Here is a 61829-nt window from a genome sequence, read left to right as displayed (position 1 = left end):
GAATATGCTACAACTCTGAAGATTAAAAAATATGTTTAAAAGACAAATACTAAATATCACCTCATTTGTTTTAGAGCTTGTCACAACTTAAGTGATTACTGCCTTCAGTGTTTTTGGCAATTTCCTGCAAGAAATGGGGAAACAATAGGTTTCCAGCATTTCTGTAGTTTACCTTGAGTGAATGTCTTTAACCAGATATGAGAGAAGCAATATTATGTTTAAAAGCACTGAGCATAGTGCAAAAAAAATATTGCTTTCTAATTAGATAAAGTTGAAATAGGTATACCTGTGTTTAATTCAGTTTTGACCACTGCTTCTCAAGACAGTGGAATGAAGATAAAAAAGACAAAGAGCATTATGGAAGTCAGAAAAAAATGTTGAGGCATGAGGCTAAATTGACAGGTATAAGTTTCTGTTCTTGCACAAAATGAAAAATTAAAGAGCCTTTGTGATTTATTCTTTTTGGACTGCTAAAAAATCAAGAATGAGATATTTATTATAATTAAAAGATGATGCTATTCTACCATAAAGTGATATGAAATTGCTAGCATGTATAATTTATAGACATTTGTGGTAATTGAGGGAGAGAGTGGTTTTATGCAAAGATTTAGTATTGAATAAATTGCTGGAATAATAGGTGTAATATTATCAAGCAAAATGATAATTACAGTTATGTGTATGTCAAATTATCACCTGTGCACTACTTCTGAACTTGTTGACAGTGGAGTCCACCATTACAAATTTATAATTCACATAGAGAATTATGATGGTGACAGAGCCTTCATTCTATCACCTTTCTTTACTCAAAATGCTGCCCAATAGAGTGCTCTGCTAAATTCTTTCCTTTAATTCCACTAGTGTGGTTACAGTACTGATGCATTAGGGGATGTGTGCTTAAGAGATCTGCAAGATATTTAGATGCCTACCTAACTGTCATTGACCCAGAGTTGCTTGCCTAAATACCTTTGGGAACTCGTGAAACTATTTCTTTGAGATAATGAAAAAAGAAGGGGAAAAAAAATACCCAGAGTGCTTTCATACTGCTTATCAGAGTTGTACATGCCTTTTTTAACACAAGCAATTTTTATCAGGCTGTTCAATAATGTTAAGTCTCTGGGATCTAGATATTGCCTACATCACATTAGTTTATATAGTAAAAAGGCAGATTAGAATTATTAAGTGAGATCTTTATAGACAAACACAATGTAAAGATGTAAAAATACATAGTGGTTTATATTGTTCCTTTTAAACAGATGATCTCAAAGCTTTTCTATGTATTACATACAGAAGTAACTGCAGCTGGTTTAGAGCTGTAAGGGTGCATTCCTGAATTACTCCATAAAAGGCTTGAGGGAAATGTTCATTCAAAATGTAAATGTATAAAGGAGGCTGCCTGCAGACAACCTGCAAATGTTAGCTTATGAAATAATTATACATTACATTTTTCCATTCTTCAGCATGAAGATATGTTATCTTCTAAGATACATTACAGCTCCCAAACCACATAAACTCTTCTTTGCCTTTATATTACCAGAATACAAATGGTCCAGAGCATTATTACAATTATATACAGTGACACATTTCTTTAGATGGGTAGCTGAATGAAATGCATGTCACCTCTTGGTCTGTAGGCTGTAGCACATCTGCTAACTGTGAGAAGTCACTGCCTATGGGTTGATTCACAGTGAGGTTCTCACTTTGCTGAGAATATGCCATGTGTGAATAACACTGCATTCTCTTGCCATGTTGCATCTAAACTGTTGTAATTCCACTACGTCTTCTCCCACAAAATACTATGAAACAGTTAATGAAATGGAGAATGGTGATTGTTCCAGAAGGTTACATTATGTATTAGGATGAATCCAATTTTTTCAGTGCTCTCTTTTTACCAAATGCACTAGATTTCCCTCATGGATTTGTATTGGGGGTTTTCTTGTTGGTTGGTTGGTTGGTTGGTTGGTTGGTGGGTTTTGGGATTTTTTGTGACTCTGGATGCATGTGTATGCACAATTTGTGTAGAAACTCAAATTTGGATGCACCTACTGTTAGGCTTTGCATCTTCAGAAATACAGAAATAGCTTTTTCCTTGTGAGTATATTAAGAGAGTCATGAGCTGTTTTCATGATTGTTATACTGCCTGACACACTGTTCCTACTATTAATATTGATGATTTCTAACTTACACTCAGAACACAGCCCTCACTCTTCCTACAACAGAATAATAATTTATTGATTTGATTTTGCTTGAAATATCATCCTGTTTCAAAGCAATTTTCCCCTGAGAGCTCCTGCACTGAAGGTGGCAATGGTGTGCAGATAAGGGGACACAAGCAAATCCCAGTGTTAACCTTCCGAACAATGGCTAAACTAGTGATTGCAAAAGTTCTACATCTGGCTGAGAAAATGCATGTCCAGGACTACAAGGTTGAGGAAAAACATGGGACAGTGTTGGAGTGAAATTCAGTAGAAAGTCTCATCTCATTCCTTATTCCACAGCTCCAATCTCAATTCCATTGCTTTCACTTTTTGGGAACTGCTTCTTACTACTCAAGCCATGTGAGAAATATGTTACTGAATTTAGAAAGTAGTAAAGCTCTTCTGAGTACTGTAAAAGTGATGATGATTAATGCAAGAGTTGTAGTCAGCCCTTCAAATGCTCAGTATAGCTTCTTTCTGTTCAGAGTAGAAAAGAAATAGGCACAACGGAAAGCTAGAGGAGAACTGGTCACAGTGAATGGTGTTTGTGCAGACTGTTCCTCACTACTTCAACTGTTCTATAGCTGCATTAATCCCCACATTTAATAGGCTGCTGATATGATATGTTGCATTGCAAAACACTGAAAGGAACAGCTGCTGTTAGTGGAATACTTGATTCTAAGAAATGTGGAAGTTTTCAGTCAAAATGGGTGGTAAGACATTTCTTCTGAGATCAGCATTAATGTCTTTGGTGTGGATGGCCCCTGATCCTGCCCCACTGGCTGATGAGGCCACTGTCAGGCCTGTGGGAGGTAAGGTCGGAGTGCAGGGTAATCATTCTTCCATGTAACTGCATTCGTTCTGCTGGTCCTGCTGAGTAACAAGCAAATATGCAGGCTAGGCAGCAACACAGAAAACAATCTGAATTCTTACCCAAGATCTCTGTGTCTTCTCAGTGCAAAGCTTTGTGGGTTTATTTCTTATATCTGAAAGCTTTAAACAAAGGGACATTAGTGCAACAAGCATATACATAAAACTGAGAAGTTTGGCTCTATTTTCCTTTCCTTTCTACTCAAGCAGTGCAATTTTGCACCTTGCATGTGAAGGTGTGGTTTAATATATTTCTACCACTCATTTATCCCTCGTTCTGTATTCAAGCTAGCGAGTCTCTCCCACCTATTTATTGTTACCCTTCTCATGTCAAAGCCATCTATTCTTTGATCTTTCATTTGTATTTCAGGTGTTGGGGTTTTCCTGTTTCTTTCTGACCTCCCCACTAACACGGTCGCCTATGCTCCTGATGTTGATCATCTTTCAACTGCTGCCTCTCGTTTTCCCTTTCTGGATGTTTTGTGTGCTACTCTTCCTCCATGCCTGCTGCTGCGTTCCTTCCCAAGGTGACAGTGCCGCTGCCCTGCCGCTGCATTGCCTTGGCGGGCGGGACTGTCACGGGGCGCGGGCGCTCATGTCCCGTTCCTTCCCAAGGTGACAGTGCCGCTGCCCAGCCGCTGCATTGCCTTGGCGGGCGGGACTGTCACGGGGCGTGGGCGCTCATGTCCCGTTCCTTCCCAAGGTGACAGTGCCGCTGCCCCGCCGCTGCATTGCCTTGGCGGGCGGGACTGTCACGGGGCGCGGGCGCTCATGCCCCGCGAGGCTCACACCCCGTGTCCCCTCCCCGGCCAGCCCCGGGGCCGTGGGACCCGTGGGTGACACGCGGCCGGGCGGCACAGGGTGTCCCTGTCCAGGGTCCTGAAAGCTGGCTTGGCTGGCTCCTGCCACCGGCCTCCGCCCTTCCGTTCGTGCCTCTGCTGCTGGTGTTGATGGCAAATAGACAGAGGTATCTTCGAAAGCTAACTCCCAAATTTCCTGTTTAATATGGAGGAAAGTTATCAGCTGGCTAAGATAGAGTTTCATGAATCTATCAAGCAAGAAATCTTTGAAAAGTGACATGAAGGAAGAGAATAGTACTGCTTAAAATGAACTTGGTGGCTTGTTTTTATTAATCAGACTTGCTATTTTTGTCAGATATCAGCCTTTGATCTTATGAGAATTCTTCAGGGACATCATGGAAAAACTGAGAGGCAGATTGTAACTCTCTCATGAGTATGATGCAGGAGTAATTGAACTGGAGTCAAATTAAACTAATGTGAAACAGATGTAAGTGGGTTCAGAGAGACTCAGTATTCTGCGGCTTTAGTTAATATTTTCTTACAAGGCAAAAAAAAAGTCCACACTATACTAATAAACTAATAATGTGCATGTAACTTTTCAAATAGAACAAAAAAGGAAGGGAACTACTACACTATAGTCCCTGCTGGCCATACAAAGGGACTGATATAAAAGGTGTCTGAGAGCAGGAGTCTGGCTAATGAGGAATGGATACCAGAAAAGAGCCAAGAATGGTGAAGATGATTACAAACTGTTAACCAGGTACCCCCTGTCCTCTTCTGACACTTAGACGATTGATGTGTTAGGATGTGAGAAGCAGGATCATGGTGTATTCTGTTTAGTGTCACTGGCCAAAGGAACTGCAGACAGGCTGTGGTACCATCCTAGCCTAGTTTAATGCTGATGTGTAGTTTCCTCAGGCAGAGCCACTATTTTAATTGAAACCATTTCTGCCAATCAGTACATTGTCTGTTCTGAGCATTAATCCATGAAATAAGGAAAACATGGCACTTCATGTTGTAACTTAAAAAGTGATAAGAAACTCCATGCAATAAAAGACAACGTTTCCTTTCCTTGCATAGTTCTGATTCTTAGTTAACTCTCTGATTCCTAAAGACACTAAACCTTCTGAAAACTACTTGAACAAGAAGTTTTCAGGTTATCCTAAAGAGGAGGCTTTAAATGTTCTCCTTGACAGAAAGCTTCCTGGAGAATAAAGAAATTAAAAAAGGTTTCTACACTGGATCACGTCCAAATTAATACTACTGCAGGATGGGTCAATAGAATATAAAGAAAAGGATGCAATTCACTTGAGTTGTTCTCCTGGTGCCAGTGTAAATAACAGCGCTCCTGTGCCAATCAACTGAAAGAAGAATAATCTTCACAATTAGAAACACCAGATTTCAAACAACTATATAGATAACCATAAACTGAATATTTATATACACAAATGAGTACAATGTTAAGTCTAGAACAAGACTGTCTAGGCTTCCATCTAGCCCTGCCTCATTTCTTCAGAGCATTTAAGAAATGGAATGAACAAGTTACACATGATTTCTGTCTACTATCAAGGATCAAGTTTTCCCATTCCTGCTCACGAGATTTAAGTAGGTATAAGAGGTATTTATTCATCTGTTTTTCTGTGGCTTTCTTTGAATTACACTAATTTCACTTCTAAATCACTCACCACATTAATGAACAGTAAAAGGGCACTTAGCATTTTATTCTTTTGTCAATGAGATGGCTTGTAATAGAAGGCCTTTTATCTTTTGTGTTGTGATTGTCACAGGCCCTGTCCTGTAGAGTGCTGATTTTCAACTAACTTCAGCTCTGAGGATTTTGAGTCTGTACAATAAACCCTGAATGAAAAGTAAGAATTTAGGAAGCCTGGTCAAATCCTGAAAATTCTTGTCCAGGTACTAAAATAGGTTTATTTTTCTTGGTGATCTTTCATTTAAACATTAAATACTATTGAATCCACTTAGCTTATAAAAGTTGACAGAGTAACAGCTTGAAACACTATAGCTTCAAGGCACCAGTTCTCCCTGTCATAAGAATATGACATCACTGAGAGGTGAAAGGCCTTTTATTTGCATAAGATAATAGTTACATTTCTATGCAGCAGCTGTGCTGTCAGTGAAAGATGCCAAATTTATCTCTGGAGTAACCCCATTGATTTTAAATGAGTTACTTTGGGAATAAATTGGCCCACTCAATAAAATTGCAGGTTTGAGGCATTGAAATAATTGAGCAAGTTTTCCACGATCATAACATGATTAAAAAAAATTACAAAACAATTACATGATGTCATGCATTTAGGTACCCGATAGACCACAACTGATTTGCCACAAGGTTTCTCAATCATAAAGCTAGAGCAAGTATGTAGAGCTTACAGATATTTTTTGGGAGTATGGGATAAAAGGGATACAAGAAACATAAATATGGTATTGTGTCATTATTGTGTTATTATTATCTATTTAGTTTTACGGTAAGTCAAACAATTGTGACATGTCTCCATCATGTCATTTTCATGACAATTCCTCTTCTTTAGCCAGTAACAATCAGGATGCGTTTCTGGTAATACACCTGAAGAATTCACCTCCAGACTATAGACTTCTTGCATGTCTTAGCAGGAATTTAATGCTGTCAGCTTATCAGTGGACTGTTTCAGTTTGGCTGTCTTAGGTGAGTTCTCAGTGTACAGGTGTCTGTGGCAGAATACACTTCATCAGTTAACTGCTGATAGTTATGGTGGAGGGACAGGGTAGTGCTTGGGTTAGGGTTACACAGCTGAGTGATATTTGTCTTTATGTTAGGTTTTCCCTGGTAATATACAATGAAGATGCCAGGAAGCTGGAAACTTCTGCATGCTAAGGAAAAGTTATTTACACACATACATATATTATACATGAGTGTGTATAAATACATGCATTGTTCTTTATTGATACATATTTGATAACTTGTCTTGTTGGGGGTTCAGAAAGCTTCTGAAACCTTTTAGGTTACTGTAACCATAATACAAGTGATTACACAGCACAATTAGCAAAGCCTACCCTCCCTTTTTCTCCCACTCAGTTTGCAGAAGTAACGTCAACAGAAATCCCGAAGTGTGTTCAGAATGCATTGTGGTTTGCTTGCAAAGGAAATACCTTCTGCTACTGATGTCATCATTGCAATCATCTCAAATTCAATCTGACTGAGCAGGCTCATTATCATTCTCCCCATGTCCTCCCTTAGAGCAGCCTCTCCCTCCTCCTCCTGTACAGCACAAAACAAGAGCCACAGGGGTGCTCAGATTAGGGGAAGGAGAGAGTCCTAGCACCTCCCCCAAGAAAACTTGCTGCATTACTTCCATCTAGTTTCTTCAAACTACATGCTGCTTTACAGGACCTTGCACCCCAACCCTAAATGAAAGCGTGGATTCCCCAGTACTGATTTCCTTTATCCTGTTTGGTGTTGAACAAAGACTAGGAGAAAGCATGGATTTAGTTTCACAATGTGGATGTGAAAAGAGTGTGCCAGTCTTCACAGTAAGAGTTTCCTAAGGAGAGTCACACATTTTGGACTGCTTTGGGTTTGGTTTTTATTTTTCTTTGTCAGGGCAGATTTCTCCTTTTTGGTCTTACAAGGTTAGCTCAGAGCTAACCTCGAGCAACAGATAGAAAAGAAAAACAGAAAGGAGCAGCTGAGAAAAAAATTACAGGGAAAAAAGCAGAGCACAAATTGTCACAGGCATCAGGTTTAGAGCCCAACCACATTTCTTGAAAATTCAGAAGGTCTATGGAACTCTGGACTGATTCTGGTATGGGTCTCTGACCATGACATGAGAATCTGTGGATCTGTCCACTAAACCATCTCCTGTAGGTGATCCCCTTCACACAAAGAGTTGATTTCCACTGTGAAAGAGAATAGGCAGGACAGGGTTAACTTCACACAGTTTTCCTTCAGGCTCCCAGAGGGGCTGGGGTTTTGTTTTCCTGGCTAAGGGAGGGGAGTTGGGGCATGTATTGTAACTGCAAGTGGAGACTTTTCTGGTGTTACTAGCCTGTTTTGGGTTTGAGGGAAAGCCTGGAGAACGAGGAAGAGGAGGGAGAATGCAGATCTGGAAAGAAGCAAGTGCCTGGTAATTGCACAAGTGTCCTCCGTTTCCCCGAAGGCCCCTGACAGCTTAGGGCAGCTTCGAGGAACATCCAGCCTCCTGCCCCCTCCCTGCAGCCTGGCCGCATCTCTCAGCCCCGCTGTGCCAGGCACTGCCTTGACGCCAAGTGTCTGTCCCTGTCCACAGTGCGGGTCGGGGACAGAAAGGGTGCAGGGGTCCCCTGGCTTTCGGGGTACCGTGTCTTGGTCCCCAGAGGCTGCGGGCGATCCCCTGCCCTTCCCCTCCCCCTGCGCTGCAGAGCCTCTGGATGCTGCCGTACTCCTGCCATGTGCTGCCGCCGCCGCTACTGCTGCTCGTAGCTTATCCGAGCGTGTCTCCGGCTGCAAACTCCGCCAAACAAGGCTGCATTCCCCTCCCGGGAAGGATTCCTCGTGAGTACCAGCCGGAGCCTGCCCCCTCCCTAGGCACCCGCACTGCCTCTTACAAAGGGACTCGCGGACTCTCCCCACCCCCTTTTTATGCCAGCGCAGAGAGGGGCTCCGTGAATTCCCTCCAAAGCTGTAGGGTGGCTCCCTCCTCCTCCTTCTCTTCTTCCTGCTCCGGCTCTCCTGGGCGAGCCAAGCTGCTGCTGCATTGAGCCGGGGTGGTCCCGGCCTCGCCCCTGCCTCGCCCCAGCCGCGCTGCTGCGGCTCCCGCCCCATGGCTGACTTTTGCTACCCCTCTAGAGCCCGGGGCTGAACCGAGGTGCGCTCATTTTTGGGGGATGGCTGGGGCCAGGGAGCTTGTGCACGTGTGGGAGGTGTCTCTGGGGGCGTGGGGGGCTGGACGAGTCCCCGATCCCTGCAAGCCTGCGTTGTCTCCAGCCCGGGTCCCCCTCGGGTGGGCGCAGCAGAGGGGCCGCGCTGCAGCGGGGACCCCGCCACCCTGACATCTGCAGGTGGACGGGGCGAAACAGCTGCGGGAGCCTCCCCAGGAGCCAGCAGCGCCCTGGGCCCGCTGCCTACCTCAGTCTGCTCCGTTCCCGCTCCTCCAGATTCTCTCCTGTCCTCAGTCCATCCCTTATACGCCTCTCTGTGCTGGGGTGCCTGCAAACCCCTCCACTCCACTCCCCTGCCCGCCCCTCCCCACCTTCTTCGATTTATTTGTGTATTTCTTTCCTTGGCAACCACCAGTTTCCCTCTGTCAAACAGCGCAGGCTCCCTATAATTTGAAATTAATTTGTTTGACTGCAGCATCAGACAGGAAGGTTGGGAATTTATTTAATTCTTTTTACTCCGTTTGCAAAAAGGAAGCGATGAAATTTCCAATTGAGACGCCAAGAAAACAGGTGAACTGGGATCCTCAAGGTTGGTGATTCTCTATTACTATCATTACTCCTGTAATAACAATTATTATTATTGCTTGTGTCTATTGACTCGTAGCAGACTATGTGATTCCAAATGGGGGGAGGTGTTGGATGTTTGTCTGCTTTCCATGAGCTCTGCTCAGTCTTTCTTGCTCAGTTCTATAGCAGTGCATTAGAAAATGCTGCTGAGATGTCGGGTTGGGTGGCTGCATGGCTAAAACCTCTTCTAGATATAAGTTTTACAGTTTTATATTTGATATCTCTCTTGCCTCGCCCTCTCCCTTTTTCTTGAGTATTTTCAAGGCAAACTTGGCTGGCATGTCAGTGATCTCTGGCTCACAGCATTGTTTGTTTTATCAGTGGCTCCTTTGTTGTTTCTAGTGATCATTGTCTCTGCTAAATGGGTGGTACAGGAGTGGACACAGATGTGAGTGCTTGTTCAGGGCTCCTCGATGGCATGTGTTAGTTGGCAGGAGCAGAATGCCGCAGCAATATCACCTTTAGTGTGGACAGAGCTTTAGTCTAAATGGTATAAAATGACACATTAAATAAGGGAGCCCAAAGGGACCTTTACACTCTTTACTGTGTCCTATTAACAGCTGATCAGCCCAAGTGGACAGTTTGATTAACTACATTGGTACGTTTGGACTCAATCTTAGGAAATGTGTTTGTGTGATGGTGGAATGAGATTTACGCCAGTGCAGTGGTTTTCAATAAGATGATCCAAGTAGTATTTAAAAATAAACCATAGTCAAATACTCTCCTTGCCTGACATGGGGAGGAGGTTCATCTGCATCCTACAGAAGTGACTGAAAAAACTCTTTTGGTAATTTGTACACTGGTGTGTCATATTTCTGTGCATTGGTACAGGAGTAGAACAACTTGAAGCCATTGCTCAGGTTTGCAGCAGAACTGCTGGCAGCCAGTTGCTGTACAGCAGTGCTTTCAGGAATTATGAAGTGATAACATGGGCTTTGATTACTCCTCTTTATTCCACAGGTTTGGTTTTAGTGGTCAATTTGCCTGTCATCCTCCATGCCATCACATTTACAAAATGAAACATTAGAAACAGTTTCTCATGTTATAGAATGAATACAGCAGAACAATCTGCTGTACACACAATTCAGGTTTACTTTAAGCCTTAGTATTTGTTTAATTAGGTGAAGGCTGAAATCTATACATCAGCCTCCTCCGCCCTCATCTTTCTAATGAACACATGGGTAGTAGTGCTAACAGAGATTTGATTATTTAAATAACAATATATTCCTTATGCTAGGGTCTAAATTCTTTGTGGTGAAAACTTGGTCTACCCAGGTGCTTTTCTAAATGTGTGTTTGCTGCAGCTTAATTTAAATCCATTTTATGAATTGCAAAATGTCTTTTAATGAAAAAATCTTTTTCCTTCTTTTCTCTGACAAGGCGCATAGGAGGATGTATGATGGCATTCTGTGTGCAGCTTTTTGCTTGGCAATCAGCTTTAAAGCATATGGATCCAACAGGTGGTTGGCCACAATTTACTGATGTGATAAAATCAGAGTACTGTAGCGGTTAAAAGACCCAAACCCAGCAGGTTTCCACTCCACCCGCTAAAAACTTCAGAATCCTACCAGTTATTTCCCCTCAGTGTATTGACTTTGTTAGGTAGACAGAAAGGATGCTGATGTATTGCTAAGAAGGAAGCAAAAGAAGTTATTTTCTAATTCTCCAAGAGACTCAGAGAAAGTAGATAAGATTTGGCGTAATAGAAAAAAGGCAATTTGGCAAGAAAAAGCTGTCAAAGTCCCAATCCTTTAACCAACAGAGGAACAGTGCAGTGACATTGTACTCACATAGTCCCACTGAAGAATTATGAGTGTAGAAGACAAAGTAGATCAGAATTCTGTTGTTTTTGAAACAAAAATATATTTACGTAGATATAAATGTTACCAATGATCTATGTGAAATAAGTAAAAACTCTAAAATGAATTTGATTTACAATCACAATTATAGTCTGTTTTCTGCACATACAAGAATGATGTTATGGTTTGCATCCTGTGTGGTATCTCTGGAATTAAGAGCTGAAGTAGCTTTCCTCAGATACAACAATCAATGTGTAGAAAGTTGGGGGTGAAGGGATGCAAAGAGCCCTAAGTATTAGAGCACAGCTCATGTACTAATACCAGGCTCATTTCAGAGCTTATTTTATAACAGTGCCCTGTTCTGTTTGTCAGCCAGAGAACATGCAGTTTCCATACTTTTGTCTGGTAACTCTTTGATAACTTGTGCTAACAGTATTTGGATCAACTGATGCTCCTGGCAAGCAAGATAGCAAGGGCATAAGTGAGGGCTATGGCATCTCAAAGACTGTTTAGACCTGATTATTGCAGGCAATATTTTCTAGAAACTATCCACATTTCTAAAGGTTGGGATTCTTTTTTTGGAGATGTGGCTGGCTTAGAATTGATGATTTGCTGGTTTGAACCCAGGTCAGAATGATAGTAATTGAAATGAATTAATGCTCAACGCCATAGTGCTGACTGAACTATAAATATTTACATAGATAAATAGATTAGGTTTTGCTGGTGACTGTCTTCTGGCATAGAACTGGTATTCTCAGTTTGTATCAGATCAAAGATCAATATACCATAGGAAGACATTGTTGGCCACAAAGTCAACAAAGACTTGGAGAGTGGAGAGAAGGTGTTTAAAAGAATATAATTGACATGAAGAATGGTCTGACATACAGCTGATGGGACACTGATCTCTTAGCCATTAAACTGGTCCAAGCAGGGCTTGGAGATGAAACTTTGACTTTATCATATTGTGTATTAACTTCATGTGTCTTGGCCATAAAGTATATCTCTGTGTTGCATGTAAATGCTGAGTGTGTTTTATATATAAATCAAATATTTCATAAATCTGGAAGTGTTAAATCTGGATTCCTACAGTGAAGTCCTCATACTAAATCAGGCAATCAAACTATATGAACCCTTTAACAAACAGATCAAACTAAATCACAAAAATCATTGGGACTTGGCCTCAACAATCCAATGTGAAATATGCCCTAGAATTTGATATATATTGATTAAAATCCATGTAATTCATATTCAGTGAATGAATAGGTTAAGAAATGACTAAAAAAACCCCAAGCAGGTACTTCAAGAATGTTTTAGGGAGCACTGGACATGTTGAGTAGGAATAAATGTTATCACAGTACCTAGTCTTACATTTTAAAAAACAAGCTTGCTATTTTGTGTTACTGGTGGAATCAGCATGTATGTACTCAATCAGAAAACATTTGATCTGCCAATATCTTATTGTCACTTCTCACATTTGGTGCAAATCTCATCTATACTTTCCAGAATATAAGATTGGATTTATAGCAGCATATGAAGACTTCAGTTCTCATAATTGTTGTTCATATCTCTCCTTTCTTGCAATCCTCCTGATGTTTGTTATACCCACCTGTTTTCTGTGCTTGAATTAGCTCATGTCTTCGCACATGTATTTTTATATAGTACCTAAAACAAAGTGTGTCCCTCATCCTGTCTGAGACAGCTGGATGTTACAGAAATATAAATTTTTTTCCCCCTGAAAATTATCTGCTTAAAATTGGTGTTTCTTTGTAGGAAAAAAATATAGATGAGACAGCTTCAAATATGCTTAGAAATTATCCCCAAGTGTGACTATCTTTTAGGGTGAGGATGAGATGTCTTTTTCAAGGGAAGGATGTCTTGTGATTCTCATAGCAGGGAGCAAATGGAATTGAGTCTTGTTTGTTCCTTTGTGCCTGCAGTTTCTGCTCTCATTGTAGTGATATGGATTGTCAGAGCTTTTTGGATATCCAGCTCAATGTTCACCTCAACACTAAAGTTTTGGAACTCTGAAGTTTGCATTCAAGTTCCTGCATCCTTTCACAAATGCACTGTTTGCAGTTTGAAACTCTACAATCATGTATTTATTACCATCCTTATATTTAGCATGGGAGTTAATGGTCTGTGGGAAATAAAAACTGTGGTTGAGAGTCTGGAGTTCCTCTTCAAATTTTGCTACTGACTTACTGTTTAACCTTCAGGAAGCCACTTACCCTTTCTTGTCTTCCCTTTTTCCTAGACTGGAAAACAGGAATATTAATACATCCCTAATGCACAAGGGTGTTGTGAAATATAATTAACTTGTTTGGAGCAATCTAAAATCTGCTATTGAAAGAAGAGCTTATGCATTGCAATTAAATGCTAAAACAATTAGGAGGGAGCAAAACAGCCTGTCATCATACACAGATCACATCAATTAAGAAATAAGGTTGTCTCTGCACTTTACAACTAGAGGAAACTAGTATCATTTATGCCCCATTAGAAGTACCAAAATACCTTTGATATTCCCCAGCTGCTGCTTCAGAGAAGCTCAAATCTTCCATAGGTCGATCTTGGGATTTCTCAGATCTGATTCACCTCAAGTAGCAAAGGACACCTATGTGTGGGACAATGAGCTGAGTCTCAAATGCCTTCATGCAGGTATCAGGTATCAAGATTGGACCATCCCTTGATGACTGTTTGAAAAATCTTCAACATCCATACTCAGTACAAATTAAATTGATGCTGCTGGTGAAGTGTTACAAATTGCTGCAGTACCTGCTTTTTCTGTTCTTTTGTTTGAAGGGACCAATGAAGAAAGTAAAGTTGATTAGAAAGGCAGAGATGAGTAGAATAAAGGTGCTTGTTTTTGTCCTCTGTTTTCAAGGAGAGATGTAAAAAGGAGTAGAATGCAACTGTGAGTTAGACAATATCCTTCTGCACTAGCAAGTTTCTTGTTACTAGCTCAGTAGATGAAGGCTGTTCTGGGAAGATGTAATGTATGAAAAATTAGGTCTGATCCCTGCTAGTGACCCATGGTCAGAGGGTCCTGACCCTGTGCTAATTGTGCCACAAAGTCATATTGGCTACTTACCCCCCCATCTGATAGACTGGGACTGCTGTGCCTGGTAAGTGTGGATTGTAGAACACTGCAGGGAGTTTATTTAAATGAGATATCTGAAGGAGGATATAAACTGGACAAAAAGGAGGACACCTGGAAGTGCAAGGTGTAGGCACAATAGTGCCAAATACAGTAAGGTGGAAAATTTGAAGAGTTTGGAAAAATAGAAGAGAATAAAAAAATCAGAACTTTACTGAAGGCTATGTGGAACCTGCCGAGAAGATGGATGAGTACTGTGGATGCCAGTGTAAGATAGAAAGATACAATTTAATTATGAGGAGAGAAAGAAAGACAGCAGACAGCTATTAGTTTTCTCATTGTTGTCTTTAGGGTGCCCTGGTAATGGTAAAATGAAGGATTCAGAAAAGTTAAATTAGTAGTAAGAAAGTGACAGAGCAAAAGACTTGACAGTAGCTTTCTCAGAGTAGTGAAGAAAGACTGAACTCTAGTCAAGGTAAGAAATATGGAGGGTAGGGTATCATTGAGACGTCATCTGTAGTGTGAGGAAAAGGGAATGAAAAAATCAAATGCCATAGGAAGCTGTAAGTCTAAGATAGGAAGAGCAATAGAGTTGTCGTCAGTGGGAGAGGTTAGGACAGGCTTTTGATTTCAGTGAAGAATACCAATGCTCTTTTTTGCTGTGTACGTACAAGAGTAATCTGTTAATGGCTTTTGGACAGAAAAGTCCCTTGGGCAACTCTTGAAAAAACTGATGCTACCTGAAGTGATGGAGTTTGCTCTTAGGATGAAGATATATGATACCAGTTGTAATTGGGCAGGTTTTGGTTCAGCTTTTGGCATTTATGTGGATTTATGTAGCTAGTGTGTGGACTATATCAGCTTCAGACAGAAGAGTGCATATAGATGGCGATACAGTTTAATTCTTACCCTCCTTATTTTATCCAGAGCTAGGACTTCTACTGCTCACTTCAGTGTGAGCAAAATGCAATTTTTCATTTTTAAAGAACTGTGTTGTTGCTGCAGGCTACTAAGAGTAAGGGAGTGCCTGGAATTACTGGGAAAACAGAGGCCCTAGATTTTGTGCTCTAAATAGGATAAGCACCTGGAGTGCAGAAATGGGAAGGGAAAAATGAAGAGGTCAATATAAGAAAGGGATAAGCAACACACTAGTATTCAAGGTTGATTATTAAAGACCTCAGTGTGATGCAAGGGCCTAACCTTTATTTTATAATAATCTCAATGTAATAGCAAAGGCCAAAGCAGAGAATATGAATGCTGAATAGGTGTCTGTTTTTTATATAGAAGTTTTAGGTAAAAGAAGTGACATTCAGCAAAAGGCTAAATAATACCTTTAAAAATACCTTTTTCATAGGAATATTTCTGTTCTTTGTTTTCTGTAGGAGTTAAAAACATCCTGGGACCTGGCCTTTGTCAAACAGAGGCTGCTTATATCCCAGTTCCTGAGACATTGGTAATACTTCTGTAGTTTGTCTATTATGTAATGGGAAACCTGCTCTAAGATGAACGTGCTGACTTTCATAAATGATGTGCCATGCAGTTCTCACTGGTTACCCCAATGAGATAAAATAACAGGTGAGAACAGCATATATCCTACACCCTTGTACTTCACTGTGGTACTCCCAATCCTTTTTAGTCCGTGGATCACTATTATTCTCCAAGCTTACTTTCTGGACTGCTTTTCTCACAATCAAATATCAACTCAGAATATTCAAACAAAAATATACTTCAAAACTGAACTATGTATCTGTTATGACATTAGTGAGTCACAGAACTTAAGGACTGTTTCCTTGGTTTGGGAATGATGAAACCAATAATTCAGATATCATCTTTTTCTTTAATTGCTAATCAATCCATATGCTATTACAAATCTTACTATTGGCAAAATGTCTCAAGTACATGTGTTAATATGTGTTATCCAGTTGTCCTAAAATATGATGAGCATAGGAGAACATTGGTGCAATTTTGAGGTTAGGGTAGAAATTTCAATGTGGGTATATCATGGTGTTGGAAGTTGAAATAAAAGCTAGTAGGGTGATAGAATATGTTATCAAAATCTATATGAGAGAATAAAAAGATGGAAGAGAATGCACAAGCCTGGCTTAGTTTTATTTTTATGCTTTTAAAATGTAAAGGAAACATCCTGCTGGAAACTGGAGTTGTGACAAGAGGTGTGAGATATAGCATATATGAAAGGGATTGAAATATGCTGCACTTAGGATCTGGAGTCCTGAAAAGGACTAGTAATCTGTTGTAAAATCTGGGTGTGGTTCAATTTCTTTTGTGAAATCTAGACTTACTTATTTCCAGCATTTTGTGAGAGTTTACTATTTGAAATTTTAGAAGGTATTTGAAAAGATATAAAGACCTAACAGGGAGAGACAAAATAAGTTGCTTCAGGAAATATGGATTACAAAAGAGTGGGTTCAAAGTGTGACAGGGTCAAATCTGCTGACAGAAGTGCAGAAAATGCTGAATGAACAGAGTGTATCTGTGGTAAGGCTGAAAATGCAGTGAAAAGAAAATAAATGTGTAGACATAAAGATGAGTTTGTCTGCTTTCAACTAGAATTCGCTGTTTTCAAGCACATGTTATTTCTGACTTTTAGAAGTAAGCATATATCATAGTTCATATTTTAAAAATCCCTGAAATATCTTTGTGTTCTCTATTGGTGCCACAGGCATGTATCAAGCTCTTCTGTGACTCAAACTAAATCACATTACAAATAATCTCATGGACATATTACAAAATATTTTTAGCTCATGAATTAAGTATCTGTCTTAAATGATGATCTGTTTATTTCACTAGTCTTTCATTGGAGAAACATGCTTAATGTTTCTTCCTTTTGTTCCTCTATTTTGTCCCCAAATGGATGCATTTAATAGAACTTTAAATTGCCTCAGTTCTTTTTCTAGTAATCTGTGTATTATGCAAGAATGTGTGATACTTTTTTTGTTGAAGACAATAGACTGTTTTGCTAGCAGAGGATGACAAAAAACAACACCCTAAAAAATCTTCTTGGAAAGCAATACAAGTTATTATGGTATCGCTGTCCTACAGGATCATCACAGTGCCTTAAGCACCAGGCTTTGAGTACCTAGGTTTGTTAGAGCCATATGTTCATATCTCACCAGGACTGACTCATCTTTTCTTCCCTGGGAAGAAAAAACAACATGCCACTGACTTTACTGGATGAGAATTTTGGATTTTGGCAACTTCAACTTGTGCCACTGAGTTTTTGAAGATTCAGTGATATGTTGTTGAAGGGTGTTTGAATGATTTCCTACTTGATACTGCAATATAATAATATTAGTGTGATTTGAAAACAGAAAATACATACTGACAGCTTGTCCAGGGCTTTTAACCTCTCAAATTTAAGCTTTTCATCTTAGAGAAACAAAAGACAGTCACTAACTGCTGTGTGTGAAAGACCTCATTGATTGAAAGAATTATGAAAGATGGTACTGCAGAAGCTCCGAGCTGAAATGAAGGAAGCAGCAGGAATATCTCAAAGATGTTCTTCTAGGTTAACCCAGATCTATCACTGATCACTTAAATGTTAACATTGCTAAGTTTGGATTGCACAGGAAAGCATTGGGCAGAGAGGCCTTGAGTAGCAGCAATCATGACAACTGCAGAAACCACCTCAGAGTCACCTCTTCATGATCCTACAGCCCGATTTGTCTTCATAGGTAATAGAGTCTGTTTATTGGGTTACAATGATGAGCTGACATGTGACTTGTGACCTGAATTTTTCATTGCTACCAGACATTTTTTTCTTGATTCAGTTTTCTAGAAATAGGCATCTGCTCATATTTAAGGGGCTTTAAGGTAGCTGACATATTTGTATAGGCCTGGTATACGTGATAATAGACATAAGGGTAGATAATAGACTTCTGCCCTTCTGGAGCACAGCTTAAGGCCAGTTAGATTATCCCATAACCTCACACTTGGTTGTGGTATAGGCAACTGAATTACACCATTTGAGTGTGACTTAGTTGGAGAATAAAACAGCCACATATAAGTAGGTATCTGAAATTCTAGGGTATTCTAAGTTTCTAAGGACCTTCTATGGTTTAGGGAGCTATAGGCAAATCTGGTTATTGGAGCCATGAGAATTTTCAGTTAATGTCTGGTTTAGGGTCAGCAGATTCTCTCTGGGCTGCACTGATCGATTTGACCACATCTGTATTGACAGATTAATGGCATGTAATCCAAGTTACAGACAAGCAAAGAAATGAGACAAGGGTTGCTTCTGTTGACTAATACACTGAAAGTGTAAAAGAAAAATGTGTGTATTATAAAGAATATAGAATAAAAGGATATAAAAATGCCTATAAAAGGATATAAAAATGCCTATGCTGAATAAATATGTTTCAAGCAGCAACTTTTTATTCCTTGTGAAAAATGTTTTTGGCACAGATTAATCTTGTCCCATCTATTTTATATGTATTCTTCATCCTGTTCCAGAATAGGTTTTTAAAGTATTGGGAAGCTTTCATTCACTTTAACTAAGAGTATTAATATATCTAAGAACTTACCACCACAAAAGAGATTGAATCCTCAGGTTATGCAAATAGTATAACTTCAGTTAACTAAGATTTCAGACCATTTCCACATGGAAAGATTCACTTTTATTGGTGTTGCACAGAAAATTTGAGAAATTATCACTTAATTGAAATGCTAATGAGGTTTGCTTGAATTGGAAGTATTTTTCTATAGTTCCTATGCAATAGTCAGACTGGGGGACATGCCACTAGCCTGATGTCCAGTCAGGGATGCTGCTAAAGTCCTCTTCTCATGACTGAGATGATAAATAAATTCCTTCACTCCACTGTAAGGCTGTACCTCTGGCAGACAGCCAGTGTTAATCATATTTCAATGTAGATAGTTTAGATAGCTTCTTTCTAGGAAGGCCAGCACGAATCTTTACTTCTTGTCTCTGACACTTGATTGTTTTACCCCTAAGTTTCTTTTAACAAGAAAGTCCCTCCCTTTGTACACAGGCCTTCTTATGCTAAATTCCAAGACTTAGGTTTCCTTGACTATCTGGTCTGGCCATGAGACCATTGGCTGAATTTCTTTTCTGACTCTGTGAGACAGAATATTTGGAAGATTCCAGCAAAATCCCTGACCCTAGATCATCCTGTGAGTACTTTGAAAGGAACACACTGAAAACCTGTGATGGGAGATTCAGACTCTTCCTAAATGTTGCTGGAATCCTGGGACACTTCCTATTGAGGAAAACTAAACAACTTGTTTCATACAAAGCACATAATGGTGTAATGAGAAATTTTGGTTTAGGCTGTAAAAAGAAGATTATGGATAAATAGCAGCATCATATTCAATCTGTCTGTTGTTCACTGAAGGGTGAAATCTGCAGAGAGCCAGAGAGCAGCTGTTTATTCTTTGGTGCTTGTACCATACTGACAAAAAATCAGTTTTTCTATATGTTACCTAATGAGGAAAAACAATGGTATAGTAATTTCTTTTAACAGGAACTCTTTTTCATAAAGTCATCTCTACACCTCAAGATCTTGAGCCAAAAGCACTTGCTTCCTGTTTGGCAGAGCAGAGACCTGCGTGAACTAGAACACTCAATTTTAGCAGGAGCAAGAATTACCAATCTATTGCTAGGGAAACAAGTTTTAGCATGATCTATTGGTTTTAGTCTTATTTCAAGAAGAGAAAGGTGAGAATTTTTCATGGGTTTCTCTGTATTCAGTTTCTCTATAAATAGCCTCATAAAGCTGATAATAGCTCTGCTGCCAATGAGTGTGTTGGAACAAACACAGTCACCAATCTTGAAGCAGGATGATTCCATATTTGGGACTTGCCCTGTCAATCACTTCTAATCTCCCCTCAGCACTTCCTGTTCCTCACTGTAATGCTCTTATGCTCAATTTTTCATTCTCCTGAAGTTCATTGATGAGTCCTGTCACACATGGACATGGGCTCAGGTGTCGGGGGCTGTGGGAAGGGTAGTGCTGAGAAGAGGAACTGAACAGGGAGGTAGGGGTGTGCTACCTCCCACGCTGCCAGCACGGTTGGAAAGAAGTGAGGGACAAGAGCAGATGGATGGATTTGGAGCAGGGCAGGGTAGAAGAGAGGTCAGGAGAGAGAGAAGGCAAAAGCAAGGGAGACAAAATCCAAACAGCCCTCCAGCAGTGAGTGTACAATCCAGCACAAGACAAACCTCTATCAAGTATTCGTCTGGACTTGGCAGCTCTGTAAGTAGTGCTACAAATGGTGTCAGCAGCAGTGCATCTTCCTGCAAATGCCAGTGCTAGCTAGGATCCCCCTGAGGACTGCTGTCCTGAAGCCAAATGAGAAAAAACTCTGATGCTTTCAGCTATTCCTGGAGTTCATGTCCTGCCTTAGCACATCCATTCTTTTGACCAGTGAGCTGTCACGTATGCATTAGAATAGTGCAGTGCCTGGGAGAGGGAGGAGGGAGGGGAAAGTATCCCATGACCATGACTTTTGCAGATTTTTTTTTAATGTCAGTGGATAAGTCCTGGCAGATACCTGCTCAAGCCAGCCTAGGGCTTCCTGTTGTTTCCCTGACATTTGCATAGCCTCAGTAGCAGGAGCTCTAAGGCTGTGTTTGCAGAGACTAACTCTTGGGCACTCTGTTTTCAGTTCACGAGCACGCTCAGACTGCAGTTCTGACAGAGGAGAGGCTGGTTCAGAATCTGGAAGTTCTTGTAAATAATCATCTAGAGCAGCTTACATGTGGTCATCATATAACCAACAAAAGAAATAATCTGGTTTATGGCTGTCCATTAATTTTGTAACAGATAGAACGGCATTCTGTAATGCATAGTGGAAAAGAGGACATCCGCTAAAAGAACTTAAAAATTTGCTAATACATTGATGAAAAATTGTTGTACCTTCTTGATGCACATATAAAAAACAGCTTGTTTAATCAGCTTTTGAAATAACTCTTGAATTTAATTAATTTGCTGAGTTCTCAGTGGCAGTGTTTATGTGAGGCACACAGTGTTGTTTCTTTTCAGTGTCACAGGGGTTTATCTATTATTTGTGAAATGCTATGAGATTTGGCACAACTGATACAAAAAGGAATGTTGAGGTGTGATTGACTATCTTACATTGAAGGGGAGGAAAAGGATTTCAAGAGCATTTTCCTGCTAGGAGTTGAGATGATTGAAAAGATGAATTATTTTTATTTATTTATTTTTAATATACCTTTAACATTTCAGTAGTTGGGGGGTTTTAACAGATTCTGGATGTTGAATATGAAAATATTAGCCTGTTTTTCTCTGTTACCCTTCACTGGTAGCTTTTCTTCTTGGATTCACAGGGATATGCAGGACATGAATAACACTGACAGTTACTGGCAGGTGATTTTATGCCCTGTTCTTAGATACTTCCAATAAAGCTCATTTCAATATATTGATGGCTGTTCCCATGCTTAGCTCTCCTTGTAGCTAGACTTTTTCCTAATATATATTCCTCTACTTCCTTGGTACAGATTAATCAGTTATTTCCTGCGCTGTTCTTAAGAGATCTAGGAAAGAATTTATCACTCTCTTTAGTTACTCAGTGTCTTATTTTTCTTATTTTTGTGAGATTACACTTCACCTTTTTACATATAATCTAAACAGCATTTTCATTTATGTTAAGCAAATACTTTGGAAGCTGCAATGGAAATTGATGTGGGATGTTGAGAAGATGACTGCATTGACTATTAATAAGAATGTATACAAAAACTAATTTAGGAACAAACTTATTGGCATAGTGAGATTTTCTGGTGTTTATATGATTAAGGGCACTTAGATTTTAGCCCTTCAGACTTCTTATTTTCCTAGACCGCCACTGTGAGTTTTTCCTGTCCCTGTTTTGAAAGCTCCTGTGAGATGCTTGCATTCTTCTGTGCTTTAAAACATTCACAATTAGAAATGACACTGTCTTTCAGAAATAGAATAAGCATGAAAATGGTATTCAGACCCTCCTCTCTCACTACACTTTCTTGACTAAAATTAAATTTGCTGATGCATACATTTTTCTATCTCTTTAGGGACAGTAGGTTCAGAATTGCTAAATTATAGAATAGCAGAGTTTTACAACAGCCTCACAAAGCACAGGGACATAGCATAGCTCAGGGGAATGATAATTGCATAGACTTTTAAATCTTTTGCATACTTTTTAAACTGATTACAACTAGATTAATAAGTAATCCAACCTGTCAGGTTTACCCAGCACCCAATTTCAAGCCATTTAACATCTACAAGAAGACTGAGGTTTTCTTACACTTTTTTAGGATTTTCAGATGCATCGCATTGTATTGGTACCTCATTGGTTACGTATGCATGGGCTTCCTGCCAACATGAAAAATTTAATCAATTTGACATTTAGCTTTATGTGAAAATGTATGCTGCTGGCATCCATTTTTCTTAAATGTGTGTAGAAAGTGAGTGAACTAAAATGCTTATGTTTGAGAAGGGAAAACTAGAATGAAAGGTAATAAAAAGTGAAAAAATCCAATCCACTCAACAAGACAAATGAATGTTTTTGCTCCAGATTGACCCAGCTCCAGTAGAGAAGGACAAAAATGCCTTATTGTTGGAAGGATGTTTGCTCCCTCTGTAGCTAACTCCTGTTCATCATTGTTCTTTAAATCCTGATCTATACATTGATGTTCTTAGTGCTTGGACTGACGACTTTTTCACAAAATCCATATGCAAGTAACTGGTGGGACTCAGAGGAAAAGCGTTGCTGAACAATACAGTCTGACTTGTGTCCTCATCTTTATTTGATTTGTAGCTAATTAAAATAGATCTGGGTGGTAAGAAATAAAGACAAAGGTTAAAATAACCTTTCCCTGCTTTACGTTTTCCTAGCAACTTTATTGCTTTGTTCCTGACTGTTCTTCATCCTCCCCACCTCACATGGTGCAGGGGGGATAGGGAGTGTGGGTTTTTGGTGGGTCCATCCCCTCTAGACTGCACCTTTCTCCTTATACTTTTTCCTTGCTCCTGCATGAGTCCATATCGTGGGGCTGCAGTCCTTTAGGACAGACCTCCTCCAGCATGGTCTCTCCACAGATAGCAGCACTTCAGGAAATATCAACCTGCCCTGGACTGGGATCCTCCACATACTGCAGTGTGAATATCTGCTCTGGTGTGATCCTCTCCATGAGCTCCAGGGAAATACCAAATCCATCATGATCTCTTCCAAATCTCACAGGCTGCAGGAAAAGATCTCCTACAGCTCCTGGAGTGCCTCTTTCTCTTTTGCTGACCTTGCTGTTTTTAGGATTCTTTCTCACACTTTTTTCCTCACGCTCCAAAGTCTGCACAATGTTTTCCTTTTCTAAAGTATGTTTTCACAGAAGTGCTACCAGCTTCCCTGATGGGCTCTGCTATTTTTTGTTGTGGGTCTGTGGGAATCAGTAGAAACTGTCTGTGTCCAGAAAGGGTCAGCCCCAGGCCTTCCACAGAGACCACCACTGTAGCCACCCTGCTCCCATCACCTTGTCACCTAAGCCAGGTATTTTTTTCTGTCAGGCAGTTGCTGCACAGGTAAGTAGGAGCAGTATGTTCTGGTAGTAGGACAGTGGAAATTGGAGAAGATACCCTCAAGATTTGTTCTTTGGAAAAAAATGGTTTCAGATAGGAGTGATATTGTCCTTCAGTGGAAGGTAAAATTCATTCTCATTACTTACTGCATAGCTAAGTTCTTGCCTGACACTAAAGAAGCTCTTTGGGAAGAGACAAGAGGCTTAGGTTCTCCTTAGTTCTGATGATTTACAGTGCCACCAGCACCACCACTTTGTGAAGACTCTCATCATTGGAAAGCTCTTTCTAAAGAGATAGCTTAGCTCAGACATACTGATTTCTTAATTTCTACCATGTTCCAATTTAGGCTGTTTAGTTTTTTTTTGTTTTTTTTTTTTTTTTTTTGCCTAAACTATAGTTTTCTAATGAAAAAGAATGAAAAACATTATAAAACAGTGCCTTTTTGTTTTCTCATAACAACTGTGTTCCAGATTAATTAAATAGCTGGGGTATTGCAAGAGCTATTAATTTGTAGGTTTCATTTATAACTGATACAGCAGCATTACATAGATTTTTTTGTAAGCTTACCGAGAATCATTATTTTGAGCACTAGATGGGAATATATGACAAATGGTACAGAAATTACAGAACCCTTTTGGTATGACATACTTCCCAAAGCTGCTGCCAGGGATGACAAAACAATGGCCAGATACAATTCCCTCTGATACATAGTGCTGACATTTCTCTCCCATCAGAGACAAATCAGTATTTTTTTTACTATTATGAACTTTTATTCTATTTCACTAACATTATCCTATAATAGGAAGAAAACAGTGCCTTTATTCCTTATGCAGAATTGCAACCTGACTTACTCCCCCTTTTTCACCACCCCACTCAGGGAAAGGGGCAACTGGGAGGAATCAATGCTACTTTTCTTCTAACAGCACATCCAATCTATTTTGTTTAATGTGCATTGCCCTTTCTGCCTTTACCTGTCTCTCATACTCCATGTAATGCCTTGCTGCTGATGACTGCATTTGCAGCAGACAGCTGAGATGTTGCTGAAGTCAGCAGCACTAATGCTGCATTAGAGAATCCTCTTCAGGGAAAACAGTGTTAGATTTAACCCAGGGAGCTGTTGCTGCAGTGAAAAGCTCTATGCTCGGTGTTTTCCTAACAAACAATATGTCAAGCTTTGCTTTCATGAACAGTAAATGCAATAGTAATGCTCCTTACTTGAGTGGCAGTTCTCAGCAAAAGGCTGTAGAAGCAGTAGGGTGAAATTCCCCTTGTGTGGCAAGCTTGCCATGACTTCCACTGCTCAATTTGTGTGCCTTGGGGATAGGCAGAAGGACCAGGGCCAAGCTGGTGTAAAACATGTCAGCACTGATAACAGTTTTCTTGATCCATGACAGTATGAATCCCATGGTCCCCAGACAGCAATTCTTTTTATTCTTATTCCTCAATCCAGAAAAACTGCCACAGGGATACCAGTGTTCTGTCCCATATGTGTAATCGTAGCCTGCAGGCAGGATTCTTCTCCCATTTCTTGATCACAGCTGTAATGTCACCTGTTAATTAGCCCACATCATGCAAAGATGCTGCACAAACACAAAGGCAAACATGATCATTTTCTACTGGGATTTTGTTCTAAACGCCAGACTTTCTAAACCAGTATCAGATTTTTGAATGCCCAGTTATAAAAATTCAACATTCACTGTGCTGGTTAAATGGATGGTCCCTACAAAACCTGTTAGAAAACACAACAGAAGATGAATAGGGGATGAGGGGGAGTGGAATAACAAGCAAATCAGGTAGTGGAAATTATTTACCATATCTTCAAAGTGCAAAATTTTGATGGTTTAATAATTTTTTGGTAACACATGGATAGAAACTTCAGTGTTTGAATACTTTCACCTGCTTCCTGTTAGACCATCCAATTCCCTTCATTCACTGATCTGCATGCATTTTCTGTAAGTGACATATTCTTGAGATGTTCCTATAGGTGATAGTTTAATACACTGATTGCCTCCACTATTTCTCTAACATACTTCTTATACTTGCTATGATGTCCAAGCACAGCCCTGCTATCCTAACTCCAGCAGCCCTTATCTGAAAGAACCTGGGGAGTCTGTGGGAAAGATTTGAGATTGGAAGCAAATGCTAGATGCCCACATCCCCCAGGAATTTCTGTTTGGAGATGAGCAAGAGCCTTGGAGTGAAAGATTAATATTTTATCCACTGGTGGGCTGCTCATTTCCCTGCCTTCTATATTGTTCAGTCAGGAAGTCTTTTAATCTTAAATTCAGTGTGTGGCTATTTCAGAAGAGGAGCTGGGGGAGGAAAAACCCCTGTCCAGTTTAATTGAAATAAATGACTTTAAAATAATTATGGTCAGTGAGGTCCCTTCATCCCCCAGTCCTTTATGGTCCCTTCTAAAGAAGGTGGATCCACCTACTCTTAGTGGTCAGTTCAGGGAAGCTGTAGTGGAGTTTGTTAACACCTCACAGACATTTCTGAGCTTTGGTGCATGAGTGCTGTGTCCTCCAACTTCATAACTTGACAAAAAAATCGTATTTCTATATTAGTTCAGGAAGGAATGCTGGCTTATTAAGTAGTGCTACAGGAAGGATGTAGAAGTGCCAATGACCCAATGTAGGATCTTGTAAAAGCTGTAGGGAAGACTATTTGCTCCTGAATTTTCTCAGTGAAACTGGACTACATGATGAGATTATTTTATATTCTAACTAAATTTCTAGTTTAATATAAACATAGAAAAGCTTCATGGGAAATTTTGGATGTTTGGCTATGAGCATGTCTGAAGAATGCATAATTTTCTTTCTTTGAAGAAACCTCCAGTTGTATTATGAGAATTTTGGGAAAAAAATGTTGGTACGTACCCTTAGACATGCATCAAAAAACCTTTTTACTTGAGCTATTTTATTTCCTTCCTTTGATGGCACCACTAAAATAGGAGATGAAATGTTGAGTTTCATTTTTGATCAACTAATATTTCAAGCTTAAAGCCTGGGCCTGAGTTTATGAATGTGTAAATGCATATGCCCTCTATGTAATTCTATGTTGAATCCTATGAAAGCAGCATTTTTATTAGATGTGTCATTAGTGTCTCTTTAAAATGCACATACATTGCTGTGTGCCTGTGCAACACAGGAATGTGAAAGAAAATGAGGTACTAAATAAGACACTGTTATACCTGACTTACATTTTTTCACAATAGAAATTGTGACACCAATAACACAGAGAAGGGTGTGTTTATTTAAAAAAAAATTATTTGGTTTAAACTATTTAAGAAGCTCTCCTCCAAAAACCAGGTTTCTTTGTATCTTCTATCTTCTTAGCATATTGAGTAAGATGGTTGCCAGGACAGAGGTCACTGTGGCAATGCCACATTTTGATATTTTCACAGTCAAAAGTCAGTGAAGACTGAGGCAAAAAAGTTGTTGAGTACCCCAGCTTTCTCTTCATCTGCTGTCACCAGTTTGCCAATGTTGTTTATCAGGGGGCTTGTTTGACTTTCCCTTTCTGGTTAACATACAGGTAGAAGCCCTTCTTGTTATTATTGGTGTCCCTTGTGAGGTTAGGTTTCAGCTTTGCCGTAGCCTTCCTTACCCCATCCCTTCATCTCTGTACTTTTACCAGGTTATGTGTCCTTGTCTCCACTGTCTGTGCATTCATCTCCTTACCTTTAGTTCGACCAGCAGTTCCCTACTCTGTCTTAGCTACACCAGTCTCTTGTCTTCCTTGTCCAATGTCTTGCTACTGGGGATTGCCAGGCTGCCTTCCTAGAGGAATTATTGCTTTCAGATATTTCCCTGGTGTTTCCCTGTGGCTTCTTTTAGGACTGCCCGGCTCATCTCCCTCAGACTGCCGGTATGGTCCAGGATGGCTGGCACAGTTCAGAGTCACTGCGAAGAGCTCTCCCTAGCACCCTGTCCCTCCATCTGTCTATTTTTATATCCTCTCACGTTTGCCAGGGACAAGCCTCACATTGCATCTCTACCCCCTCACATCTAGTGCAAAGCCTTGCCAGTGAGCCCCACTATTTCCTGAGCAAATACTCTCTTCCACCACTGAGAAGGGTGAATCCTGTCTGATGCCAGCATTCCTGGGGCTGTGCAGAGCCATTCCATTGCCAAAACCCCCAAAATTCTGATGATGACACCAGCCGTGGAGCCCCAGACTCAGTTTGCCCATTTCTTCCCAGGTTGCCGTCTTCAACTGTAACTAGAGAGCAGACCATAACCCCCACCCCAGATTGCCTCACCAAACGTCTGAAGGCCCTGAAGTCCTGTTTGATCACCCTTGGACCATGTAGGGGTCCATTTCCTCACCCCTTCGGTGGCAGAGCGGGACGAGCAGCAGTCTGAGGGCCGTGCCAGGCTGGCGGTGCCCCGGTGATGGCTGAGCCCCAGGCCTCAGGGCCGGTGCGCCCTGCCGTGGGCTAGGCCTGGTCAGCACCCTGGGCCCTTCCCAGGAGGGAATTGCCTGCAACTTTAACCAGTAAAGATGTACTCATCTTGATGAGGAGTGAGAGTTTTGCTTCCTCAATTGCCACCAATTTTAGCAGAAATTTGAGGCATTTAAGCTCCTGACACGTGAGACCTAGCAATGATGTACGCCAATAGAAGAACAGGTAATGTGATGATCTCAGATGTGAACAACTGCATAGATCCTAACATTGCAATTTCACTTGTAACGTTAATATCTTCAGTTGTTTAATTTTGAAGGTTATTAAAAAAATCAAGAATACACCTTTCTTTGCTCCTTGGCATCCTTTTACTGGGATAAGGCCTATTTTGAAACGCTGGAGTGCTCCTTTGAGGGTTCTTGTACCTATGAGATTAGCTGTCAGCTAATATAGTGCATGCATATGAATGGATATCTATCATGGCTTTCACTGGGGCTGATTAAGTCTTCTTTGATATGATTTAACAAACATATGGATGAGGCTCTGTTTGGGGAAAAGCCTGTTCTGATAGCAGCTTGTTTTGAAAAAACATGAACAAATGAAGTAGGGATTGTTCTGCATTTATTGTAAACATGTCCTCTTCTCTTTTGCTCTATGATTGTCCTAAACTGTGGTGTAAACCATCTTTACAAATGCAAGAGTTTATGTAGCCCTTTAATTTTTCAAGCTTTAAGGTATAAACCTCTGCACATTGTTGAATTGCCAGTGTAGTTAATCCTTTCACTTTAGTAAAACTACCTGTTAAACTTCTGGAATTTTATGTAGCCCTTATTTTCAGAAATGGACTCTCCCAGGGAGCTTGTAGAAAAGTAAGCACTACTTTATCTTTTTGCAGTTGATGACAACATGATTTAAAGGTAAATGGCAGCACTTTTGTGAGAGTTCAGGTTCACAGAGACAGTGTTCCAAATAGAAATTAGGATTTATGACTTCTTACCATGTACTGAACTAACTAACTTAGTTTGCAAAGAGTAGGATATGATTTAACAAACATATGTGAACTAACTAAGTTAGTTAGTGCTGAACTAACCCCACTGTCTTGTAAAGAGTGGGATAGCTCCTAGATGGAGTATCTACAGTGTTCTTCCAATATCTAACTCCTGCTTAAAATCTCAGCAGTATTGACTGCAGCTGTGCTTTGTGCATTGGCTTTGTAAGACCATTTCTGTTACACATCAGTTGCTTAACTAGCTGCTTTAGCACAGTCTTCCTGTGAATTCATTTACATAACATAAAATACTTTAGGATCAACAGTTCTACATTCACTTAGGATAGCTATTACTAATAGAAGAAAATGAAAAACTGAAACAGTTCTCTTCTTTTTAGAGATAAGCAGGCTGAGCACAGTAATCCACTAAGCTCTTTAAGTGACAAAATATTTATAAGAACGTTTTGTGTTCTCTACTGTGAACTTCCCATCTTGTTCTTAAATTAGTACAACACATTCTCCTTAGAAGACAGAATCAAACAGGCCATGATTTTACTGTAAGGCTGTTACTAACACGTTGCCAGAAACATTATTTGAATAAGAAAAACTATTTTTACTAGCAGACAGAAAAAGGAAACTCACTAACACTGTTTTAATGGTACCAGCTCTTTGCTTCTGTCTTCTTGACTTCCTTGTGTTATATTAAAGGCAGGCACTGCTTGCCACTAAGAGGCTCACCCATTTCTACACTGGATTATGCCAGTTGTGGTAAGGTGGATATCTGTTTAAAAAAATCGTAGCATTGTCACATGAACTCTGCTCTCTTCTTGCCATGTGAGCCTTGGATCCTGATGCTGAGTAATCTGAAGTGTGAAAAATCAGTCCTCAGCCTTGCAGATTTTGTGTTGGTTTACAATATACACAGTAGTTATGGGCTCTAACTAATTAAATGGTATGAATTTTATGGAATCTATGGAAGCTGTGCTACACTGAGTTACATCAGCTGAGCCACTTCTGTGAGTACTCAAATTTAGTTCACTAAGGAGATGCTGTGACTCAGGTTTAGGATACTTGTCTATGGAGAAAGGGTAGTTCTAACTGCTTCATGCAACCTCAATATTTTATGTTTCCTCTGCATACTTTTCTGGTGTTTCCTGTTGAAACTCACTGTATTTATTACAATAATACTTTCAGGAGACTTAGAGAATAAATATACTGAAATTCTACAAAAAATGTGACTTTTTTCTAATACTGTCACTCCTCTTCCTATTGTCACATAAAGTTCTTAATAGTCACATGAAATACATCTGGAGGTAAGAGAAAATATCCTTTTAAGTTTGATATTACTCCATCCTAGTTAATAAGTGTTGGGTACCATAAATACCTTTTGATGGTCAAACTGAACAGCTGTGCCACAGGGTGTTGCAAAACAAACAAAAAAGGAATCAACCACAAAGGCTTTTGCCCTGATCCTAGATCCTTTCTAATCTATTTGGTGTCTGGAACCTCTAAATCATATATGAAATGAAATATTAACTGTAAGTATAACTATAGATTTCTGTAGTTTATTGATTATCAAGTAAGCTGGAAGCTCTATCCTCCATGCAATGCTTCAGAGTTGTATTGCTTGCAGGAAAATACGACTCTAGTAAATGCCCAAGTCCTGAAATTATTCAGGATCATAAAATGGTTTCTGTTGGGAAAGAGTTGTGGCCCACCTCAGAATCAAGGTATAATCATGTTGTATGTTTAAATTTTAGAGAATGCAGTTACAATGCCACTCTGATGGGATGTTGTAAATCTCTCTGCTTTAATTTCTTAGTGAAACAGCACAGACACATTGTGAATAAGTTCAGAGAATGAACCTAAAGTAGCTGTATTTTAACTGTAATCTGATTTAGGTCTGATATGCGAAGAATTAATCTAGTTTCAAAGAAATAACAGGCCAGTGGCAGCTGCACCATGGTAAGATTACACAGGAATTTGGTTTAAAATGAATCCAGCATCTTCAAATCCCTTGTATCGGTGGATGCTGAGGAACCTGGCCTCAACTTGCTATTGGTAACACTAGCAACACAGGGTGAGGAAGTGTGATGATGGAACACCTGAAGTATTTGGAAGTGACTGAGCTTTGATTTACCTGCCTTGGTAGCTTGACACAGTGGTTGGGCTGTTAAGTCCAGCTGGAAGTCAGGACTGGTTAGCTCTGATGTATTGTAGAGGTCACCTGGGCTTTGCAGTGTCTCAGTCCCAAGGTGAGAGGTCCACGTTGTGCTTGGCGTGTAACTTTGACCTCAGACATCTCACATACTCTGACACATGATTTATACTAAACTTTGTGAAGCTTCCAGGCTTTAAGGACATTTTCATGAGTGATGCTTTTGTGAATCCAGATAAATTGTATGGGCCACTTTATGTTAGAGCTAGATAGCACTGTGGTTTGCAAAGCATTTTCCATTTCTGTCAGTTCCAGGTCAGATGATGATCAGTGTTCATTAGCAGTTCAATTTCTTAGTGCTATGAATACTGTTAGAATTATGATTTAAGTTTATAAATCATTGCCTGGGTCCTTCACCAAACACTACCATGTGTAATTTATATGCTAGCTGGTCAGAATTTCCATGTTCATTTTGCATAAATGGTTTTCTGCATATTTCTGAACTTTTTGCACATGTAACTGGCCTGTCCAGTTCTAGAGGTAATGGGTAAAGTTCTAGAGGTAATGGGCAAAGCAAACCCTTGAGGTGTCCATTGAGTAGAAATAGACAAAGAAGATACGGAACTTTCCAGATGAGAAGAATCATATCTATGTGAAGAACATGATTTATGTAAAAGTCTAGAAAATATTATTTAAGATTTTTTAAATGTAAATCAAGGTCATACCTTAAGAGCTTTGATTTTGAATAAGGTTTTTTGCTTTTTGTTTCAGCGGCTGTTCCCCCACCTGTTCCCCCAGCAGTGAGGGCTCGTGAGCCTGAGACCAAAACTATCAGGCATTACCCACCTTCAAAAATCGCCGTTTCCACCCAAACCTCTGTTGTTGCTGCCATGGAAGACACTTCTCAAAGCCGGCACGCAGTCATGGATTGGAGAGCAGTGGTGGCCATCTTTATTGTGGTGGTAGTTTACCTGGTGGTGGGAGGACTCGTCTTCCGTGCCCTGGAGCAGCCCTTTGAGAACAGGCAGAAGACCAGCATCGCGTCAGAGAAGGCTGTGTTTCTTCGGGAGCACCTTTGTGTCTCCGAGCCAGAGCTGGAGAAACTCATTCAGGTAGGCCATGTGAAGAAGATGGTACTTCTTGGAAGTTGGGAGAAACAGCTCAGTGGTTTATTGACCAGCTGAGTTGGTGGGGAGCAAAATTGTTCACAGAGACCTTGGAATGGGCAGTGTGAAGCAGGCTCTTTCCCAGTAATTTTAAGGTCTGAGAAGCAGAAACTATGTGTCCAAAATGTTGTAAATATATATAACCATAGATTCATAGAATAAGCTTGGTTTGGAAGGAACCCATCAGGATCATGGAGTCCAAGTCCTGACCCTATGCAGGAGACTTGAGAGCATTATCCAAATGCTTCTTGGACTCTGTCAGGCTTGGGGCTGTGACCACTGCTCTGGATATCTTGATCCAGTGCCCAACCACTCTCTGTGTTAAAAGTTTTCTCCTGATATCTCTCCTGACTCAGATTCAGGTCATTTCCTTGAGTCCTGTCACTGCTCATGAGAATGAAGAAATTGGTACTTGTATTCACTAGAATTATGAAAGGTGTGCAAAGAAAAGCAGAACCTAATATCTGGAAAAAAATTTGAGAGAGGTGATAGATTTGCAAGACTTATGCCCTCATCTCTACAAATTTTCAAGTAGTCTTAAGTTCTTAATTCTTTCTTCAAAATTAAACACAGCAACCAGGAGGGCACATAGAACATGACAGGTGGGATTTTTGAAATAAATATTCAGCCAAGAATTCTGAACGTACAGGTTTACTGTTGTAATTTTTAAATAAATTAAGGAGGATGAAGTATACAAATCAAAAAATAACTGTCATTTAAAATCTTTGGAATTTTTAGTCTGATGTAGTATGAAAAGTTTTAGAATCAATTTTGAAGGAAACAATTATCGAATATGCAAGGATAAGTGGAAAATATATTAACATGCAAGAAAGGTCTGTCAGGGATAGATTTATCTATCTTTAATTGATTAAAACTCTAGACAAGGAAAGTAAAATGGATCTTACAAGACTTCAGTAGAGTTTCTTTTGGAATTCCACGTAGAAGCCTATCAGTTAGCCTGGATTTATGTAGTCCTGGAGAAAACAAAGATTAGATAAGAAATGCAACATACCTAAGGAATATATTCAAACTTCAGCCTCAGTATAGGTACATAGGTAGATCACTTCCAGGTTGACTGGTTCTTAAAGTCCTTTGTGGTATAGGTAGAAATATTGAAGGAATGGACTTTGAAAGTTGTTACTTTTGATTAAACCAGAAAAAAACTGCTGGCCTTGGTCCTTAGAAAATGCTGTTGTGGAAAAGTGAATAAATGTCAATTTATAATAAATGTCCTAATGTCATTTTTTTGATAGAAATGTCATTTTTTTGATAGAAATCTGCTTGGAAAAATAATTGCAGAGGGAGATAATAATTATTGGATTAGAATGATCTGTGAAGAGGAATTAATAGAGCTAGGCAAAAAAAGGACAAGAATTTTCTCTTCCTACCAAATTCCTATCCTTGATAACAAGTAGAGAAGATACATCTTTGACTGTCTCATCACTTGAGAGGGATATTACCCTTATCCTTGAAAAATATTTTTCTTCTTTCTACTTGGGATCTTACTGGAAAAATTACAGAAACATGAACAAATGAAGCAGATAAAAACCTTTCTTCATGGAGAAACCAGAAACAGTCTGTTTTGCTCTTCTCTCCTCACCAGCTGCACTGGCTTCCAGCTATCTTGTTGCTTATGTAAGTGGAATTGATGAAGTGTACTTCAGACTGAGATGCAAGTTGGTTTCACTCTCTTTGGGAATACAGGACTCAATTGTCCCAGTATCACCACAAATGCTGGGCTTCTGCTCTGGGATTTGCCTTCAGTCCCATGCAGATCGTGTCACCACACCATGTCTTTTTTCTTCCAGAAGGATTTTACTGTATTGATACCAAAGGGGCTGAGAGTAAAACACACATCTATGCAAGGATGGAGAGAAAACCAGAAAACTGTGATCAAAAATACATGTTTTTAAAAACAAATAATATCAAGTAGTTTTATTTACTTCAGTACTTTTGTCATTCTCTTCACTCCTACCTGTTTGCTTTAGCATTACTTGAACATCCAAAAGACAATTTCTGCCCTTTGAGGTATTTCAAATTATTGTCTTCCCTGAAATGGGTGGCATTTCAAAAGAAAAAGTACAATAGGTTGGTAGTCATTCAGTAAAGAAGATTGGACGTTCAATTTATAAACTACACTGAAAAAAATACTGTGTACTTTTGTACTGTACTTGTAGCTCCTCTGGAGAAGGAAAAAGAGATGGGGAAAGGAGCAAGTGTCAAACAGCTTTGGGTACTCTGATGACCTCTCACTCTCAACAATATTTCAACTATAGAAGTAGCTGAAACTACTAGTTTAAAATATCTTAAATATGTGAGGTTTGTTAGCAAAGTGTTTAGCACTCTGGAAATTAGCTTTTTTCCTACTCTGAGATAACCTGAGGATGCCTCTCTTCAGGTCATTGCTGGAAAACCAATCTGAAGTTTCAGATGGGAAACTTGTAAAATTTCGTGGTCTGTGTGAACTGGGAGAGTCTTGCCAGTAATAGTATCATTGTTTAAATTTTGTGTCAGTTTCCATCTAGCACGATAGTTCTGTGTGGGAGGACTTGTGGTGGTAGTAGTAAGGCATCCTTTTCTCATGCATGAGCTGAAATTGGTTGTTTAAATTCTGTTAACTGCAGGCTGCCGGCTGCTTTGTTTTGCTGCTCTCTTTTTGTCCTCCATCGCTGTATGCAAAATACAATGTATTAAAAGACAGCATTGGGATAGTTGGATATTTATAAATGAATGATGTCAGTGAAGATTTAAAGAAAAAATGAATTTTTTCTGGATGAGAAGGGAGTGTGAGAATCTCAAAGCTATCTAAGGCAACCGCATACTCCTTCACTTCAGGGGTTCGTGCTTGGCCCTGAAAGACTTGCTAAACTGTGTAAACTCAAGTGTAATTTAGGTGTAATTAGCTTGCTGACATTCACATACTCATGGGGAGGGCGGACAGCATTCTTTGGCAGAAGTAACCAGGGTAGCTGACAGTGTGTCATGGCCTATATAAACGGGCAACCTGTCTGTTGTGCTGATTTATGCTGTTCTGCATAAACCAACAAATGATCTCTGCTTTCACACCACCTGCAATATGCCAGCAAATGGTACAGAAGCCCTTTCAAAGGGTTTGGTCTGAAACACATCCATTCCCTATATCCCTGATTCTTGAGGTATGGACATGTGCTGAGGAGCCCTGGCTTTCTGCCCACATGAAATGAAACTGGTCCAGCCTGGAGCTTGCTTGTGCTATAGTTTCACAATCAACTTAGCCTGGCATGTAGTAGCTCTACTTCTAAAAAAGGCTGTGCCATACTGATGTCTTTAGATGTAGCTGTCTCTGTTCTTGCCCATATACCTCTTCTCCCACTCCTTTCCCTTTTGTGAGGCAATGTGATGAATAACTAAAGGCTGGGAAGCAGATTAGCTAAAACTTGCCCAGGCTAAAAAAACAGTAGAGGAACATTTATGACCATGAAGTGAGTTGGAAATACAGGCAAAAAATGAGTGAGAAAAATGGAAGTGGAAGTAAGAATGTGGTAAATAAAGCATTGGTGGAAAGAGATTAATGAGGAGGAAAGTTTATCCTGCAGGCTAGGGAGAGAAGGTGTTAAATGGATGTTTAAAAGTCAGTGCTAAATCCATAAGAGAATGTGAGGTTTTAGAGAAGATTAAGAGATAACTTGTAGGCATGACCAGGTAAGAAGTGGGGCAATGGCAAAATAGAATGGCTAAACTTGCTTTGCACATGGACAGTATATGAAAAGGTGAAATAGAAAACCACCCTGACAATTCATAAATCATGGAAAAGAGAACTAATTAAAGAAATGCAATAAGAAAAGTCAAATCTGTGTTGATAGGTGGAAACTCCATTTTGAACATGCCAAAGAAACAGAGGATGCAAGAAGTAGCACTTTGCTTCACTTGTTGAGCCCAGCAATAAGTTCACTGAAACTACCGAGGCTAAAGATTGGTGGCAATATTTAGGAGGAGGAGCAAATAACAGAAAGAGAAGTAGAAGGTCTGGCAGTAGTGTGAGCAGCTGATAACAGCAACATGAAGTGAGGCTGGACCAGAATGGGAGAAAAGCAAAGAGTTGGAAATTTTAGGAGGAAGAAAAAAAGAATCTTGGTTCCTCTGCAGTGGTTTTATCAAAATTAGACTTGGGAACATTTGAAAGGGAGAAAGGGAGACATTGCTGCTGCTGTTCAAGAGTGAGGTCTGAATTTCTCTGTGATGAAGAAGACCTTGTATGAGATCTAAAAGCAACTTGAAAATACCTGCTGAAGGGCATCTCAAAAGTCATCTTAGAGCAATTCAGGTGAGTATACTGGATGCTGATGAGAGATTTATTTCTGTACTTCATAGGCTGATGTGTTCAGCTCTGTCTTCCTTTGGACTGTGAGGCTGCAATGAACAGTGAATGTGTATGTCCCCATGATACAATATGGTGCATTTTTAGAAATTCCCAACAAACATTCAGGAGGCTGATATGTCTGCCTGGTTTGATTCAGTATTATGTGGGACACAGGACAGTGACCAGGAAGCAGTGTAGCTACCTCAGCTTCTATCCAGAATATACTTCATTCAAGCACTGTCTGGGAGCCTGTGTATCATGTTGTATTTGTGGACATGAGATCATGTGTAGTGTGGCAACTGGGAAGCTTGAGCTGATCACAAAGTTTATTTATGATGTTTCCATAGATACCTTATTTGTTAATTTCAAACAGGGTATATATAGGCCATATTTATTTCTTTTGTTTGCATAAAATATAAATTACTTAATCAATTACTGATTGCCTTGGAATTTAAATTCTTGGCTGACTAGCTTCAGTTGATTTCACAAACACTATTTGTATTTACCACCTTTCTAGCTGCTTCTAACATAACTGTCCCCAATGAGGAATTTTTCCTTTGGCAGTAGTGGCTACAAGAACAATATTTATGGAAGAATTTATGGTGTTGGTCCTTTACTTCCCAATTGCTTTGTATCTTTTGTCATTTGTTTATGCATTTTATCTTTCTTCTACCTTAATGGGTATTCAGTTCAGTCGTGTGTTCAACTTATGTGTACAGAAGAGGCTATTATACTATGAACAAATATTAAAAACTTAAATTGAGGCTGTTTCCACGGTCCTAGAAGTTTCCCTTTGGAGCCTATACCGACTGGCATAGGATACAGTAAGGCATGCATGATGCTGATTCTTTGTGTTTTCTTTGCAGCATGCTGTTGAGGCTGAGGACTCAGGAGTCAATCCCGTTGGAAATTTCTCTAACAAGAGCAGTCACTGGGACCTTGGAGGTGCCTTTTTCTTTGCTGGAACAGTCATCACTACCATAGGTATGTTTATTGTTTATTTTTTAAAAAGACACAGTCACACTGAGACATAGATAATGAAATAAATTTGAGGAAGGTAGGCAACAAGGAAATAAAGTAGCTGAAGTGTATTTCTCTGTTAGCAGAAGACATGACTCCAGCATGTGTCAAGGGCACTGAGTCTTTTAGTAGGTGTCAGAAGTTGTCTACATAATTAGGGTAGAGTGGAAATGCTGAGCTGAAAACAGGTAAAACTCATGCAGGCTTTATAACTGTTCTTGATATAGATTGAAGCAATCTACAAGCAATTGCTTTAGAACAAGCAATTCTTTTAATATCCTCCTCCTTTCCATAACTGGAAATATATTCTGATAACTACTACACACTTTTAAAAATTCTTACTTGCTTTCATACTAACAATTGAAAGGAATTACACAAATGATACATTGTATAAAAACCTCCCTTTTTTCTTTCTAGAATTCATGGCCTTGATTATGGACACATTTCTCTGTATTAAATGAAGAGTACACTGAACTGCTCCATTCACTTTTCTTGAACCACTTATTTTAACAAGATAATTATTCAGGCCCTTATCATCTCTCTCCCTATGCATTGTGTCCAATATATTTAGTATTAGATCTCTGAATGTTGGTCTTAGATATACTAAGGGTTTTAATCCCTCCTCTATAAGCCAGTTCCTCTTAAGAAGGATGTTCAACAAGCTTGGATTTCAGAAGATGGTCTGAAGGAAAAAGAAAATAAACCAACGGCATTGTTGATATAGTTAATCTGTAGACAATTATACAGTAGTTTTATAATTTTAAGCTTGATTTCAGTGCTGTCATAACAATCAGATCAAGAGATCTAATTATTTGGAAATCACTGGCAAATTGTTGATTTTTATTTGCATTTTCTATGAGTATTACTCTGCTTTCAATATTGTATAAATTGCTTCTCCACATTACAGCTGTGGTGCACACACTGGTGACTGTACAAACAAATAACTTGATAATCACATAACCCTTCAATAAAGTATGAGAATCTGACTAAATTCTGCAGGCTCTTAAAACAGGTAATACAATAACAACAAAAAGAATCCTGTGGCAGTTGAAGACTTGCTGTGGTGATCATCTCTAACAGTAGAGTTAGAGATGTCTTTGGCTCTGCCTTTGCTGTCAGAGTGAGGGGGAAAGAGTGATTGTATAGAGTGTTTCTCTATATTAACCTACATTACCACGTATTTTTGATGGTAGCATAAAACCAGAGGGTGGCAAGAAAGAAAAGATTTCTGATTCGTATGTAAGAAAACACCCTCCTTAATATTTGTTTGCTCAATAGACCCAAATGACAGGCTTTTAAATTACTCATTAAATAAATGCAATTATGTAGGCATAGTTCATGCAGGCATATTCATTGACATCTGCTATTTAAATAATTTTGAAAAGACCTTGTATTTTTGCCCATATTTATTGAAATTCTCCATGAATGAGATTTTTATAAATCTCATTCTGCATAAAATCTGTGTATTGTGTCAGGGCATGAACATGGTTTTGGTTTATGCACCAGAAGGCCTGTTAGGCCTCCTCTTAGGCAGAAACTCAGATTACCTGGTCAACCTCAGTCCAGTGGTCTATGGAGCCTGGACTTTCTTGGAATTTTAGGAGACATCTGGGATGATAGATGCAGTCTGAAAAGGACAGTAGGTTATGGGACATGCATTATTGCGTGTCAGCATAGTTCTTTCAGCATCCCATGACAGAGAGGTATATCTGGTGCCAGTGATGCCAATCCAGTAGGAATAGGACCTGACACTTTCATAGATTTCCTCCTCTCTGGATGCTTTATTGATGCCTTAAGATTTAGCTTTCATATTTTCCAGATTCTTTACTGCATTAGTATGTAACTCTGAACTTCATATAAAGTGCTAGCAAGTTCCCTTCACAATTCAGTCAGGCAAAACAATCCTTTTCCATCCTGAGAACCAAGGACACCCTTGCAGCTTCAGGCCCAAAAAATATAAACAACAGTGAATTAAGGAGAGCAATTTGGAAAGATAGGACTTCATAACCTGAAGCTGTAATTGGACAATTAACCCCAGTATTAAATGGACCAAAACTTATAAAAGTGTGAAAACTCCTGACTCAGGGTCCATCTTGGGTGTAGCCATGGCCAGGCTCTTGTACTGCCCAAGGTGTATCCTTTGAAGGCCTTTTAATAAATACTTTATTCCTTTGACATGGTCTAGCCTCTGTTCTAGGTAGCCTCTCAAGGCATCATTATTGCATCAGTGGTTTGTGATTATATGGTAATTTTTAAGTAATTATGTATAGTGAAAATCAAAATCTCTATGACATTTCAATTAAAATAGCTGATCTTAAATTAAAAAGGTGCAAATATGACTGTCACAATTCTTGGGGTTTTTTCTCTTTAACATTTTAACAGAAATACCATGTCTACTGGAGTCATAATGCTTTATTGAAAAGAGTTCAAGGGCAGATTTGCGTGGTGTGGGTACAGTTTGGAGGCTGCAGTGTAATTAGTCAGTGTGATGAGGGGCTGAGGAAAGTACGAGCTAACCACTGAAAATGAGCCTTGTTCACTGAAAATGAGCCTTGTCAGGTGAATCACACTCCTGTCAGGAAGCCAGTGGCACAGGCCAAGGGGAGCAACAGCATGCAGGCACCAGGCCAACATGGAGGGATTTTTGTGCTGTGGCAACAGCTAGGTTAATTAAGCAAACAGCAATTTTAGAGATACAGAATCTATAGAAAATATGGGTAGCTAAGGCTTCAAGAAAAATGGAATAACAGAGGGTGGTTTACCCAGGAAATGACATCATGCCATTGAAAGTCTATGGATAGGAATTATAGATGAAACAAAGATATGCCTGCAGGAAGACTAGTTTTTTAAAACGGATTAGTTTGTTTTCTAAAAAGCCATGTATAAGTTCTGAGAGTCTGACAATTGTTTTTCTCCTCAGGGTATGGGAAGATTGCCCCAAGAACTGTTGGTGGCAAGGTTTTCTGCATCTTGTATGCCCTATTTGGGATTCCGCTGTTTGGCTTCTTGCTAGCTGGGATTGGAGACCAGCTTGGAACCATCTTTGGGAAGAGTATTGCAAAGGTGGAAACGGTTTTCAGAGTAAGTTCACTGACATTTTTTTGCTTGTGTTGTATAGCCTGGTCTTAATTTTGTTGCTATTACCTGCAGCATATTTTTTACATGTTGGACACATGTAAAATGTGTCTTAATTTTGTTGCTATTACCTGCAGCATTTTTTACATGTTGGACACCATGAAACATGTTGAGATGTTAGTTAACATCTGTAAGGATCTGTGGAGAGAAACAGACTTCTCTAGATGATGATGCAGGGGGTGTAGGTCAGACTCTGAATCTCCTTATTGAGGGTGTTGCTGGAGAATGTATCTCCTAAGTTAGTTTCCTGACAAGGAATTGTTGTAAAACAGTCTTCAAAACACTGCAAGAGCTTTAGATATATACATCTATTCACTGAAAATGGAAAGAAGGTAATTGTTCACTCAAGGAACAGGGATGTGGTCCTGATTGTGTTACTGATACAGCCAAAAAGAAAAGCAGGAAAGCAGGAAAGCAGGGTTGCTGTTGTGAATGTAAACCTGGGAAGAGAGATGGTTGAGTGATGTGCCTTCACTGCAGGGCAACAGATGTGTTGGTGTAGATCTGCAGCTCAACCACAAAAACTGCTGCAATGCCTCTGGCTGAAATCATGATCCTTCTCTGCCCTGCCTACCAGGAAGACATCCTATCTTAAATTTTTGTGTAGACTTGCTCATGTATAATTTCCTTTTATTTTGCCAGTACCCTCTGGTTTTGAGTTTGAATTGCTGTAAGCAGTTCTTTTGCAAGCAGTGCCACAGACCTGGCAAATGCTGTTTTGCTAACTTGCTAATGGTTCACTTCAGGGATTCTCTCTTTGAGGCAGAACTTCTAGAGGTGACCTGTATGATACTTCCCTTGGAAGTGGCTAATTGAAGATAAGTCTGTCCAGGGATGGAGTGGATGAGAAGCTGTCCAAGCTGGTTAGTTTAATAGACATCTATTTCTAAAACATTCCCACAGATGAGAGCAAATTGATTGTAACTGTTTTTGGAAGGAAGTAATTAAGTATTAGACTGAAGAATGAACACTTTCCATTTTGATTAATGACTTTTAGGTGTCCCAGACCAGACATAAATAGTGTATCAGAATAAATGTAGAAAAGTGACTAGTGATTATTGGTGAGTAAGCATGTACATTCCTGTCTGGAGAGCACTTCAAAAGGCTTATATTTTCATTTAATAAAAAGAATCTTATTGAAAAGTGTCTCAGTTCAGTTTGGTGAAAACACAACTAAGATCCCTAATTTTTTTTGTCCACCTTTTTATTACACCTGCTTCACTTCAGTGGAATCTCTGAACATTACAGCCTGCTTCTGCCCAAGAAAAATTACAGTCTTGAAGTCATGATATGGACTGAGAGTCAGGAAATCTAATTGTCAGCTGAGTGTTGTATTTCTGAGTGACATGGACAAGACATTAAACTGTTGATATGATAGTTTATGATTAAAATAACCAGAGAATCACAGAATAACTGGGGTTGGAAGGGATGTCTTGAGATCATCTACTCCAGCCTCCCTGCTAAAGCATAATCCATACTCAAAGTATTTTAAGATTCACAGATGAGTGCTGATAGTAATGCTTCATCTAGAATATATCCAGTTGGAACATAATGTGAGTTCTTTTGGTATTCAAAGTATTCCTTAATTTTCTTGAGTCAATTGCAGTTGCTTGTTTCTTAGAGCCATCCAAAGTATTGGTTTTCCTTCTTGGTATTTTGTCAGCTTCAAAGGAATTTGGAGATTGTGGTCTTCTTGTTTAGCCAAGATGTGTGTTTATTCCTTTTCTTTTGATTGTCATAAATCCATTACATCTACTATTTTGTGGTTTGGTGAACAGGGCTATACATAATTTCCTTCATTACTCTTACTAATAAGTTTCAGCTATTTCAAATATTTCTGACAGAGTTTAGAATTTACATGCATCTTAGTAAATAGTCTTAATACCAGTGGTTTCACTTCAGGTGATTATTTAGCATTTGACATATGCAGAATATAATAATCATGATAATTTCAGTAATTGTTTACTTTATTATCACATTATATTTACATTGTTAGGTTTCATAAATGTTTTTACCTAATCAGATGAAACCTCAAGTAGAGTAAGAGTTCTTGATTTAATGCTGAGCACTGAGCAAATTTTAACTCAATGTGTAACTCTTGTTTCTAATTTTATAACTGTCTCCTTAATGAACTGAAATTCAGCATATTTGTGGGTGTAAAACAACCTGTTACCACCTGTAAAGAGAGGACATAAGAATTAGGAGAGTGGTTATTCAAGAAACTAAAATGAGCAAATATAGGCTAAAAAGACATTGAAAAACATAATAACATGTTGGGTGGTGTGCCTGACAAATCTGGAAGTAGCTGAGAAGTCACTGAGTGCATCAGTGCTCTAGAGAGCAATATCTATCTGTATTATTTGTCCTCGCAGGCAATTTGGGACGGTCCAGTTTCTTGTGGAAAGAATGGGAAGAAACTTAGCATGTGTGTAACGCATCAAATTTCCATGTTCATCTGCCTTAGCACTCTGCTCCTGTATGATCCAGTTGCCTCTGTTTATGGCCTTCACTCTTAGGAATGTTGCAGGGCTGGTGTCAGGGCAGTGAGAGTTCTGGAAATCCTTACAACTATGTCATTGCCTGAACAGGCTGAAGGGACTTGAGGGCAGCTTGATCTTGCATTGTGGTTAGGATCATTTTTGAAGCTAGGTAGGATGCAGTATGCACACACCGACACGTGGGAAGGACAGGAAGAATTTTCTGTTGTCACTGCAGTCCTTTCACCAAAAGCATTTCCTTAACAGGTTTCTGGCTCCATCCAGCATTGTATCTGTGAGCATGGAGTGCATGCCACACTAGGGACAGCTTGCCTACGGCATTCCTCAGCATATCTGGAAAGATGAAAGGAGGATTCCTCCCAGAGGACTTGTGCTAGTGCATTTCTGCTGCCTCTGACATGACCTGTGCAGAGCTCCACAAACCTTACCTTAATTAACACCACAAATTAGACCTTAGGAATACCACATTTAGCTACTGCAGTAATCAGCATTCTGTGGGAATTTTAAGAACGATCTGAACTACATAAAGTGAGAAAGAGATCTGATCTTATCAAGTACACACTACCCCAACAGTATTGACAGAATATTTCAGCGGAGGAGCTGGGCACATGCCACCACTCATCTTCTAATCCAATTATTTCAGTGTGTAACTAGCCAGGAAAACAACTACTCATTTATGAGTAGGTAGGGCTGGAGGTATTTCATTGCAAAATAATGCTTTGTAAAAAATAGGATTTTTCATGTACCATTTTAGGAAACGGAGGCACTGGCAGGATGATGCTATCCCAAACACCATGCATTGAATAGTTAATGCCATCTGTCCTACTGGAATGGTTATATTTGGTGCCAGTAAATAAGCATCAACCAGGTCAGAGATGTAAACCAAAGCTTCCCCCACAAAAGCCCTGTCTTCTCAGCTCCTGGTTATTTCTGTATGTTCCATATTCAATAATCTAGAGCAGAACCTGGGTCCCAGTCTGTTTTCACATGCATGCAAGTGTGATTCCCCAGAAAATGAGTATGTACAAGGCCAGACACAACAGAAATGAAATATGCATTTCAAGGTGACATAATGCCATAAAAGTTGTATTTTTAGCTTTCACAGGTTGTTCATAAGATCCCTCATGTATGCATGTTTCTATAATAAACAGTAGAACAAAGCCCCATTCTCTTGGCATGCTCTGTACACACAGTGTCTGCAAGCATCTAAAGATAGAAAGCACTCCATAGACAGAGCACACTGTCACAGAACACAGCAGCTGCCATTATCATGAGTTAAATATAGGCCAATTCAGACTGGCTTTTTTCAAACCTTGAACGAGTGTTTAGACTCTCACCAGAAGTAGACAGGTTTAGCATAACCCAAATGATCTTCACTTATCTTGTAGTTTAGTACAGATGCAGGAATTCAGAGGGGGCACAGTGAGCTTCTGAGAGCACTCCAGGATTTTCTGGCTTCTGAAGTGAGGCCACTGTGAGCGGTTCCTGGCCTTGGTTGCTGTTTCACTCCTCTGGTTTCCAGCAGGACACAGAGGACAGGTCTGGCAACACAACTGGTTAGACTGTGAATGGCAGCACTGGGATGTGAGCAAGCAGCCAGAGACATGAGTGGTGGCAAGGCTGCACCACTGACAACACACTGCTTTGTGCAGAAAGGCAATGCCTCTGCAAGCACCTTGTGCTGCACTGAACCAGGGACTTGTCACAACAAACACATCTGCTGCTTCACTTTCAGGTTTTCAGCTCAGGTTTTGCTCTAGTTTTCAGAGACATGCTCTGAAAGTGATCTACACTTAATATTTTTCTGAAAGATAACAGTACACATCACCTAACCTTGGTATTCTCCTAGGAAAATTACTTATTTGGCAAATAGGGATGGGGCTGGTGTAGTCACAATGAACTGGTGGGAAGATTTAACACCTGTCAGAGCTCTACCTTTCCTAAACTTTATAGTTTGTCTTTCTGAATGCATCTGATCAACTCTAGCTACTATTTCACTTAAAGATTCAAGTTCTTTTTAGAGATTTTTGGCTTCTCTGATCTCTTACTGCAAAAGTGACAGGATTTCCTTCCCTGAAAGTGAAAGGAAAACACAATCTGGGGAAAAAACTTAGTATAAGATGGTAACTGTGTAGAGGAGCAGCACTTAAAAATGCAGTCTTTCTTCATAGTCTCCCCTCTGTTCATGGATTTGCTCTGTTGAAGACAATCTCTTTTATTTTGTTTAATTACATCACGTTACTAGCCAGCATCACTGTGTTATTACATTAGCTGCTAAAAATCACTGGGCATATTAATAATTTATCTTTTTTTTTTTAATATAGTGTTATTCACTGCTAATTTCTGTAAAGAAAAAGCAAAATTAAAAAAACATATAATTTATATATGAAATTTTTATATAATATGTATAAAATTATATACTTTTAATCAAATAAGTTCCACAGAGTAACTGTCTGATGCAGTGATCTATCTGCCATCTGCTGGCATCCTGTCTGAACAGAGCTGTCAGGACAGGGTGTGAAATTCAACCTACTGTTGCACATTCACATTATTATTCCAAAATTATACAAGGTTTATGAGCTGAAAGTTCAGGGTTCAGACCTCAGACTAACAATTTGCTAAGTCATTTCCACCAAAAAAAGGCAAAGAAATAAAAAAAAAAAATCAGTGATTAGAAAGGCAATTAACAAACCCAGAACAAATGCATGTAAACAATCTCAGCTCATGATCTGTTCTTTTGCCTGTCACACCTTAAAGGTCCTTCTAAGAGTCCCATTTCCTGAGCAGGGTTAAAATAGGGGTGCTTGTAGGCTTGATGGTGAGGGTTGTGTCTTCAGGTGGTGATTCCTCATCAACCAGAGCCAAATTTGTCTCTGAATTCTGTTTTAGGTTAAACCACTGTCTTCCATATGTTGGGTTTATTCTTTGGATCGCTTACCCCTTCCATCATATCTGAGCTGCAGAAAAGTATCTTTTTCTGCACAGACCTAAGTTAGTAAGCTAGTACTAAAAAATCAATTGGAACACTATGAATCCCAGATTTTGATATTTTAAGCCCTCTAACTTGGTATTTAATTTGCTTAGTGATGCTTACAGCTATTTCATTTCAAGGGATGGAACTTCAGTGTAGCAGACATTTTGCTACTTTTGTTCTTATCCTCTGGTCATTGATGGTGAGTATGTTATACCAGGAATGGCAAGATCCGATCCATTCAGATAAAGGGAAGCTATGTGGAACAATCTTTTTTAACCCAGTTTTGCACTCTTTGAGTGGGGGAATATAGGTACAACTCAGACATGCGTTGAAGGAGGGAAGAGAGGAGCAACACATTACAAATTTGGCCTCTGTAAAATTGCTGGTCAATGCCATCAGCTGTTGTCCTTTGCTCCAGTGTTTGAGAAAAGCCTATGTATACATGGATTCCTCTTATTCAATTTGGTTTTTTGCTTCTTTTTTTTTCCCTTGGGCTGAATACTGCTCAGCCATAACAGAGGTTTAGGATCATAATTTTTATTTCTGTAATAAGCAACATGCATAAATTAGTGGGTCCATATCAGAAATCCCTCTGTGTGCTTTCTAGTGAGATGAAGAAGATGGAAAAGGGTATATAAAGTCTAGAAAATGTCTGAGCCAGTGTTTCTATATTTTCATGACACAGTACTCACATTGTAACTGCAGCAAGATCCATGCAGAGATTTACAAAAATGACATTAGAGAAAGGTACCACTCTGTGAGAAGCTTGTTGCATAGTCCATCTGGGTCTAGACAAACACCCTACAGAAATGTGGTTTTATGGGGAAAATTGATGTTAAAAATAACATAAATCCCTCTTTACTCTGACCTGTGTCTCGTATGAGTTCAGGTTTGTGTCTCCCAAGCCTAATAATAAATGTGACTGCTCACAGCTTTCAATATCTGTCTCTCCTCTGGTACTGACTACAGTTAAAAAGCAGAGGATGGATTCTGCACTTTCTTGTGCAGCCATAGCAGCATTCCTTATAAAACATGAGAATTAAAATAACACTCAGGCACCAAGAGGTTAGAATGTAGGGGAAGGCCATATCTGGTAGAATGGTTCAACCTCCTTTTCATAACCCATGTAATGAGTTATCTGAAATCTCATCTATATTTTAATATATATTATAACTCTGCTGCTTCTTTTCAAGGAGTGCTGTCTTCTTCACTGCTGTGGTGAGTAGGTCCTGGCTGGCAGGAAGCACCCACACGGCCATTGGCTCACTCACCTGCAATGATGGAGAGAACATGGGAAGAACAATGGAATGTTCTCTAAATAACCTCATGGGTCAAAGTAAAGACAGCAAAGTCACTTACCATGGACTCTCACAGCAAAGCAAACTTGACTGTTAGACTTTAAATTAATTTATTGACAATTAGCATAAAAAAATTAATTACTGAGTTGAGTGTTTGGAAACAAAATCCCCACAAACATTCAAAATGCCTTTCTTCCCCATCTTTCAAGCTCAGCTTCACTCCAGACACCTCTCCTCCACCCATGTTGTTTATGTGGGTCACCTTCAGTCTGGAGGTGCAGCCAATGGCAGGGGTCAGAACACAGTGGTTTCTCTGCTGTTCTGAACTCTTTTCCTCTGTTCCTTTGCTGATCCTCCATGGGCTGCAGACCCTGCAGTACCAGCACTGTCATGGAGAAGCTCCCGCTCACCTGCCCTTGTTATTCCCTTGTTCTCTCCCTTGTCTTCTGCCTGTCCAGCATTCCTGCCCTTTCTGAAACACACTTTCCCAGAGGTGCCACCATGTCATCTCAGTGGCTCAGCTGTGCCCTGAGGTGGGTCTATTGGAGCTGACCGGAGCCAGCAATGTCAGAGAAGAGAGAAGAACAAAATATTGTTATATTTTTCTTAGGTGCTATGTCCAAGTCAGCTATATTTAAAATACATTTAGTTTCAGTCTCATTTTGAACATGAAGGAGCTTGGACAAGTTACAATGAAATCCACAGTGACTGTTTCAGGCAGCAAAGAGGTTGATGTGACCAAATCACTGATGACCAAGGCAGTGCTGTGCCAGTCTTTCCATATAGCCTGTTGAGAAGGGCATCACACCTCACTGTGTGTGCCAGGCTCTGGACCAGGCCTGGCTTGCATTTGGCTGAGCTGAAAGACAAGCAGTGTGAGCTGTGACTGCCTGCACCATCCACAATAGCTTTGCAAACATATTTTGACTAAGGACATATCAAATGTTTGTGAGCTGATATATGTGATATTCTGGTTTATGGCTTTGGTACAAAGACTGTCATTCCTAGTGTTAAAATATTTTGGTCTAGAGAAAGTGATTTAGAAGACAAGCTGTTTAATTAGTGCATGGGCAGAGATAAGCTGTTCTGAAAATAGTTGGCAGCATGGGGAAGGGCAAAAAGTTAGGAGTAAGTGAAGGGAACAAAAGAAATACTAAAGAAAAGTGGTTTGTTCAAAATATGTTTTCTCTGCTCCAAAATACAGAACCTTTTGGAGAGATGAGGACAGCATTTTCCATGCAGGTGTATTACATTATCGCTACAAATATGCCAGTGGTCATCTAGCAAAAAAGGTAGCCAGCTTGCCTGGAGCCTTGGGGAGATTTGTCAGGAATTCAGAAAAGGAAAAGTTTGGAAGACAGAAAAACCATCTGAGCTCACTGTGAAGCAGCAAGTGTTCCAGTGCTATTTCTGGTTACTAGTACTGTATACTGGAGGAGCTTTCTATGAAATGACGGGTGAAACTACAGAATCATGGAATAATCTTATATGAAATATGCTGTTCATGGAAATATATATATGTTCTCCATATTTAGCATTTCGTCTAGTCTGATAAATGACTATAGCTTCTTTTGACCCCCAACTTAATGCCTCCTGCTCCTTTTTCATAGGAATATATATCAACTGTGTGGTTTCAGTTTGCAAACTTAAAAACACTGTTTGGTGCTTTTATTGTCAACCCTCAGGTCAGAAAAATTGTACCTCAGTTAATTCAGCTGAAGAAAGCAGAAAATATAAAATAATCCACTACATTGGCTTTGATCTATTGGGCCAGAGAGAGAAAAAAGAAAGTAAAAAACTCCAGGTTTATTTTAGCTCCAAAACTATTTTAGACCAAAACTACTAAAATTGCTGTATATATAATACAAAATGAGGAAAAAGTGAAGCTGCAGTTATTGATGGAAAAGATGGATAAGAACTAAATTCCACTGATAAGGGTGTGTTCATTACTCTGTCTGTCTTTATCCCTCTTGGCACTAGAGTAGATTGACAGGAGGTTGTTAGAATTCATGTAAGCAAGTAATGTATGTAAAGTACTTCATGTAAGCATCAGTAATGTTTGGCCAGTTTAGCACTTAGCCACCTCAAGAATAAAATCAGCACTGTCTGTGGAAAATAGGAATGACCCTGATGGGTGCACAGAAAACTCTCAGTTCTTAGATACTTAGATTATTTCTTTGATGTTTTCCACATTAGTTCTAGGTGGATTTAAATTGGTCTCATTAGCCAGCACTAATTTATTTATATTTGAGGAATGTCTTACAAATTATCTGCTTCATCACTGTGGAAAGAACTTGTGGGTAAACAAACTTAAAAAGAAAAAGAGTGGAAAACATCTCTTGTAAAGGTGTTTTAATTTTACCAAAACAACTATAAGATAAGCTATCTTTCCTGGAGGAAGAGGTTTGTTGTTTTTTCTTTTAGACACCTATTAAAAATTATGTATTCATGCCACAAGATGGGTTCAGATGATTTCTTAGCCTGGCAGAAGTTGCTCAGCTATTTGACAAGGTTTTGCTCCAAGCTGAAAATACTGTATAAAAGAGAAATTTGTGTGAACTTATTCAGACTTCTCAACCCTTAGTGTTATAAAATGTGATTATTTATTTATTTATTGTAGTAATGACTTGGTGTAACACTGCAGTGGATTGAATTTTTGTAGTACGTCATTATTACAATGTACATATTTCATTACAATTCAGTACAATTATGCCTTAGCATTTTTATTCATCTGTAGCAGTTAGACTCTACTGTGAAGTTCCTCTGAACGCATGCCTAACAGTAAAACGACCCTCCTTTTCATGTCAGTCCTGCATTTCATGTGTTATTGTTCATTAAGTAATTCTTTTTCTAAGTCCTGCTTTTGTGCTCTTTTCAGCAGCTCTAAAAATGCCGTGCCTGATTCACCATTGCTTTCTACCTTCATTTGTACCCTCAGCTGCTTTTGTGTCAGTGATAAAGGTGCACAATAACCATGAGTCAGGCCTTTTACAGATCCTTTCATTAACACTGTTACCATTTTTACTTAAAAAAACCAAAAACCTTTGGCTGAGTTTATCACTCACAGACAAGGGGATGTCCTGAACATTTGTTACTCCTTTGAAGGCCAGTCTTTTCATTCCTGCCTCTCTCATGAGACAATTCTGACACATACTGAAATGAATTTTAATTTTTGCTGTGTGAGGACTGGGGGAAGAGTTATTATGCACTACTTTGATGCCAGGCAGCTCCAAATTACTTTTTGTCCAAGGATATCCAAGAGGCACTTGTCTCCTAACTTCCACAAGGCAAGGTTTCTGACATTTCATTTTTACATTTCAGGAAACTGAAGCATTTAGTAGAAGTAAACAAGTTACCTTGGTCAAACTAGAAATTAAACCTCAATGAAAAAAGGCAGGGGTGCCAGTGTAGGACACTATGTAACACCCATGTGATCTGTTCTTTTCCTTTCACTACTCATCGAATAAATCTGAAATCCTGCCATTGTGAGGGTGTGTCCATACCTCTTAAAGAAGATAGATTGTCCTTTGGTATTTTAGCAACATACTCAAAATGGCTCTTTGGAAAAAGAGGCAATAAGGAATGAATTCAGATTTTTTTTTTTTTTAATATTGTTGCTTTTCCCCTTTGTACTTGGTAGTTTCTTCCATATCTTATATTTGGCATTATATTACTAATCTTATTGAACTATTCTATTCATCCAGACACAGAAAATAAACACACACCCAAATGAAATATTAAGCATAGGGATCATCTTAAACAGTTTCAGAACTAAAAGTATGAAATATATTCATGCTACCTGGTTCTGAAAGCATTCCAAATCAGAGGAGTACTTAACGAGGGTCTGACACTGCATCTCTAAAAGAAATGCTCCCATTTTAGGGTAGCACAGTATTGCTCACAAGCTGGTTAGATATTAACCAGTTCAGGCAATATCCCTTCTGTATATTACAAAGATAACTTCTGAGATCTTATTTCCTGTCTAGGCAGTGCCTTAATCCGAAATGAAATCTCATTCCTGGGTTAAGGGATATGCTTTATTTGAAAAACTAATTTGGAAATATGATTTACAGTGACCTCCGCATTGCTTTTTCAGAATAAATAGAGAATTTACACTACCATTGAAATGAATCAACAGTAAGGTTTCTAGTAATTTACAGGTTTCTCATGAAACTTTATTGGGTGCTGAGTTTATTCACAGCAGAGAAAATCTGAAATAAATCTGCCAGAGTCAATTGTGTTAATCCAGGCTTGCATCAATATTAACAGAAACAAAATCTAAGTGTATATTAAATAAATTGAGAGTTTATATGATTTAGGAGTGTAAAATACAATTACACTTGCTATATTTGAATTCAGTTTATAGAAGCCAGTAACACATACTCTTTGTTCAAGAGCTTTCCAGTGTGGATTTACATAGGTAATTTTATCTCAGGCTGTTTGGTACTTGACATAAATCCTTTTTTTCTGGAGTAAACCAATAATACAGTTTTCTATTTTTGAAAAGGAGATTTAACCTTCATATTTGTGAATGAAAGCTGGAAAACCTGAGTCCAGAAAACCCAAAGCATGAATTATTTCTACATAAAATTGCACCTTTTCAATGAGGGAAAAGGGGTTTATTTTAATTTTAACCTTGGTCCTGTTTGTTGAATGCTTGGTGCTGGTGAGGCAATGTGGGTGTACACATACTTGTATGGAGGTGTGAATGTGCACTTTTTCTTAGGCGTTGAACCTGATATGGAGCATATTGATGCCTTTCTGAAGCTTTGGAATGTTTTTCCAGGTGGTGTTTGTGGTAGATTAGTCACTTCCTAGTGCATAGAAAATGGGAATCATGATAAACCGGGGCCAGACATGGGGATTTACTATTACCTGGACAGGACTCTCACTAACAGGGAGAGAGGGTTGTATTCCACCCAACAAGCTCACAAAAGGCAGAAAGAGACATACCAGGTGACACCAGCATAATCAGTGTGTCATTCACAAAGAATGCAGTTCCAGAAATCCACTCAAACATTTTTTTTCCTGTTGTTTCCTTTTTCTAGAATAAACAAGTGAGTCAAACAAAGATCCGGGTGATCTCCACCATCGCATTCGTCCTGGCAGGCTGCATTGTCTTTGTGACCATTCCTGCAGTTATCTTCAAACACATCGAGGGATGGACAGCCTTGGAGTCCATTTACTTTGTAGTTGTCACTCTGACCACTATTGGCTTTGGTGACTTTGTAGCAGGTGAGCAGCTTTGAGCCAAGATGCTCTGCACAAGGGCCTTGGCTCTTAGAATTTGCTTTCTGGTATAGAGAGGAGGCTCTTCACAATGTGTTATGTTCCAGTGAAACCATGCCAGGTGTTTCTGTTGGGATTACTGTGCAGTACAACACTACACCAGGCTGATTTAGGGTCCAGGTGCCTTGCCATATGTAGATTGTGAGCCTTCAGCAGTGTAGATAACGGGAGCCTGGAAAGTCCTGATTATCCTTTATCATGCAATGAATTATGCAAAAGTAAAATTGCTTTCCCATTGAATTAAAGATTTGTATTAGTCCATTAGTGCTCAGTCTGAGGCTGACTGCAGGAGCAAGCAGCCCAAATGATGAATGGAAGAAGCTTCTACAAAGGACAACTGAGCCATAGGTCTGTAGAATTCTCTGGTCAGATGCAGTAGTGGGCTGCTACCACAGGAGCTGCAGCATTTCAAAACCTGCATTCTGTTTCCTAACCTTGGCAGAAATGTTGACATTGCAGTTGACCTGTTAAGGAAAACTCTTGTAGGAGAGACAGACTAATGGGGTATGTATCTCAGTACTTGGGGGAGACTCTCCAAGATTAATACGGTAGAAGCAGGAACTATAAATGTCTACCCATATACAATTTCCAAAGAGGGAATTGAGATAGCTGGCTGGAGAGATAAGAGAGACATTTTTTTTTCACACAGCTGCTTTGCTAACAAAAAGGTGGTTAAAATAAGTGAATTTTTTCCCATCAGTGCATGACCTCTACTCCTCATTCCTGTCAGTGGTCCTAATTAAAGGGATTAAGTTGTCTGTGTTACAAACAGTCAGATTGTGCTTCTTAGTCCCTATAAACAGAATGAGTTAAAAACATCAAATAAAACTACAAAATTTTCTTTGTTGAAGGACAGTAGACAAGTCTTTTTTGTAGAGAATACTCTAATCTTCCTTTTTTTATGACATACTGGCATAGAATACATGAATTATTGAGGAAAAAAAGTCACTGAACAAAGAAAGACCCAGATATAAAAAAGAAAGTTTTAGGACCATTCAGTTACAGAAATGATTGTGTGAGCTTTGTGCATTTTAACCACTTAGATGTGTAAAGGAATTAACTGATATTCTTTGAGGTATCACAGTGTGAAATAAAAATAATTTACAATATTTTTCTTAATAATACAACAGTTCAGTATTGTTTAATAATCTGATAGTAACAAAAAGCTGTGAATATTAAATTGTTCTATATGCACATGATTAGGAGAACATAATCCACAGCTGGGTGGCTACTAACAAGCATGATTTTCCAAAAATCATATGGAAGACCCTGAATAAGAAAACTTCAGAGGCATTTTCATTATAAGAGTTTAAGGCAGGTGATCACCAGGAGATTTGGCGTTTATTGCTGGTTTTGAGAGAGATTTTCTGCCCCTTTTATTTTCTGTCACTTTAATCTCTCAGTATCTCTGTTCCTTCAATAGCAAATCAGAAATACTCTACCTTAATGGTTAAAGCAGTGTCAATGGAGCTATGCTGGCTTATTCCCCTAGAACAAATCCCAGCTCTTGGGAATCTGGGAGGTGTTTGTACTACAGTTGGAAATAAAATTGTGCATGGAGCCTGAAAAAACACAGTGTCTGATAGGCTGAAAAAAGTGGTCTCATGCTTTCTCAGTCACCTGATTACTCTGCAAGATAGATCCAGACAATCTGTTTCCTAGTGAGCTTCCTCAGGGACATGTATGATCAGAAGAGGCTTCTTGTACCATAGCAACAGCAGTCCCTACCTCCTATTGTTTCAGACTCTTAAAGACTGGAAAGAAAGAGTGTGATTCATGCAGTCTATGGGGAGAGATTAACATCCAAACCAATGTCTGGGTCCCTGCCAAGTCTCAAATGTCTGACCTTCCATGGGGGTGTTCTGACAGGCTTTTTGTCTTATTATCAGAATTACAGTGCTGTTGACAAGAGTTAGGAAATACTATTAGGCATTTTTCAGAATTGCAGATATTTTGTAATGATTTTGTCACCTCATGATTTGTAAGCATAATTATATGCTTATTTCAGGAGGAGATGCTAACATCGCATACATGGAGTGGTACAAACCCTTAGTGTGGTTCTGGATCCTTGTTGGCCTTGCCTACTTTGCTGCCGTTCTGAGTATGATTGGAGACTGGTTAAGAGTCCTGTCCAAGAAGACACAAGAAGAGGTATGATCAGTAATTTCTCAGCAGTTTTTCATTTTACATGAGAGATTTAAGAGCCTGATTCCTGCTTGTCTAAATAAGGATGCTGCTCTTCATGACCAGTGCTAAATATGACCTGTGGTTTACTATTTGCCTTTTGTATACAGTTAGCTCTGATCTTTAGCTCCTTCACAAAGGAAGAGAAAAAAGCCAAGGAAGCAACCAAGGCTGTTGCACCTCTATCAGTACTCAAAAATATACAGAACATGTCGTAGGAAGGGGACCAGGACACCAGCTGGTTCATCACAGGTCCAGTTTATTGAAGAAAGCATCAAACACTTATACAGCAAATAATAATAAGCTTATGATTATTCTGTAAGCCAAGCAATCTATTGGTTAAACTATACCATGAACTCTTCCTCATTCCTTAGGGGTTACATCTCTCATTTCTCATGTCTCTATCACTATTTGTTATCATACTATGGCTAGGCCCAAGGACACACTATCTAGCAGGTGCAGGACTTGGAGTTAACCACGGTTTTGTACTTTTCCAGTCTCTATTCAGCCAAACTCCCAACACTTCCCCTGTTTTTTTTTTTTTTTTTTTTTTTTGGTTTTATTTTTTTGGTTTTTTTTTAGAAGAAGTAAAGTTCTATGGGCTAACTGTGTCACACTCTTTGCAACACAAAAATAGGCAATTCTAAAAACTAAACAATATTCTCAGCTAGCAAGGTTTCTCTCTTACAAGGGATTTAAGCTAGGGAAACAAACTAAAAAGGCTATCACTATTTATAGGATATGCTCTACAACAGATACAAAAAGAATTCTATGTGCTACAAGGCTCAAACAAAACTCAGGTGTGCTAATACAACCTACAAAAATAAGCTAAAGGAACAACATGTGCACAGGTTTTATCTGCGTTGATTGTCTGGTAAGTTTGCTTTCTATTCTCAAACAGCAGATATACTTCAAACAGGAATGGCTCTACTCACAAATGCTTCTGATTGTCCTTTTCAACTAGAGTTTCTCTGATGTTCACAACAACACTTTACACACAAGTCATAAAATAAACGTCTATCATAAAAGCATAAATCTAACATCACTTAATAGTATTTTGACCTAATATACTTAAAATATTTAAACTCAACAGAACTTAACAGATTTTTAAATCAACAGAACTTATACGTAAAATCACTTGAATCTAACAAAACTTAATTAGAACTTAACTGACTTTAAATTCTACATAACTTAAACCTAATATAATTTAAACTTAACAGAATCTAACTTTATTTAAACTAAATAACACTTAAACTTAACAAAAATTAAACTGAACAGCACTTAAACTTAACAGAAAATAAACTTAACAAAACTTAACCTTAATAGTATTCAACATTTAATGGCACTTAATAGATAATTTAACTTAAACTACTTAGTAACAAATAAAACTTACTATAGAAATAGAATATAGCATTTACTATAACTTAATTACAGGCCTGATTCTAAAATACTAAACTAAAACAATTTTCTTCACGTGTTTGCTGCAGCATTTTTATACTTGAATGCACTTAAACATAAGGAGTTTTTTCAAGATATACCTGTGGAAAAATTCTTTTAAATTCAGTGCTTGCTTTTACTTTTACCACGTCTAAACAAGGCTCAAAAAATACAAAAAGCATATTCATTACATATTACTTATACAATCTTTTTAACACATCTTTAACATTTTTAAATTTTTCAAAATACAATTTCAGAGTTTGATGTTCTACTGACTGAGTTATTTGGGCTTCTGATATTTAAAGTCTCTTTTACAGTCTCTGCTAGGAAAAACAAAAGGGTCTTTTTAACTTAGGTGAGAAACGTCTTGATAGTAATGGTCCTTGGTGTCGCTTGTTTATTTTCACTGGTTTCTTAATTGCAGTAGGGATCTTTTGTTGACAAAAGTCACATTTATTACGGCTGTTAGGTCTAAAACTGAAGCTTCGGAGCGGGCGACCCCCCCCGCGCTGGGCTCTTTGTTTCACAAGTCTCGCCGGCAGGCTGAATCACTGCGTGCGCTGGAGCCATGGCCGCACAGGTCGCTCCCCGCGCGGCTGCCTCTGCTACCGCCACTGCAGCGCAGCATTTCAGGCGGTCGCTCGCCGCGGCTGCTCCCCATGGCGCAGCGCCCGTGCCGAGTTCGGAGGGGCACAGCCCCGCAGGCGCCCCGAGCCGCGGCTGCTGCTTTGCATTCAGAGACATGCTGAAGCAGTGTATTGTATATCACCCACCATGGCTTGCTGGGTTTCTTTGCTGTCTTATAATCTTCTAACACTGCTTCCCACAGTATATCCCCAAATTTTCTCCATTCCGAGAGTTCATAGACTGTATGCGGGTTAAGGAAAACTTCTTTAGCATAGCTGTAGGCTAATAACTCTGGTAGCTCCTTTTTTATATCTATCCCCTTTAGTCTTCGCCTTTCTAAATACACGGCAGATAAATTATGTGCTGCTTGCCTATTCATACCTATTTCGTGAGCGCGCTCTTTGCAGCTTTCCAGGCTCCAGCAGACACGTATGGCTCGAGTCGCCGATGTGAACCCCGAGGGTGCTTCAAAATTCCGGCACCATCCCGGCTGCAAACAGGACCCAACTCCAACTTCCTCGACCGTGGCGTGTTCTCCCCATTTTTCTTTTAGTGCGAGACAAGGGGTCAGCGTTCGGGGTCAAGCATTTGTCGTAGGAAGGGGACCAGGACACCAGCTGGTTCATCACAGGTCCAGTTTATTAAAGAAAGCATCAAACACTTATACAGCAAATAATAATAAGCTTATGAATATTCTGAATATTGGTTAAACTATACCGTGAACTCTTCCTCATTCCTTAGGGGTTACATCTCTCTTTTCTCATGTCTCTTTAACTATTTGTTATCATACTATGGCTAGGCCCAAGGACACACTATCTAGCAGGTGCAGGACTTGGAGTTAGCCACAGTTTTGTACTTTTCCAGTCTCTATTCAGCCAAACTCCCAACAAGAACACATCAGTAGGATTGCAATTATGGAATGAGAGGCCAGCCTTTACTCTGAAACTAGCTATGAAATCGTACTAAAAATTTCAGTGTCCTCACCTTAAAAATTAGGAGATTTTCCTGTGTTTTCCTATGCCAGGGAATGAGGTTTTGAATAGAAGTTTAGATCCAGGTCCCTTACTGTGTACTCTGTTTTTAAAAGTTGAAGAAACTGAGTAGTCAGCATCAAGGAGAGCATGACTAAATTCACTCAGAACGTGCCCTCTCTGATTCAAAGAGGATGCTGGTGTATTTCCTATTTTTCTATTTTTCTCTTTCTATTTTCCACACTCAAATAAGTGCGGAAAATAAAAAGGCAATTGCCATGCCTCTAGAGCTGAAGCCTGTGGTGGAGGATGTTAGTAATATAATTTCAAATTTTAAGGCAACCCTGCTTTTCTAGGAAAGTTTACCTGGACGGGTAAACCAAATAGCAAAATTTGGCAGGGGGGTAGTGCTGTTTCTAATTTTTGAAGGGATCTGCACCACCCAAGGCCTGGTGCATCCCCCATGCATCTCCATTAATAAAGGGGACTGCAGAGAGCATGGCTGTTCCGTTGATCAGCAGGCAGCTACAGGGAGGAGTCTGGTCTCCCACACAGATGCCTTCTGTCACAGTGCTAAATGGACACCTGCACATCTGGCCTGCAGAAAAAAAGATAACTCCTTGTGGGTTATGGGATGCAAAAACTTGAGTTCAGGCTGCAGCAGCACAAACAACTCATTGACTGTGTGGGCTCCTGCAGACACTGTACTCCTAAATCTGTTCTTTAGCTGAACTTTGAGAAAGCCCTGTTTTAATTGAAATATTGCTTGGTCATTTATCTTGATTTTTCTCATTTTGAAAAGCATATTTATTGAGTACAGCCATTGCTTGGTGCTTTATTATTAACTATTATTCCAGCCTCCAGTGCAAAGGAGTAAAACAGAGAAAGACAGCAGGACATTCATATGGTCTTAGTACCCATACAGAATTTGTGTTGAAAACTCCTCCAGATGGTTTGACAGTGTGGTACTCGGACAGTTGGGCAATGGAAATCTCCATAAAAGACAGCTACATTTGTCCCTGAAAATGAACCCTAGACTGGGGGTGTCAGAGGGCCACTTGAAATTAGCTAATGGGTATTAAGGATTAACTGCTCTGTGACTCTGTGGCTCTAAACAGAACCTTCAGTGGGACTAAACATCTGCATCCATGAGCAATACAGGAAAACACATTTCTGTACTGCTGCACTGGTTGTTGTGTTGTTCTGAAGTGTATTGGTTTAACTGTATGTGATTAACTTTGCCCACTCTTGACCATCTATTGCTGACATTATGAGTCAGGAATTTTGTTCTTAATCAAGGATGGATTAGCATGAACATATCCCACCGTGTAACACAGCTATAAAATGTGTGAGGTGGCAAAGTGACACAGGCAGATGAATTCTGTGTCACAAAAGCCATCAGTTGGTATGTTTAGAGTTTGCCCAGTGTAAGCCCTTTACTACTGAAGTTTGGGACCAGATGGATGCAGTGGAGATGGGACCTCTTCCCAGTTTCACGCCACAGAATAAAGTGCTTGTGTTACTGTTCTACAAGAAAGATTTTTTTTTAAAAAAAATAAATTATTTTCTCTTTCCTCCTGTTGTGAAGGTTGGAGAAATAAAAGCCCACGCAGCAGAGTGGAAAGCAAACGTGACAGCCGAGTTCAGAGAGACGCGGCGGCGGCTGAGCGTGGAGATCCACGACAAGCTGCAGCGGGCAGCCACCATCCGGAGCATGGAGCGCCGGCGCCTGGGCCTGGAGCAGCGGGCCCACTCCTTGGACATGCTCTCTCCAGAGAAACGCTCTGTCTTTGCTACCTTGGAGACAGGACGCTTCAAGGCCTCCTCTCAGGAAAGCATCAACAACAGGCCCAACAACCTGCGCCTGAAAGGGTCAGAGAAGCTCAACAAGCACGGGCAGGGGGCATCTGAGGACAACATCATCAACAAATTTGGATCGTCCGCTAAGATGACCAAAAGGAAAAACAAGGACATCAAAAAGACCATGCCTGAGGATATGCATAAAATTTATGAGACCTTCAGAAACTATTCTGATAGAATACTGGATGAAGAAAAAAAGGAAGAGGAGACAGAGAAGATGCGTAATTCCAAGAATACTTCTAGCACTACAGTTCTGACCAACTCTATCCTGCAGCACTCAGACCTGGAAAATGGAGTGATTTCCAATGAAGCCAAAGAAAGGATGCAGAAAAACAAAGTGTTACTTCAAGAGAGAAGTTAAATGTAAAAGATGTTTGACTTGAATTAACAATGTTGGTGTTTTTATATCCATATATATTGAGACACGTGCCTTATGCAGACTCCTTATTCAGTCTGAATTATATATCATCCAAGATTATTTCACTGTGCCATAAAGACTCAAGCTTGCTCTGCCAAAACACATCAGGAACACAGCACTGCAGAATGGCAACAGAAAGCTACACACATGGAAATTTCAGCCTGTATAAGATTACCAGGGCAAGACACAAAGGAAGGGCTTGGACCATGGCAGTATCACCAGAGGGCTCCTACCATGGTGTGATATTAGACAAAGGGCAGCTATGCAAGAAGGGCCTATGAAAGGGATGAAAAACACTGTATCTTTGTAATGGAGTATGCATCCATAAAGCCTTTCCCTGGTGATTAAAAAAGGAGAAATTATTGGAGTGAATTAGACACTTTCAGTGAGGCTTAGTTTACGTTTTGGCACGTGATCCAAGCTAGATTTTGGTTTTTTTTTCTATACTGGAGTCAGATGCATTACCTTTCTAAATGCCAAAAGAATGTCCATGGACACAGCTAGCAGCTGAGTGCTGGTTGGAAAATCAACATAGACATAAGTAAGGATTGGATTGCTCTTTTCAGTAAAAAAAAAAAAAAAAAAACCAAAAAAAAGAAAAAAAAAGAAAAAAACAAAACAAAAAAAGCTCTGTGGGTATTTATCTTAAGCAATGAAAAAAAACCATAAAAAAAAAATAAACAAATGGATTTTTTTTTCTCATGTGGGAAAATTCAATGTAAAGTCACAGCAAGAATGTGCATATGAAGAAAATACAACATTTCATGTTATGTTGTTTAAAAGAAGAGAAACATCAATTTAATGATATTTGGCTAAAAGTATAAAACAGTGGGCCAAGTTTTTTTTTTTTAAGAATTTCATATTCACACTTTCCACCACTGAAAAAGCCCCTTCTATTTTAATGCTGTAAGACTATAAGGACAGAAGGGAAGCTGTAGCTTTTGCATGTCAGCAAACTGCTGTTCTCTAGCTGAATCTGAATTTTTAAAAATAGACATAAAAGCATATATGTGATTCAAATGAGGGCCAGAGCTACCATAGAATCTCAGGGCTCTCTGTTCCCTTTTGCTGGGTTTGGTTTAGACATAAGCTGCTGTCATAGTCTCAGAAAATAAAAAAAGAAAAAACAAAAAAGAAATTTAGGAAAAAAATATTGTGGTAATCTTTTAAGTGCTTATAGCTTTAAGTGCCATTAATGTTGTCATATTTTTTTAACTTTTTAAACAAGTATTTTGAATTATTTTGTTCATTTTCTTTCAAGTACAATCTTTGTTGGAA

At 39.3% G+C, this 61829-nt stretch overlaps 1 protein-coding gene across 1 annotated transcript; it reads left to right on the top strand.

The window, feature by feature from the left end:
- The first annotated feature begins 9256 nt into the window (after nt 1-9256).
- Nucleotides 9257-60494, top strand: KCNK10 (potassium two pore domain channel subfamily K member 10). Its single transcript, XM_058807471.1, has 7 exons — nt 9257-9308; nt 32107-32447; nt 37707-37824; nt 40781-40941; nt 52814-53000; nt 55063-55205; nt 59862-60494. Exons 1-7 carry the CDS (start codon nt 9257-9259, stop codon nt 60492-60494), a joined length of 1635 nt encoding a protein of 544 aa, XP_058663454.1.
- Nucleotides 60495-61829: the final 1335 nt, after the last annotated feature.

This window comes from Ammospiza caudacuta, chromosome 6 (genome assembly GCF_027887145.1).
Source record: "Ammospiza caudacuta isolate bAmmCau1 chromosome 6, bAmmCau1.pri, whole genome shotgun sequence".
In the NCBI taxonomy this organism is placed as follows: domain Eukaryota; kingdom Metazoa; phylum Chordata; class Aves; order Passeriformes; family Passerellidae; genus Ammospiza; species Ammospiza caudacuta.
Note: the sequence above shows the minus strand (reverse complement) of the source record. Positions and strands in the feature narration are given on the sequence as shown.

Bases quoted from the DNA above. Each gene is read 5' to 3' on its own strand.
- KCNK10 (XM_058807471.1), top strand. From the start codon at position 9,257: ATGAAATTTCCAATTGAGACGCCAAGAAAACAGGTGAACTGGGATCCT. The intron at 53,001-55,062 runs GTGAGCAGCTTT...TGCTTATTTCAG, and splicing joins CTTTGGTGACTTTGTAGCAG to GAGGAGATGCTAACATCGCA. The intron at 55,206-59,861 runs GTATGATCAGTA...CCTGTTGTGAAG, and splicing joins CCAAGAAGACACAAGAAGAG to GTTGGAGAAATAAAAGCCCA.